General features: G+C 42.6%; 3 protein-coding genes and 1 long non-coding RNA gene across 4 annotated transcripts; 3 read left to right on the top strand and 1 right to left on the bottom strand.

Moving 5' to 3' along the window:
- The first annotated feature begins 7601 nt into the window (after positions 1-7601).
- Positions 7602-10201, top strand: LOC109174178. The gene is made up of 4 exons (XM_019323446.1): positions 7602-7673; positions 8053-8716; positions 9035-9451; positions 9516-10201. Exons 1-4 carry the CDS (start codon positions 7602-7604, stop codon positions 10199-10201), a joined length of 1839 nt encoding a protein of 612 aa, XP_019178991.1.
- Positions 10202-33419: 23218 nt separating this feature from the next.
- Positions 33420-57186, bottom strand: LOC109174625. Its single transcript, XR_002053129.1, has 3 exons — positions 57177-57186; positions 51863-51872; positions 33420-33540 (listed from the first exon to the last, which is right to left on the bottom strand). It is a non-coding gene; the product is annotated as an uncharacterized LOC109174625 (long non-coding RNA).
- Positions 57187-63023: 5837 nt separating this feature from the next.
- Positions 63024-65859, top strand: LOC109174197. The gene is made up of 4 exons (XM_019323453.1): positions 63024-63420; positions 63510-63708; positions 63866-64728; positions 64859-65859. The coding sequence occupies exons 1-4, from the start codon at positions 63024-63026 to the stop codon at positions 65857-65859; spliced, it is 2460 nt and encodes an 819-aa protein (XP_019178998.1).
- A 63-nt stretch (positions 65860-65922) lies between these two features.
- Positions 65923-70055, top strand: LOC109174204 (gibberellin 20 oxidase 2-like). The gene is made up of 2 exons (XM_019323462.1): positions 65923-66211; positions 69439-70055. The coding sequence occupies exons 1-2, from the start codon at positions 65923-65925 to the stop codon at positions 70053-70055; spliced, it is 906 nt and encodes a 301-aa protein (XP_019179007.1).
- The last annotated feature ends 2034 nt before the right edge of the window (positions 70056-72089 follow it).

The following is a 72089-nucleotide window of genomic DNA, read 5'->3' on the forward strand; positions in this document are numbered from 1 at the left end:
TGTGAGAATATCAGCTAATTGATTCTCGGTCGGGATATATTCAATTGATAATTCCTTCTTTTCAACATGATCCCGGATAAAATTATGTCTCACATCAATGTGTTTTGTTCTTGAATGTAACACGGGATTGTGTGTTATGGCAATAGCACTTGTATTGTCACACAATATATTGACATTTTCACAATTCACGCCATAATCTTTCAGCTGTTGTTTCGTCCAAAGAATTTGCGCACAACAACTTCCAGCAGCTATATATTCAGCTTCGGCTGTACTTGTAGCTATGGAGTTTTGCTTTTTGCTGAACCACGAAACCAACCTTCCCCCCTAAGAACTGGCACGTTCCTGAGGTACTTTTGCGATCGATTTTACATCCTGCAAAATCTGCATCTGAGAAACCAGTTAGTGTAAAATTACCTTCTTTGGGATACCATAATTCCACATTGACTGTTCCTTTTAAGTATCGGATGATTTTCTTGGTAGCAAGAAGATGACTCTCTTTTGGCTTTGACTGGAACCTAGCACATACTCCCACTGAATAAGATATATCTGGTCGACTTGCAGTGAGGTATAGTAATGATCCAATCATTCCTCGATATTTTGTTTCGTCAACATCCTTCCCTTCATCATCTTTATCTAATCGTAAAGATGTGCTCATCGGGATTTTGATTGAGGGTTTTCCATCTTGACCAAATTTCCTTATCAGATCTTTTGTGTACTTGGCCTGATTGATGAATATTCCTTCGCTGAGTTGCTTTACTTGTAGTCCAAGAAAGTAATTCAATTCTCCCATCATGCTCATCTCAAACTTATTCTGCATGAGCTTAGAAAATTTCTCACAAAGAATTTTATTAGTATTTCCAAAGATAATATCATCAACATAAATTTGTACCAATAAAATGTGATCATTTTCTTGAATTCTAAATAAGGTTTTATCAACAAGGCCTTTTTGTGAAACCACAGTTAATTAGGAACGTTGATAGGGTGTCATACCAAGCTCTCGGTGCCTGTTTTAACCCATATAACGCCTTCTTTAATATGTAGACCTTATTAATATCACCTTTTACCTCGAAACCGGGAGGTTGCTCAACGTAGACTTCCTCTTCAAGTAATCCGTTTAAAAATGCACTTTTCACGTCCATTTGATAGACAGTGAAATTCTTGTATGCGGCATAAGCTAGAAATATTCTAATGGCTTCTAGTCTTGCAACGGGTGCAAACGTTTCATCGAAATCTATGCCTTCTTCTTGTGAATATCCTTTTGCCACTAAACGTGCTTTATTTCGAATGACGATTCCATCCTCATTAGCTTTATTCCGAAAGACCCATTTTGTTCCAATTACATTGTAATTTTCAGGTCTTGGAACTAATTCCCATACGTCATTTCTCTTAAACTGTTCAAGCTCTTCTTGCATTGCATTGATCCAATCTGGATCACTTAGTGCTTCTTCAATGCTTGTGGGCTCCACCTGAGAAAGAAAACAAGAGAATAAAGAATTTATACTTGAGGACCTTGTTTTTACTCCTTCTCGTGGATCTCCAATCACTAGCTCTGGAGGGTGATTTTTGAGCCATCTCAAGTCAGGTTGTAGATTGTATGAGCTTTCCACGTTTCCCTGTTCAGTAGGTAATTTGGAGGTAGACACATTTTGGTCATCAGATTGATCTCCAATTTGTATATTGACTTGAGAGTTTTGATTTTCCACGTGTGCATCTTCATTGGCTTCCACGTGTCCTTCACTATTGCAATCAATGTCCAATTGCTCCATACCCTGTACAATTTGATCTTTAAAAGATATGTCAGCATCATTAAATGATTTTTCAACTTGACAAATCTCCTGATCATTTTTGTTGCTTTGGGTTTCCTTCATATGAGCTTCATCAAATGTGACATGAATTGATTCTTCTACCACCATTGATTTCTTGTTCAATACTCTGAATGCTTTACTGGTAGATGAATATCCCAAAAATATTCCTTCATCTGCATGCTCATCAAAAGTCTTTAGATATGTTTTTCCATTATTAAGAATAAAACATTTGATACCAAAAGTATGGAAATAGTTGAGTTTAGGTTTTCTCCCTTTCCATAATTCCTACTGAGTCTTATTGTAAGACTTATGTATCAAGCTCCGATTTTGTGTGTAGCAAGCGGTGTTGATTGCTTCAGCCCAATATCTTTTAGGTAGCTCGGCTGACGTAATCATCACTCGTGCGGCTTCTTTTAGCGTTCTATTTCTTCTTTCGGCTACACCGTTTTGTTGAGGTGTACGTGCGGCAGATAGTTGATGTAGAATTCCTTGGGAATTGCAGTAGGCTTTAATCACTTGATTCACGAACTCAGTTCCACGATCCGTTCGGATTTTTGCAATTTTCAAGTCTTTCTCATTTTGTAGTAGCTTCAGTAGCTCTGGCAACTTTTGCTCCACTTCATTTTTCTTTTTGAGAAATATTGTCCATGTGTACCTGGAAAAGTCATCAACAACAACTAGTGTATATTTCTTACCACTTAGACTTGCTGGGTCTACTGGACCAAATAGGTCCATGTGTAGTAGACTTAGCGGTCTTGTTGTAGATTCTTGAGCTTTGGATTTGAAAGATGACTTGACTTGCTTTCCTCTTTGGCAAGCATCACATATTTGATCTTTTTTGTAGACAATGTCGGGTAGACCTTCAACTAATTTGTTTCTTGCTAGCTTGTTGATAGTCTTGAACTTTAGATGATTCAACTTCTTGTGCCATTCCCAACTTGTTGCGGGTGAGTTGTTTGCTAGTAGACACAATGATTCTTTTGTTGTGTTCCAATCCACAACGTACATATTTTTCTTTCTTATTCCTTCGAGAACAACTTCTCCTGTGGGATTATTTTTCACTTGGCACTTCTCTTTGAAGAACTCTACTAGATATCCTTTGTCACAAAATTGACTTGTACTTAACAAGTTGAATTTTAGACCTTCAACAAAGGATACATCTTCGATTTTCAAACCATTTCGAAATATTGTACCGATTCCTTTTGTTATGCCGTATCGTTCATTTCCACCGAATACGACTTTTGGTCCTTCGATATTTTTAAGATTCACAAGACTTGATTTATTTCCAGTCATGTATCTAGAACATCCACTATCGAAGTACCAAACTTCCTGCAAATGAATTAAACATTTTTAGGTACCCAACTTGACTTGGGTCCTTGGGTGTTAGTCATTTTTGGTACCCAAATCCACCTTGTACTCACTGATCTAAGTTTAGGTGATTGGTAACCATTAAACACATTATAATCATATTTAATTTTTGAAAACATTTTTTGTGCCGATTTTTGAAAATTGACTCGATTTCTTGGCACGTGGGATATAGATTGTTTGGGCCTGTGATAAGCATTAAATCTGGACTTAGTCCATGGTTTAATATTTCCAAACCAATCTTGTTTAGAGGGATAGAGTCTCCCTGCCCCAATCCTCGGATTTCTTCCCATTTTCCTATGAGGACTTTGTGCACTAGACTCATTGGTGTATTTCCATTTAGGAACAAACTTTTGTCTTTTAGTGTACTGTTTAGACGAAATATTGTTTCTTTGAGGCTTTGGTCCAACAGTGTTAATTTTGACATCAGTTTGGTAACCAATTCCTTGTCTCACTGTGCTTTCTTGACCTTTTACAAATTTTACTACTTGAACTTTATTACTTAAAGTAGTAGTAGAATTGGTCAATTTCTCGGAGGCTTGAGAACACGATGGATCATAACCAAGTCCGGTTTTATCACTTGAGGGTTTTTGCATATTTACCATTTTGTCCATTATTTTGGATGAATGCGTAAATGTTGCTATAACCTCTCTGAGGTTGTGTTCTCTCACTTCCCTTGATTTACACTCTTCTTGAAGACAAATAATTTTATCTTTCAAGTCTTTCACTTCAAGTAGAGCATTTTGCAATTTTTCATTTAATTGATCTTTTTCAAGAATCAAATGATTATTGCGCTCTTTGAGTTGAGAGTGAGTGTCCATTACGGTTTGACATTCTTCCATAAAGTGAAAGAGGGACTCTCTAGAAAATGAAGAATTAACAGAGTCATAAGATTTAGATGTTACCTCATTTTCTTCATGTCCATTAGCCATAAGACACATGTCCTCGTGTGGTGTGTTGTTGGAGATGCTCATGCAAAACATTGCATTGTCATCCTTTGAGGTGTCACTTTCATCATTTGAAGATTCTTCTGACTCACTTATTTCAAGTGGGTCACTGATGAGTGCTTTTCTTCTTTCTTTTAATCTTTTATCTTTGGGCTTGAATTCTTCCTGTTGAGGGTTAGTAACATTTGTGTATTGACTTTTACTCACCTTGGGATATGGACAACTTGCTGCAAAGTGTCCCGGTTTTCTACAGTTGTAACACAAATTTGAATCTTCCTCAATAATTTCTTTCTTCGAATTCTTCGTTGTATTCCACGATTTCCCTTATGGATTTTTCTTGTAGTTGCTTCTCTTCATGAATTTCCTGAATTTCTTGACAAACAGAGCAAATTGATCATTAGGCAATAATTCAACATTTTGTACTGACCTTGAGGTTGATGGTTGCTCGGCTATAACCGCGTTGTTCTTTTCTTCATGATCTTCCTCTAATCTAGATTTCATCTCAAATTCATAAGCTTTTAGATCACTAAAGAGCTTATCAGTTGATAGGGTTTTTAGATCCCTATGATCTCTCATGGCTATGACCTTCATGTCCCATGTAGATGGTAGACCACGTAGAATTTTAAGTGAGATTTCTTTTTGATTAATATCTTTTCCAAGATCATTAATCTCTCCTAAGATTTTGGCAAATCTTGTTTCCATGTCGGTAATATTCTCGCCGGTTAGCATTTTGAAATCCTCGAATTTCTTTAATGCTATAGTGAGTTTATTATCCTTTTCTTGTTCGTCTCCTTCACCAATTTGAATGAGCGTTTCCCATACTTCCTTCGCGGATTGACACTTTCGAACTTTTGGAAATATCGTGTCATCGATAGATTTAAACAAAATATCCTTGGCAATATTGTCCAAGTTATTTCTTGTTCTATCTTCACGAGACCATTCCACTTTCAGTTTTGGAATGTATTGCGGAGTCTCACGTGTTTGTTCGGATGAAGTGTTGACTTGCAAAATCTCAATAGGACCACTTGTAACTACTTCCCACATTTCATCATGTAATGCGGACAAATGTACCTACATGCGAATTTTCCAATCGTCAAATTTTTCTAAGGAAAATAATAAATTTTGGGCAAGAGCATTATCTCTTTTCATCATCTTGATTTTTCGAGATCTGTCTAGCAGTCAAAATTGACTCAAATAGACAACCGCTCTGATACCAATTGTTGGTCCCGATAGGGTGGTGAAAGTCTAGAGGGGGGGGGGGTGAATAGACTTTCAAGCTTTTTCAAATTAAATAACTCTTCGGTAACTTCAACTCTAAGTAACAAGTAAATAGAGCAAATTTGTATTGCACAGCGGAATAATAGTAAAGAGTTATGCCCAACTAGTAAATTAAGTGTGCAAGTAAGATAGGTACAAATGATATGTAAAGTGACAGAGATATCTTGAATATATAAAGGAGATGGTGCACTCAATATATAATAACAATATTCAAGATTGTAAATAAATATCGTAACACGTCGACCGTGTGATGAATGTTACATGCAACACGTCAAACTTGCTTAGAATAATTCAATATTTAAGCTCGAGAAGTTTGAGTCACATGCATACGTGAGGACACACTAAACCCGGATGATTAAGATTAACAGTGAATAGTAAACGGGTTAGTCGGATGAGATAGATAGATATAGCAAATAATGTAAGTGCGGTATGTAAATGAGAGAGGCAATTTATAGTGGTTCGGAAGTGGCGTAATCTTCCTAGTCCACTTTTCTCCTTTCACGTCTAGGAGAAATTCACTATTTTCCACACACAGTTACAATAGTGAATAAGTGCTACACAAGCACTTCTTCCGGATGTCTTGCACACAGCTACACCTAACTCCGAGTGTCTCGCACACAGCTACACTCAACTCCGAGTATTTCGCACACAACTATACTCAACGCCAACTAAGTGTCTTGCACACAGCTACACTTAGCAACTACGAGTGATTTGCACACAGCTACACTCACTAGAGTATTTTGCACACAGCTATACTCTTTCTACAGTTTACAAATACAAGGATTTGTATTTCTCTCTCCAACTAGATTTGAGACTATTCAGACTAAGTCTCTTAGAATATTTTGAACACTAGCACTTTTGAATTTTGGTGTGTATTGCACTTCTATCTCGTTCACCTCTATCTCTTCTCGCGCTCTCTGTCTTCAAGTCTTCATGGCTTTTTATAGTCAATCAAATATATCCGTTGGAGTGGGATAATTTGATATTTGAAATTTGAATCTTCATAGCCTGATATTGTTGACAGTAGTAGATCTTCAATTTTGATTTGATTTGTCAACTTGCCTGACAAAGTAATTCTTTAGCACAACTTTGATTTTCTAGTTGTTTCTAAAAATATTACTGTAATTGTCAATTTGAATATCCAACGAATCTTTGAAATAAATTCATTTGATAGAATTTATTTCTAGGATAAGTTTTTATATTCATGCCTTCATAAATATTTTTCCGTTCTGATCAAATGTCTTTCAGGCAATTTTGGAGTCTTGTGGCATGTGGGTGGTCTTGGAGTAAATTCCTTCGAATTTATCCAATTTCTGATCATCTTGCTCTTTTGCCACATTGTGCTCCTTTGACTTGAACATCGTGCTCCTTGACTTTGAGCATTGTGCTTCTTTCGATACATTGTGCTTCTTTAGCACACATCGAGCTCCTTCAAAATCTGCCTTAAAAACATATAGGTCCTTGGGGGGAATCGATCTCAAGTGTGATCATTTAGAGTAAGGACCTCTACCATTTCGCCGTTAGGCTCATCCAGTCATTCCTTGCAACGCCATTGTTTTATGCTTCTTTCACAGATGAATACTCGTAGGACCAAAATTAATTTCTCAAATTAATTTTGTTCTTCCTATGGTAGATTCCTTCTGATTTCAATATTCTGATTTATGATGCTTGTACTAAAGACTTAAAATCTAAGGGGATCTAAAGATACATTTGGCTCATCAAAACTTACAAAAATATTCCTATCACGGACCTTGTGTCCCGTAAGAAGCCGGAATTTGTATTTTTGATGGAAACAAAGGTGGGACGCGTGCATGCGGAGCGTCTCCGGGTACATATTGGATTTGAGGGTTTGTTCTATGTTGATAGTACAAGGCGTAGTGGTGGGATAGCTTTGTTTTGGAAAAAGAATAATACGGCACGATTGCTAAGTTATTCAAAAAATTATGTAGACGTGGAGGTAACTCACACGAGTGGACTAGTGTGGCGAATGACTGGTTACTATGGTTTTTCAGAACGGCATAGGAGAAGAGAGTCATGGGATCTGTTGCGATCCTTGAGTGGTAAATCGCTCCTCCCCTGGTTAGTAGTGGGGGATTTCAATGACCTTTTGTATCAGCATGAAAAGAGGGGGGGTAATCTGCATCCGAGTAGTCTCCTACGCGGTTTTGGGTAGACCTTGGACATATGTGGTTTATTACAATTGCCAATGAGGGGCCATCAGTACACCTGGGAGAAGAGTAAGGGGACGGATGGGTGGTTGGAGGAGCGTCTTGACAAGGTACTGGCCACGACTTGTTGGTGTGATATGAATAGCGGTGCTGTGGTTGAAAATATAATAATGCGAAAGTCAGATCATTCGGCTCTATTCCTTAGTATTGATGCATGCATACAGAGGGGTAGAAGTTTGAAAACCTTCAAGTTTGAGATGACTTGGCTCCATGACGATGGATGTAGGGAAGTGGTTGAGACTGCTTGGCAGAATGGAAGGGCACAGGGGTTGTTGAATTGTCAGCAGCAATGTGGAGGCTCTTTGATGAGATGGGGGGGGGGGGGGTGACCACTTCCATAAATTTGGAGAGAAAATAAAACGACTTCGGAAGAGACAAGAGGAGATCAGAAGTCGTAGGGATTCTACTATTTTAGCTGAATTCCAACAGGTGGAGAGCCAGTTGAGCCAACTAGAGGCCCAAGAGGATGTGTTCTGGAGGCAACGTGCCAAGCAACATTGGCTCCGTGGTGCCGATGCTAACACTCATTTTTATCACAGGTATGCCTCTGCCCGAAAGAAAAGAAATTGTGTTTCTAGGATTATGAATGATGCAGGGGTATGGGTGGAGGGTGAGGCTATGAATCGGGTAGTTTTAAATTATTTTAAAGCTATTTTCGCTTCTGGTGTTTCTGAATGTGTGGACCCCTTATTTGATGATTTTGCACCTCGAGTATCCCTTGAACAAAACAATGAGTTATTGCGCCCTTTTGTGCCTGAGGAAGTCAAAACTGCTCTGTTCTCTATGTTCCCTGACAAAGCACCGGGGCCGGATGGAATGAATCCGGGTTTCTATCAGCACTTTTGGGATGTAGTTAGGGGTGATGTGTCTCAGTTTGTTGTGAATTGTTTGAATAATTCCACTTTTCTAGAGGGATTAAACGATACAAATGTTGTGCTAATCCCGAAGAAAGCTATGCCTGAAACAGTAGCTGATTTGAGACCAATAGCGCTGGGGAATGTACTTTATCGTATCATGGCTAAAATGATCACTAACAGGATGAAACCACTTATGGGAGATTTGATCTCAGAATCTCAGAGTGCTTTTATCCCAGGTAGGCTGATCACAGATAATATCCTAGTAGCTGCGGAGGTTGGCCATTTTTTAAATAGGAAGTAGTGTGGGGCCACAAGTTGGGGGGCTTTGAAGTTGGATATGGCGAAGGCCTATGACAGAATGGAGTGACAGTTTTTACGGAAAATTTTGGTAGTTATGGGGTTTGATGAATGATGGGTTAATCTGATTATGCTCTGTGTGACCACTGTTGAGTACAATATACTTGTGAATGGGGTGACGGGTGGCCGAGCAGTACCCACTCGGGGGCTCAGACAGGGAGATCCTTTATCCCCATATTTATTCATTATTTGTGCAGAGGGTCTATCTTTATTACTACAGAAGGCGCATATGATGGGCTATATACACGGATGCAGAGTTGCTAGGGGGGCACCCCCAATCTCGCATCTATTCTTTGCGGATAACAGTCTGTTATTTTTCAGGGCAAATGTGCAAGAGGCTACGGTGATTAAACAATGCCTAAATCGTTATGAGAATTTGTCTGGTCAAAAGGTAAATTTTCATAAGTCTAATATCTGTTTTAGCAGAAACACGCAGGAGGCCGAAAGATTGGCGGTGGCAGATTGCCTGCAAGTTGACCAAGCCCCAAATTTTGGAAAATACCTAGGTCTTCCTTCGTTTGTGGGAAGAAATAAGAAGGCAGCTTTTGCGTATGTAGAGGACAAGATCAGGCAAAGGATAGGGTCATGGAATAAAAAACTGCTATCACAGGCTGGTAAAGAAGTCTTGTTAAAAAGTGGCAATGCCTACTTTCACAATGGGCATATTTCTCTTGCCAGACTCAGTCACTTTGTCCATTGAGAGAACTATGAATAGATATTGGTGGGGCAGTGGAACGAACAGGAGGATCCACTGGAAAGCTTGGGATAAGCTGTGTGTTCCCAAGAATTATGGTGGTCTGGGTTTTAAGGATCTACGGAAATTTAATTTGGCAATGCTAGGAAAACAGGGCTGGAGATTTCTAACTAATCCAAACACTTTGGTAGCAAAAGTTTATAAGGCACGGTATTATCCGAATACCTCTTTTGTGGATGCAACCATTGGAAACTGTCCTAGTTATTGCTGGAGAAGTATTATGGCAGCACATGATATTATTGTGTCTGGTGTAAGGCGAAGGGTGGGTAATGGAAAATCAACTTTGATATGGGGACATCCCTGGTTGCCTGATGACCCAAGCCCTTTGGTTCAGACAGAAATGCCTATACAACTAAGAGATGCGCCCGTTGCTGGACTGATTGATCAACAAACAAATACATGGGATCCACATATCCTATCAGATATATTTATCCCAGAAGATGTGAACAGAATATTGATGATCCCTGTGAGCCCAGATTATGAGGACTCATGGTATTGGTTGGGTGACCCTAGGGCAATATATTCAGTAAGGAATGCCTACAGGAAGCTGGTTAGTGATTATGCATATGCCCGGGTGCTTTTGATAAATGGGCAACTATATGGAAGTTAAGGGTTCCACCCAAGTGGAAAACTTTTTTGTGGAGGGCAATTTGTGATATCCTCCCTACCACGAACAATTTGATTTTAAAGAGGGTAGAAGTAGAACCAACATGCAATATGTGTGGTTTGGCTCATGAAAATATTATGCATGCATTAATTCTTTGCAATTATTCTAGACTTGTATGGGATGTTACATGCTTACCCGTTATGAATGTTGTTACGGATTCTTTTCCCTCATGGATTATGGGTGTATTGACAATTTTAATAGAGGAGCAGTTTTGTTTGGTGTTGGCCGTGCTATATCATCTGTGGAAGACCCGGAATACGGCGGTATGGGAACATTCGCTCCTGCACCCAACATCCGTGCGCCTGCATGCCGTGGCAGCTCTACACGCCTACGGTCAGAGCCATCCGACAGCCCCCGGCCAGGACCTTACGGCTGCATTGTCCACGCCGTCACATACACGCCCACGGTGCTTCATTGACGCTGGTTTCAAGCCAGCCACTGGCGAAGCCACATACGGAGCAGTCTTATTAGCAGCGGACGGGACATTCATTGCAGCAACAAATGGCAGGTTGCCAGTTTGTTTCTCACCGCTTATGGCAGAGGCCGCAGCTTGTAAGGAAGCTTTGTCTTGGTTAAGGGAGAAGAATATTATGATGGTTGATCTTCTCACGGATTGTTCCGAGTTGCGCAGCATTTTACACCACGCCTCGTCGGCTATATTATCCTACGCTGGAGTCATGATAGACCATTGTAGACTATCTATGACTTTATTTACTTATTGTTCTATCAGTTTTATTTCTAGACAGCTTAATTTACATGCGCATACATTAGCTTCGTTAGCTTTTACTCAGGATAACTCTATGTACTGGATGCTATCCCTCCTGACTCTATTGCTTCGTTGATTAATTAATACAATCGGTCTGGTTGTTTTCAAAAAAAAAAAAAAAGTTAGTTGAGGGTCTTAATTGTAAGTTTTTTAAATTGAGTGGGCTAATTGCATTATTTTGTGCAGTTTAATGACCTATTCCAATAATATTATTTATTTATTTTATTTATTTATTTTTATTTTTTTTCTTTTCTTTTGGTGAAATATTTTCCAACAATGTTTGTAATGATAATAACATACAATAATCTCTTTCTTTCTTTGATATGTTTTCTTGTCTTTGAAATTCGCAACAGCCAACTCTAAACTGTTGACACTCTGAATTCTTATTGATATCAAATTGTTAATTGATCAGGGTTTGATTCGAACTGAATCGGACACAATAGTAATCGAATCGAAAGTTTCAGTAATGATTCAGATCCAAAACTCAATATTTGGGTTTCAGTTTACTAAAATCTTGAATCGAAAAACCTGAATCCTCAACCGTGAACCGGCGGTTCGAATCAGAACTACAAGCATTAGCTTAAAATTAAAATTATAATATTTACAAATAGTGGATTTTTTTTTATTTTTTTTACATTTATTCTGATTCTCACATATAAGTATATATGACCGCGATTTGGTTTTGATTTTGAACCACCGGTTCACGGTTCCGGATCCAATTTGAACTGCTGGTTCAAACTTTATTTTAATTTTTTTTATTTTTAAAATAGTCTAAATTCAACAATAAATGTATTTTATTTTTTCATTTCGAAACATGAACTGGCCGTTCCGGTTCACGATTTAAATAAACTCTAAAAATTAGGTTCCGATTCTAAATTTTAATCAGAATATTTCGGTTTGGTTGCTATAGAGTCTGTTTGGTTTGAACCAAATCGTGGTCATAATTTGTTGGAGAAGAAAAATAAATGAAATATTTATATTAAGGGTAAATATGTCAATTTCACATATCAGGGGACAAACTGCCACTTGAATAATTCGGGAGAAAAAGTACTATAAGTATATAACTCAAGGAAAAAAAGTGTTATTTTCTACAATAACAATAACAATAACAACAACAACAACAACAACAACAATAACAACAACAACAACAACAACAACAACAACAACAATAACAATAACAATAACAATAACAATAACAATAACAATAACAATAACAATAACGATAACGATAACGATAACGAAAACGATAACGATAACGATAACAATAACAATAACAATAACAATAACAATAACAATAACAATAACAATAACAATAACAATAACAATAACAATAACAATAACAATAACAATAATAATAATAATAATAATAATAATAATTATAATAATAATAATAATAATAATAATAATAATAATAATAATAATAATAATAATAATAATAATAATAATAATAATCTAACTCTATAATAAAGCAATAACTTGCTGAAGTTTTCGTTTTCCCGCCCACCTAATACTACGCCGTTTTGGCTTAAGTTACTGCTATTATGTAACACCCCGTGTTACGGATCCTAAAACCAACTAATTAATTAATTAATTAATTAATAACCCAGGAGAAAGAATAAATTATAATGGTTAATTAGAGAAAAGACCACCATAGCCCATGGGCCCAATTATATAAACCCAACCCCTAAACCCAATAGGAATAAACTCTAAATAAACCCTTGGATCTATAAATAGGGAACTTAGGGAGCACCTAGAACCCCCCCCCCCCCACACGCCTAGACGCCCCATCACCCCAGGAGAGCTCCAAGAATTCCCTTAGAAGAAATCAAGAAAGCAAGAAAGCTTAAAGAAAGATCCTTCATAACCAAGGAATTAATCAAGGCTAAGAGGTAACCCATGTCTCAACAAAACCTATTTTCATAGCTATGATTTCCACTTAGGGTTTCCCCCATATTTTTGTAAATGGCGATTGATGATGATTATTATTGATGTCGATATAATGATTCCATGAGGAATCTTGATAATCTTGATATTGGGAGTTTCTTGATAATTATGATGTTCTTGATGATTAATTGGGATTTTGATGATTATGTGTTGTTCTTGATGATTATGATGTTCTTGAGGATTAATTGGCATCCTTGGTGATTATGTGTTGTTCCTACCGAATCTCGCAATTAGAAGACGAACCGTACTCTTGTTGATATAAAAGTGATTAGAACCCTAGGTTGTATCGTATGATATTATTCTTGGATTATCGGGTGGGAAATCGCATGTTTGGGTGTTGATTATGATTAGAAAAGCAGGTTAGGTTATGTGTCGTTCGTTCATCGTATTTGATCCGTTAATTGTGTATGTGTTGTCGTTAATTGCGTTGCAAAGTGTCTAAGCATGGTTTCGGGTTCCACATCGGTTCCCGAGGCGAAAAGTGATGAAAAGAGTCAGTGGGGGGTAGGTGGGGGTAGGGGACCCGCCACCTACCCGCGGCATTCACGGGCAGCTCCGGCAGCGGGCAGCTGCCCGCCGGGCACCCGCTGCCCGGAATAGTGACAGCCGGCGGGTGGACCCCCACCCACCGGCTACCCGCTGGAAAATTGTCCCCCTCGGGACCCCGGCTTCACCGTTTGATGTTTCCCCAATCCCCGTGGTGTCCCAACGGACCCCGCTTGTCGTGCCTATGTCTAGTTTGATGTTTCGGGTACCATTCGTAGGTTTATGAGTCTATTATCTTGCATGCTAGTTGAATTGGTATCCCGTTGACCTAGGTGAAAGAAGTATGAACCCCTTAGGACTATTCTTAGTATGTGATGGATCACGCATAGGTTTGTTATACGCTTTATCCCCCTTCCCAATGTGTAATGTGGGTTGCATGTGCTTGCTATGTGTTATGTGTGTGTGCTACCCCAATTCGGTTGCGATCGGATTGGTTATCCTGAGCTGCGGTTCAGAAGCTGGCTGCGGTCAGATTGGTATTCCTGGCTGCGGTCAGATGACATTCTCTTGGGCTGCGGTCCACCGTTTGGTTGCGATCAAACGTTTCTATACGAGCTGCGGTTCGTCCTTTATCCTGGCTGCGGTCAGATGACACTCTCTTGGGCTGCGGTCCACTGTTTGGTTGCGATCAAACATTATGATGAGCTGCGGTTCATCGGTCGGTTGCGATCGACCTCCCCGTGTTGCGATACGGGGCATGGTGCTGCGGGGCTGTGTCAGAGCTATATGCGCTGACCCTCATGTATGGGCATGCGATCGGTCCTGTGGCGCCAACAATGTGCGTTATGTGTGTGATATGGGCGAGTTGTGATTATGAGTGCCTTGGGATGTGACTATGGGATTTATATTGGGGATTGTTTATGATGGGTTGTGATTATTGTTTATGCTTTGCCTTATCTGCCTTATCTATTGTGAACTGCATATGCTCGTTATAACTATTGCTTGTGTCTGACCTTATCTGTCGAGTCATTCCCGGTTTTAAAAGCTAGAGTTCGTAGGATATATCTTCATGCTCACAATGGTTTTTCGTATATCTATATATATCTCTATATGTATTGTATTTCAACGCGTTGGAGTGGGTTACCAGCATCTCTCGCTGAACAGATATATTTGGCTTTCAGGAACAGAAGAATAAGTCACTGGAGCGCGCTAGACTAGGAACGTAGAAGTAGATAGCTCCCCTTTCGGCCTGCGTGCCATATTATGCATTTACATTATTGAGAATATTAGTTAGTTAGCCTGTGCACCTGGGTTCTCTAGCTCAGGTGTGGCATAGCACCCCGTACGCTTGTATTATGTTTTGGGATTTAATGAGATATTACCTTTGTCTTATAAGTTTTAAATGCCATGAAAATCTGGGGTGTTACAGTTGGTATCAGAGCCTAAGTTTGACCCTAGGAAAGACTCTTAAGACCGGACTTTAGGACATTAAGCTTGAACTCTAGGTATTTAGGAACATAGGACTCAGGAATCTTAGGACGCGCGGTGAGATTGTGAAACCTACACATAACCTCCCCTCACTTTATCCCTCTCTAATATTAGGAATCCCTTCCCCACTTATTATATCAAGATTGAAATACAAAATAACATCGACCTTTAATCGCCAGGAATGGCACCCAAGAAGAAACAGTCAGGAGCACCGGGACACCCCTCTCAAGAAATCTTGACTCAGGCCCTACAACGCCTGACCCAAATTGCCCAGGCACTAAGTACTATCGTACCCCAACCTCTGCCAACAGACGAGAACTCGGAAATCCACCACCAAGTCTCGGCACATCGACCACCCACCCTCTCGGGAGACGAAGACGCCACAACCCTCGAGGAATGGATTGAGACATTCGACAAGGTGTTCAGGACGACCCAATGCCCCGAACGCCACCGGGTCAGGATAGCCTCCTTCTATTTCAAGCACGAGGCCGACAACTGGTGGGCCCGCGAGGGGCCTATGTACGAGCAAGACCCCGGATTCAACTGGGAGGACTTAAAGACGCAGTTACGAGAACAGTTCTACCCCAACCACCTGAAGGCCGCCATGTGCGAGGAATTCCTCAATCTAAGACAGGGGACGGCCCCGGTCTCAGAATACTATCGACGATTCTGCCGACTGGCTCGCCTCGCCCCCGAGATAGTACCCACCGAAGGGATCAAAGTCAGGAAGTTCCTAACGGGCCTCAAGCCCGAACATCAGAGGTCCTTGGCTGCCCAAGAACCGAAGACCCTCGGAGAGGCCTATGCCAAGGCATGTCAGCTACAACAGGTAGCGGACCCGCCTCCAGGGATGCAACTGGGGTATAAAAGGAAACCCAAAGGAAGTCGTCCAATTCTCGCCAAGGAAGCTAAGAACCCCAAAACCGCCCCACTTGACCAAACCATCACGCCGACTACCCGGGGAAGAATCCTCACCCTAAGCAAGGCCAGGATCGGAGATAGCAACATAGTCTCCGGAACCTTCCTAGTGCACGCCACCCCCGCTGTCATATTATTCGACTCAGGGGCTACCAACTCGTTTATAGCAACCGAGTTCGCCGCCCAGCTCGGTCTTAACGCCACCACCAAGGTCCGACTCCAAGTCAAGGTGGCCTCAGGCGAGGTCATAAAATGTGATCGCATGTACGAGCATGTAATGATCACCATTCAGGGAGTAGAATTTCCCAGTAACCTGATCCAGTTTCAATTGGATGGGATGCAAGTAATCTTGGGCATGGATTGGCTAGGGAAGTTCCAAGCGCAAATCCTGTGCGGAGAGCAGAAAGTGGTCCTACGAGGGCCAAACGGTAAGAGGGTGTCGTACCGCAGTGCCCGCCAGGATCCAAGGATCAAGCTGATAAACATGATGAAAATTAAGAAGTATCTGGGCCAAGGAAACGAGGCCTTCTTATGCTCAGTCGAAGACCTCAACGCCAAAACACCCGAACCACAAGCCATCCCAGTGGTGAACGAGTTCACCGACGTCTTCCCAGACGAGATTCCCGGGGCACCCCCGACCAGAGAGGTCGAGTTCACCATAGACCTCATGCCGGGCGCTGCCCCGATCTCTAAACCACCCTACCGGCTAGCACCAAAGGAAATGAAGGAACTGAAAACACAACTCCAAGAACTGCTAGATAAGGGTTACATCCGGCCCAGCACCTCCCCATGGGAGCACCGGTACTATTCGTTAAGAAAAAGGATGGGAGCATGTGCCTGTGCATCGACTACCGGGAACTCAACCAAGTTACTATAAAGAATAGGTACCCCCTTCCCCGAATAGATGACTTATTTGACCAACTCAAAGGGGCAGGGGTATTCTCGAAGATCGACCTAAGATCCGGGTATCACCAGATCCAAGTGGCCAAACCGGACATCCAGAAAACGGCCTTCCGGACACGCTACGGCCACTACGAGTTTACCGTAATGCCTTTCGGCCTCACTAACGCGCCTGCCATATTCATGGACCTCATGAATCGAGTATTCCGACCTCACCTGGATGACTTCGTCATCTTGTTCATTGACGACATCCTAGTCTACTCCCGAAATAAAGAAGAACATGAGAAGCACCTACGCATATCTCTGCAAACCCTCAGGGAGAACCAACTCTACGCTAAATTCTCCAAGTGCAAATTCTGGCAAGACAGCGTAGCCTTCTTGGGCCACGTGATAACCAAGGAAGGGATTAGGGTGGACCCCGCTAAAGTTCGCGCCGTTAAAGAATGGACCACGCCGAACTCACTCTCGGAAGTCCGAAGCTTCTTAGGTCTAGCGGGCTACTACAGGAGATTCGTACCCGACTTCACCAAGATAGCCCAACCCCTCATTAAGCTCATGAAAAAGGAAACCCCCTTCCGTTGGGACAACGACTGCATCTCGGCCTTCCAAGCATTAAAGGATAAACTAACCACTACACCCGTGCTAGCCATACCCTCCGGATCGGAAGGGTTTGAAGTCTACAGCGACGCATCCAAGAAGGGGTTAGGATGCGTACTAATGCAAAATGGCAAGGTAATAGCTTACGCATCCAGGCAACTCAAAACCCACGAAGAAAATTACCCCACCCATGACCTCGAGCTAGCCGCTATCGTATTCGCACTGAAAATTTGGAGGCACTACCTGTATGGAGTACAATGCAAGATCTACACCGACCATAAGAGCCTGAAGTACATTTTTACTCAAAAGGACCTAAACATGAGACAACGAAGATGGCTGGAACTCATAAAGGACTACGACCTAGACATTCAATACCACGAGGGAAAAGCCAACGTGGTGGCGGATGCCCTAAGCCGAAAGACAAATCATTCCCTTAACACCACGTGGGTCCTACCGGACCATCTGTACAGGGACTTCCAAAGGCTACACTTGGAAATAATAGAGCAGGGACAAACTCGCCCCAATGCCTATCTACTCAACACACAGGCCGTACCCACCCTCTTCGAGGAAATCAAATCAGGACAACAACAGGACCCGGAACTAGATAAAATCCGCCGCGACCTGACTCGAGGGAAAGAGGGCCCCTTCGAAGCACACCCAGACGGCAGCCTCCGCTACAAAGGGAGATGGTGTGTACCCTCAACGCACCCCCACTTGAAACAGCAGATCTTGGAGGAAGGACACAACTCCCCTTACTCCGTCCACCCAGGCGGTGACAAATTATACCAAGACGTAAAGAAATCATTTTGGTGGCCGAATATGAAAAAGGAAGTCGCAGACTTTGTGGCCAAGTGCCTGAATTGCCAAAGGGTAAAAGCCGAACGATGCAAACCCAAGGGACTCGTACAACCCCTTGAAATACCACAAGGAAAATGGGATTCCATATCCATGGACTTCGTCGGAGGGCTACCCCCAACGAAAACCGGTAAGGATAAAATCTGGGTCATAGTGGATCGACTCACCAAGACAGCGCGGTTCATTGCCATGAAAGAAACATGGACGACGACGCAACTAGCCCAAGCTTACGTAAACCGAGTAGTGAAATACCACGGAGTTCCCCGGAACATTGTGTCCGACCGAGATTCCAGGTTCCTCTCGCAATTCTGGAAATCACTACAAGCGGCGTTGGGGACGCAACTAAAGCTAAGCACGGCCTTTCACCCCACCACAGACGGCCAAACCGAAAGGACCATCCAAACCCTCGAAGACATGCTAAGAGCCTGCGCGCTCGACTTCCGAGGGACGTGGGAAGAACACCTAGACCTCATCGAGTTCTCGTACAACAACAGCTACCACGCGAGCATTCGCATGGCACCATATGAAGCACTGTATGGTCAGAGATGTAGAACCCCATTATGCTGGGAAGATATGGTCAACCCGGTAACACTGGGCCCCCAATACCTACAAGACACCATAGCTAAGGTCAAACACATCCAGGAAAGGATGAAGGCCGCCCAAGACCGCCAGAAGTCGTACGCTGACCTAAAAAGGAAGCAAGCCGAATTCAGCCTCGGGGACAAGATCTGGCTAAGGATCTCGCCCACATGAGGGGTAATGAGGTTCGGGAGAAAAGGAAAACTCAGCCCCCGGTTCATCGGCCCGTACGAAATCGTGGAGAGAATCGGAGACTTGGCCTACCGTCTCGCCCTACCCGTCGAGCTAGAACGAGTACACAACGTGTTCCATGTATCTCAGCTAAAGAAATACATACACGATCCAAGCCACGTACTCCAACACGAGACCGTGGACCTCGACGAGTCACTAGTATACGAAGAGAAACCCGTAAGAATCCTGGACACCAAAACAAGAAATACCCGGAACCGAGTCGTGGAAATGGTGAAGGTTCTCTGGACCAACCACGGGATCGAGGAAGCCACATGGGAACTTAAGGACACAATGAAGGAGCGGTACCCCGAGCTGTTCACTCCAGGTAACTAAGGGAAAACTTTCCTTTCTTTCTGTCACCCAGGGCCAAGCTTCGGGGACGAAGCTTCCTGTTAAGGGGGGGAGAGTGTAACACCCCGTGTTACGGATCCTAAAACCAACTGATTAATTAATTAATTAATTAATAACCCAAGAGAAAGAATAAATTATAATGGTTAATTAGAGAAAAGGCCACCATAGCCCAAGGGCCCAATTATATAAACCCAACCCCTAAACCCAATAGGAATAAACTCTAAATAAACCCTTGGATCTATAAATAGGGAACTTAGGGAGCACCTAGAACCCCCCCCCCCCCCACGCCTAGACGCCCCATCACCCCAGGAGAGCTCCAAGAATTCCCTTAGAAGAAATCAAGAAAGCAAGAAAGCTTAAAGAAAGATCCTTCATAGCCAAGGAATTAATCAAGGCTAAGAGGTAACCCATGTCTCAACAAAACCTATTTTCATAGCTATGATTTCCCCTTAGGGTTTCCCCCATATTGTTGTAAATGGAGATTGATGATGATTATTATTGATGTCGATATAATGATTCCATGAGGAATCTTGATAATCTTGATATTGGGAGTTTCTTGATAATTATGATGTTCTTGATGATTAATTGGGATTTTGATGATTATGTGTTGTTCTTGATGATTATGATGTTCTTGAGGATTAATTGGCATCCTTGATGATTATGTGTTGTTCCTACCGAATCTCGCAATTAGAAGACGAACCGTACTCTTGTTGATATAAAAGTGATTAGAACCCGAGGTTGTATCGTATGATATTATTCTTGGATTATCGGGTGGGAAATCGCATGTTTGGGTGTTGATTATGATTAGAAAAGCATGTTAGGTTATGTGCCGTTCGTTCATCGTATTTGATCCGTTAATTGTGTATGTGTTGTCGTTAATTGCGTTGCAAAGTGTCTAAGCATGGTTTCGGGTTCCACATCGGTTCCCGGGGCGTAAAGTGATGAAAAGAGTCAGTGGGGGGGTAGGTGGGGGTAGGGGACCCGCCACCTACACGCGGCATTCACGGGCAGCTCCGGCAGCGGGCAGCTGCCCGCCGGGCACCCGCTGCCCGGAATAGTGACAGCCGGCGGGTGGACCCCCACCCACCGGCTACCCGCTGGAAAATTGTCCCCCTCGGGACCCCGGCTTCCCCGTTTGATGTTTCCCCAATCCCCGTGGTTTCCCAACGGACCCCGCTTGTCGTGCCTATGTCTAGTTTGATGTTTCGGGTACCGTTCGTAGGTTTATGAGTCTATTATCTTGCATGCTAGTTGAATTGGTATCCCGTTGACCTAGGTGAAAGAAGTATGAACCCCTTAGGACTATTCTTAGTATGTGATGGATCACGCATAGGTTTGTTATACGCTTTATCCCCCTTCCCAATGTGTAATGTGGGTTGCATGTGCTTGCTATGTGTTATGTGTGTGTGCTACCCCAATTCGGTTGCGATCGGATTGGTTATCCTGAGCTGCGGTTCAGAAGCTAGCTGCGGTCAGATTGGTATTCCTGGCTGCGGTCAGATGACATTCTCTTGGGCTGCGGTCCACCGTTTGGTTGCGATCAAACGTTTCTATACGAGCTGCGGTTCGTCCTTTATCCTGGCTGCGGTCAGATGACACTCTCTTGGGCTGCGGTCCACTGTTTGGTTGCGATCAAACATTATGATGAGCTGCGGTTCATCGGTCGGTTGCGATCGACCTCCCCGTGTTGCGATACGGGGCATGGTGCTGCGGGGCTGTGTCAGAGCTATATGCGCTGACCCTCATGTATGGGCATGCGATCGGTCCTGTGGCGCCAACAATGTGCGTTATGTGTGTGATATGGGCGAGTTGTGATTATGAGTGCCTTGGGATGTGACTATGGGATTTATATTGGGGATTGTTTATGATGGGTTGTGATTATTGTTTATGCTTTGCCTTATCTGCCTTATCTATTGTGAACTGCATATGCTCGTTATAACTATTGCTTGTGTCTGACCTTATCTGTCGAGTCATTCCCGGTTTTAAAAGCTAGAGTTCGTAGGATATATCTTCATGCTCACAATGGTTTTCGTATATCTATATATATCTCTATATGTATTGTATTTCAACGCGTTGGAGTGGGTTACCAGCATCTCTCGCTGAACAGATATATTTGGCTTTCAGGAACAGAAGAATAAGTCACTGGAGCGCGCTAGACTCGGAACGTAGAAGTAGATAGCTCCCCTTTCGGCCTGCGTGCCATATTATGCATTTACATTATTGAGAATATTAGTTAGTTAGCCTGTGCACCTGGGTTCTCTAGCTCAGGTGTGGCATAGCACCCCGTACGCTTGTATTATGTTTTGGGATTTAATGAGATATTACCTTTGTCTTATAAGTTTTAAATGCCATGAAAATCTGGGTGTTACATATTATATTTTTCCCGCTCATGCATTGTGTTGTGTATTTCCCATGCGTTAATGACAATTCGGCTAATTAATGCTAGATTATTTACCTTCATCATACCCCTGATGGCAATACCAATGCATATAATGTCAGAGAATTAATATCGTTTCTGACATTTCAAGACCACAATATAATTCAAATTCTATCTGTATAACCTAACTGTACGAGATAATAATCTAAACATACGCATAGAAATTATTACAAGCCCCTTGGAATAATACAAACCTAATAGACAATATTAGGTTAATTAAAAAATTCAAATGAAAGGTCAGAAACATTAACATTTAATGAATTGTTGGTGTTCCAATGTTGTGGCTGCTCACTAAAACTCTTCGATTCTTGTGATTTGAATATCTCATTTGTGCCTATAAAAGGCACAAACCAAAGATTTGTTTCGTCCTACAGTGAAGCTGTTCTTGCCATCACCATTAACCATCTTCAAAAGAGTTCTAAAGATGCCTTCCCTTTTTATTGCTGTAAAAGATATCCAACCTATACACAAACTGAGAGGTATTAGAGTACGTTGTGTAAGGGTGTATGTAGTGCCTGAAAGTAGGGGAGGAGGGAATACCATCAAGAGCATGGAGTGTTTGCTCCATGATGATCAGGTAATACATTATTTTTTTTACTGCATTTGTAACATAGACATGTACATTCATTCTGCAAAACAGATTCAAAAAATACCAGTATTCGATGCACGAAGATAATCTTTGAAAATGTGTAGGGATGAAGTGAGTGAATCCCAGTGCAAAACACTTGGTTGAACTGGGATTCACTAACTCCATCTCTACCCATCTTTGAAAATGGTGTCAGAAGATGGGTACATCCTTAGTTCTTCATTTAGCAAAAGAGCAAATTACACTTTTGGTCCTGTGACTATAGGGGGTGTGTTAATTTGGGTACGTGATTTTTAAAACTAACAATTTAGTCCTTTAACTATCATTTTTTTAGCAAATTTGGTCCTCCCGGCCAAATTGCCGGTGGAATTTGGCTGGAAAGACGTTCGACTTTTAAAATCAAATATTAGTGGGGGTAATTCGGTCTTTTTAAATCAACTGGAGAACCATACACTTTTGCCTCCATCGAGAAAGTAGAGGCGCGTGATCAAAGGGCCGCCGGAGTTGCCTATGGTTAATATAATATAGTTAAAAATTAGCAGTAGTCTCTTCTTCTTCCTGGAAGAGTCACCCTGATTAGATGTTATCTCCATTATTTCCAATTCCAAATCCAAATCCCAACAAGAATGAAGACCAGAATAGATTTCTTTTCTGAGATGAATGACAATGGCGCAAGATTTAAACACTCACGATGATGGCGGAGGCCGAAACGCAAGCTAAGGGCCAACTAACAGATAAGTGTCACAAATTAAAACCACTTCACACTACGTTTGCGGCTGAACACTCTTGATGTTTAGGCCGACTAATTCATTCTTCTAATTTGTCAATTTTTTAGTGAGTTTGTACGTCGACACGCAGGCCTGGCAATTTCGAATGGTGTCGCCTTGCTCTTTGCAGATGTATAAATAAATGAGGAAAAAGAAGAAGAAGAAGAAGAAGAAGAAGAAGAAGAAGAAGAAGAAGAAGAGAGTCAACGGCAAGACTATATAAAAGACCGAATTAACACTTGGTTGAACTGGGAAAAAATGATAAAGTTATGGGACTGTTTTACTGTAATATTTATTTCTTTCTCATTTGCAGGGAGATTATATATATGCCAATATGTACACAGATGTTGGAAAATACAAAGAAGTTATAAAGGAAGGACAACTCTATGAGATAAAATTTTTTTATGCTGTTACAAATGGTTGGTTTTAGGATTTTTGGGTCCAGGGAGGTCCAACACAACTTTGGTTGGTAAATGAGCCGAGCAGCTCGCGAGCCGCTCGGTCAAAGCTCGGCTCGAGCTCGGTTAAAATTGAGCTCGAACCGAGCTCGAGCGGCTCATTTTGTAATCGAGCTCGAGCCGCTCGCGAGCCATATAATATATAATATATATAATACATAATATAATATAATATAATATAATATAATAATAATAATAAAAATAATATAAAAATTACAATTAGAAATTAAAATTTTAAACTCAAAATCCCTAAAAGATTTATATTATTTATGTATGGATAAAACAAAGTAGTTTGAATTTTTAATCAAAAGTTTTAAATAGGTCAAATTCAATGTCAAAAACGAGCTCGAACTCGAACAATCGAGCTGCTCGAAAATTACTGAGCTCGAGCTCGAGCAGCTCGAAAATTACTGAGCTCGAGCTCGAGTATAAATTCTCGAGCTCGAGCCGAGCCTTCATTAACGAGCCCGAGCTCGGCTCGGCTCGTTTACACCCCTACCTTTCAATAAAAGCTTTGAGGAAAATGTAATAGCGAAAATGGTGTCTCTTTCTTATCTGGGCATGGACCCTCCCCTTTTACATTCACGGATGGCCCTTTATATAGTAGGCCCTCCTCTACTGAGTTAAAGCACATTAAAAGGCTATTTTAAGGCTAATTATGTTTTGAGGCCGTTGAGTGGCGTTACCAGGCCGGCCAACGGCTCTCTCGGGCTCTCAACGACTTGCTTGGTCGAGCCTTTAACTGCTGCTGTAAATGCCGGGTAACGGCTCTCTGCCGAGTCGTTACCTTAACCTGGGCCTGGGCCGACTCCTAGACTCGGCCCTGGCCCCTGTTGGGCCCTGTAAACCTTTATCCACTAGGTCGTGCCCTAATCTCTCTGGGCTTCTTCCACTATCCGTGTAATCTATCTCTTGGGCCTTATTCTTCTTGGGCCGGGGTCCACACCCCATCATCTAGTCCCTCACTTTCTCATATCCGGGCCTCTAACTCGGGTATGGGAAAGTAGCAGTATCTCCTCCCTTTAATCAACAAATCTCTTATTTTAATTGTCCGAGTAATGTCCAGATTCTTCGTCATGTCGCCTGATTCACCGGGGCCGTTTAGATTCCTCCTTTGCTCCGGGGATCCTATAAATAATGTTCTAGTCTCTTCACTTTCCATCACCTCTTTAATCAGCCATGGGTCGCTCCCCTCTGAAAGGAAAGAGGATAGACTTTGGGTCGCCTCGACGTCCTCTTCCCTCGAAGCAGTCAAGGCTCGAAAAGGAAGGTAAAAAGAAGGCTCATCGGCCATCCTCCCGGAGGCTCCCTATAGGTACCCCCTCCTCTGTTCCGCAGCCGTCGACTCCCAGCCCTTCTCTCGTGGAGAACACTCCGACCTCGGCCGACCTGCCGCCACCTACCATGGCCAGGGTTACTGCACAGGATGGATCTTTTGTTGAGGTGGCTGTCCCAAAGCAACTATCCTTCCGCATGACCTTCACCATCCCACTCGACGATCTGGATGGGCCGGCGACTGATCTGATGACCGATGCTGATTTCGCTCGATACTTGGAGCTATACCCGGATGATGAGGCGCCGGTGGTGCCGCCGATTATGCCAGCTTTCTGGGATTCCTTCTGCCCGTCTTCTACTGGACCATCGGAGGAGATGTTCTCTAAGAATGATCCTTCCTCTCCCGACGAGTGATCACATCACCTAGAACCTGCCCACGAGGCTTTCAGGAAGGACTACGAAAGGAGCACTTTATACACTTTTATTTGATGTAATAAGCTCCTTGGCCTGTGTATTGCCTTCCTGATTAATAAAACTACTTTTATTTCTTCTTTTCGAGGTCTCTGCTTTTTACTCGCCCAAGCTTGCCGGTCGACTGGCCTCCGAGTCAGTCGAATGATAAACCCCAAAGTCTGACATCTGTGATCAGTATCCCTGAGGAAATCTCGCTTTTTCAGTTAACGTGTGAATCTTCCTTTTCTCAAGCGCAGTTGATAGAACCATTCTCTGACAAAGATTCCCGAATCCCATCTAGCCCTGCCCTATGGTAGTTATGATTCTCTCCATGATTTCCGCCTGGATATTCACCCTCATCTTGGGCTATATAAGGGGTTTCTTTCGCTTATACTCCCCACACCTTCTGATCCAGCAACCTCCACCATGAGTTATCAAACCGGTGATCGTCGCTTCTCCATTCGCCAAAAGGAACAGGCTCGACTGGAAAAGCTAAGGCAAAAGAGGCTGGCCAATGGTGGCCGTCTGACGGGGGATTCCTCCTCAGATCCCATTGTTGTGCTGCCGGATTTGTTAGACTTAATTCCCGTGGACTCGGATGAGCGTCCAGTGGAGCCGGTGATAGAGGAGTCGGCACCAAATGAGGAAGAAGTGTGGGAGGTTCCTCCTCTCTTTGGGGTGGCCATGTCTCCCAGTGCCCTTGAGAGGCCCCTCCAAATGATCGATGACGGGAAACCTGCCGTCTACTTGGATGAGGTGCCGGAGCCGGAGTCGACTCCTCCGCCCTTCCGTCCTCAGCTCTTCCTGGAAGGTCCGCCTCCTGCTCACCCTGCGGAAGAGAAGGCTGATCCGTGACTTCTTATCTTTTCTTTTATCTTGTAACTCTTGGTCGAGATACATGCCTTTATCCCGTTCCGATTAATAAACTGTTGCTTTCTTGTATTTCTTACTTGTCATGTATTTCTCATTACTTTAGGCCTCTTCTTAGCCGACTCTTGCCCCCACCTTGTACACCGCGAGGCCGACGCCGACTCCGGTCTCGTATAACAGAGTCGGCCTCCCTCACCCGACGCTACTGGCGTCGACTGGTGGGACTGGCCCAATGACCTTACTTTAGACACCTTCGACCCGTACCCGGGCAGCCCAGAGGCCATGGCCTACAATGGGCCTTACGTCAATGAGCCGGGTTGTCCTTGCTTGCCCTTGGTCTAGGCCAGACGCGCCGTCTTAGGCCAACCCTAGGCCTCAACCGTCACTCCGTTTCTCGAGGTCATTAATTGCAAACGTCCCTTCACCTCCCATCGACCTTTGCTATCCTCCAGTGAGTGCGTGAAACGTGGCCACCTCTTGGAATTCTCCCCATTTAAATACTCCGTCTTCCCCCTTTTCCTCACTTCATCTCTTAATTTATGCAAAAACTCCCTGAAATCAAGCTCAATCTTCTCCGGGGACTCTTCCTTCCGGAGATCACTCAGGTTGGTACAACGTCCTCTTCTCCTTCTTCTTCTTCTTCTCGTCGCTCGGCGGAGTCTCCCGCCTCCATGTCTTCATCCTCATCTTCTTCTTCTTCTTTTTCTTCTTCTTCTTCTTCTTCTTCTTCTGCTCCTCCTCGCCGTATGGAAGCCCCGTCCGGTCTTCCATCGGCGTCTTCAACTCAGCCGGCCCCTTCATCATCGGGGGCGGTTACTCCTCTGAGCCCGGCCCCTCTTACGACGGTGGCGGCTCTTCCCCAGGGCACCCAACGGCCGAGGGGTAAATTCGACTCCATGCCCCGGCCGGTGGGATCTCCGTCGCTGGTTGATAAGTGTATTTTTGTCTATATTTTTGCCCCTTCTTGAACCCATTTTATTTGTGAATTGCCTAAACACTTGTGTGAATTGTGACTAATTTGTGTGGGTTTTATTTCAAGGTGCAATCATTCACAACAAGTGAGGAATTCAATGATTTGTGGGAAGATACGAGCAATTTTTGGATCAAGAGATCAATAAAAGAGTTTGGAATGCATTTAGGAATTTTCAAGAGCCTCGTACCCCCTTGCGTACGCCCATCCCTCATCCCATCCGAGATCTGAAAAAGGAAGCAGGTGGCGTACGCCCTGCCGTACGCCCGTACGCATGCCCATACGCCCATTCCAGTGAACACTACAATAAATGGTACTGCCTGCCGTACGCCCATCCCTGAGGGCGTCCCTCTGTGCTCTGTTTACTATTTAGGCGCGAATTCTCTCATTTCTACATGGTTTTGACTCTTGTTAGAACCCTAGACATTTCCTTTGACTTCCTTTCATATTTTAGTGTTAGATTAGGCTTAGATTTAGGTTCTTTAACACATTTCAAGCTTGTAATCAAGGATTCAACACTTGGATTCCAAGATTTACCATCAATTTCTTAGTGAAGTTTTTTTTTTCCTTATCTCTTTCTTTTGCAAGATTTATGTTTAATGCTTGTGTTCTTTATGCTATTTAATCATGAGTAGTTAGTTTATGGACTTGAGTTAGGGTTGTATTATCTATCTTGATGCTTGATTTGTGATTATTGCAAAAAGGGGAAGAACTCCAACCTAGGGTTCATGTGTTTGTGAAGGTTTTGTATTCATATCTTGTTAATGTTTGATGTACACATTCATTAGCTTGTTTTTGGAGAATTACTTGCCTCAACGAGAGTTGGGTGATGAATCCAAGCCACCCCTTGGATATACCCGATTTCTTCCTACGAAAATAGGGGAAATTGAGGGCTTTAGATGCTTTGTGTGCTTGATGGACTTGGAATTGAGTCACCATGAAAGTGGGGCAATTCCTTGTTCTAATCCTTGTTTATTAATCATGAGAATGGTTCGTAGACTAGGATACCTACGTGCATTCCCGCTTGATTTCCTTGGTTACTTGTTCTCCCTAATCCCTTAGGTTGTTAAAGCATCTAGATAATAATGCTCTCTAGCTTGAGTCCTATTTCTTTACTTCATGTTTACATCTCGTTAATATGTGTTTGTGTTACTTTATTTAGTTACCGTAGCCTCAATCTCGTTATGATTTGCTTAGCTTCTTGTTGATTTCCTTATGCTAGTGCCTTGTTTCTTGTGATTGCATATTGCGTGCCATAACCCCCAATCCCCTGAGGACGACATTTCACACACATACACTCACCATCACTCATTTTTGCTACAACCAAAATTGGAGCCGTTGCCGGGGATTGGCAATTTGGTGGTTCTATGTGATTGCTTGTTTTACTAGCATTGGAGTTTAGGGAATCTTATGAGACTAAGCTTTTTCTTTCTTTTAATTTTGTTTGTTTTTATTGTTCAAAGAGCTAATTGTCTTACCTTGATTGAGATTTGGTTGAAGGATCTTTTCTTTGTGCATTCACTCTTAATTGAAAAGTAAGAGTTTTCACCACTCAATCAAGAACTTTGAATTATGGATGGGTATGATTTCCAAGAGCAAAGAATGTCATTGCCCGATTTCATCAAAATGGGTATAAAGACCTTTCAAGGTGGTCCACTTCAATCATTCCTTTCTTATTCTAAGTGGTGTTCCTATTGTTGTGAAGCTCATGCATTGGAGAGTTGTTACAAGTTAAACTCCACAAGTCCAACACCACCTCAAGATTGTGAACCTTTCCCTCAAGAGTGTGGTGTCAATATGAGTCAAGAAGTTCCTTAAGAAAACACGTTTCAAGCTTTGGAGCCACAATATCCATGGTGTGCTATATGTGGTGGTTCTCATTCTTTGGAAAGTTGCCATATTTTGACTCCCACTTATCAAGTGCCTCATAAAGATGATCAACAACAAGCTTTGGAATGTAATGTCAATGTCAATGAAGAAGCTTTTCAAGGAGGTACACCACCAATGTTCATGCCACAACCTCTTTGGTGTGCCATATGTGGAGGACCACATGAAGCTGAAGGATGCTACATCTTTGATCCTAATTTCCAATATCAAGGCCAAGTTCAAGAACCTCCACATCAAGAACATCAACAAGAATATCAAGACCAATTTCAAGAAGTCCCTTACCAAGAACCTCAACTAGAATGTCAACCATTTGATCAAGAGTCTGAGATGAAGTCCATGATGGCCAATATGCTTATGCAAATGAATGAGCTACAAGTTCAACTAGACAACATGATGGCTCAGAGACAAGGTTTGGCAACTCAAGAACCCATTAAAGATTCATCTTCCAATGAAGAGGTTCTACAAGAGTTGCTCTTGCAAAATGAAAGTCATGTGGTTGATGGAAATGAAAAGGAGGGTGAGGACCTTGAAGATAAAAATGAAGATGAAGATGATGAGGTTTATGATGAGTGCATTGAGATGGAGACACCAAGTTGGGGAGAGAGTATAGAGTTGCAAGGGAATGGTGATAAGGAGCAACTTGGAGATGGTCCAAGTGAAGAAGTGCTCAAGAATGACGAAATTGATGAAGTTTGTGGCACACATGAGGAATGCCCTTCAATGGATGACACTCCCTTGGGTGAGAACTTTAGAATAACTTGGGAACCGGGAGGTGTTCTTGAGAGTTTTGGACCAAATTGGCCAATATTTGAATCAAAGGATTGCCACTTCTTATTGGTGCATGAGAAAGACCCAAGATTCCCCTTACTTGCCAATGAAAAGGAAAGTCAAGAAGAGAAAAGAAGTGGAGACCAAGGAAATGATCAAGCTCATGGATATTATCTAGATCCAAAGTTTAGAAAGAAATCATTGATTGACTTATGGATTAAAAATGGGTTTGAGGAAAGAGTAAGATTGAATTTTGAGTTCAAGGAACATCAATGCTTAAGCTTTGAAGTGGTGATGTTGAGCTTAAGGGAGCATATTGATGGCCACCACTTGAAGTGCTATTTGGAAGAAAATGTTGAAGGAAAAGAGATGATGATTGAAGAAGAGAGCATATTCTTGGAAGTGGATCATTGCAATTTCTTTGAGAAGAATATGTTACTTTTGAGCTTAAAGGAGTTCCTTAATGCCCGGCATTTAAGGACATTTATTGAAGAGAAAGTGGATTGAGAAAAGAAACTTATCTTCATCCAATCATGCATGGATAGTTCCTTGAGAGGTTGAGTCGAGCTAGCGACGTTAAATTTAGCGCTTCATGGGAGGCACCCCATGTTATCTTTCATTTTATTGCACTTTACTTTCCTTTTTATTTTTCTTTACACTTTAATTTTTAATATATCATGCTTTCACTTGTGCTTTCATGTCTATATGCTCTTGACTCTAGGAATGACACTAAGGAGTATGCTCATTTCCAAGAAGGCTTCATGATGATTCTTTGACACAAGAGATTCATTAGGGGAGTCTCATCTACCTTCTCTACTTTCTTTAATTGTGTATAGTGCTTTACTTGGTGTAGATAGTAGAGATTGTGCTCCTTGTGCTTATTGTGCCACCCTTTTCCCCCCTTGTGCTTTGTTTTCTTTCACATCGAGGACGATGTAGCCTTTAAGTGTGGGGGAGAGGATAATTTGGGTGTTTTCTAAAAAAAAAAATTGAAAAATTGATTTTTTTTTGAAACTTTGCTTGGATGACTCATTGTGCATAGTGTTTGGTAAATTGACTTTTCTTGCTTGAAGTTGTGATTACTCCCTCTTTGTTGGTTTGTGGTTTGTTTTGGTGGAACTTGTTGCAATTCAACTTGTGATTGATGAGCCAAGGGGTAATACATGATTGATCTATTCTCTTGCCAATAACCTTGTTAACCACTTAATAATTGAATCAATTCTTGATCTTGTGTGTTATGCATTGCTAATGAAGGCTTATGTGAGATTCCGGTCATGGTTGTTTTGCTAGAACTTGCCTCATTACTCCTTGTGTGAAGTCTAAGGTTTGCGTGCTTAGAAATGATTTAGGCCATTTTTGTTTAGCCCGAGCCTTTCAAGCCTACCCTTTACACATGTGTTTACCCCTAGTTGTCCCCGTTGAGCCTTTTGTGTTTGTTTAATAAGTGCTAAGCACTTGTCCCTTCATTGTGATTGTTTTTCCTTGTGCTAACCCTCATCATTTAACCCTTAACCCCTAGCCAAAATGTTTCCCTCCACCCTTGAGAGAATAAAACATTTATTCTTTTTCTTTGAAGAGATCTTTATTGGAGCTTGTTTTGTTAGCAATCCTCTTGATAATTTTGTCTAAGTGTGGGGTATTGGTTCATGGAATAAGTTTGTTTATTGTCTTGAAAAAAGAAAAGAAGAAAAAAAGAATGATGAGAAAATTGAGAAAAAAAAGTCATGAAAAAGAGATGAAAAGAGAAAAAAAATGAAAAGAAAAGAAGAAGAATAAAAGTTTGAAGTTTGTTTTGAGAGTTGTACTCAACCCCCACCACTTTAGAGGTTTGTTTTGTACGTCCTTTAAGTCTTGTTTGCTCCTTAGTCCATAGTTGTCATATCTCTTCTAGCTCCGATTGTGAATGAATGTGAAGTTCTCTCCTTTGTTTATTTTCCTTACCCCTTCTTTGTTAACCTTTTACCCTTAGCCCCATTACAAGCCAAATAAAAGTCCTACTTGATCTTAGCATGCAATCATAGAGTTGAACTAGTGGGAGTATGAAGGGCAAGCCTATGGAATCTCATTCAAAGCCAAGTTTTGCATAGTCTCAACTTAGCATTTGTGCACACTTGATCCTCACGTACTTTAATAATTTTGGTGCTTGGTTATTGGCTTGAGAATTGAACTTGTGTGGAATGCTAAAATGATTCTTGAAACAAGTTGTGTTGTGGCAAGTTGGATTGTGGTTTGATAGGTTCTGCAAAGTGGGAGTGTGATCAATTTCATTGTAAGGATGGTAATTTATTTCTTGTCTTTGCTTGATGACAAGCAAATGTTTAAGTGTGGGGGAATTGATAAGTGTATTTTTGTCTATATTTTTGCCCCTTCTTGAACCCATTTTATTTGTGAATTGCCTAAACACTTGTGTGAATTGTGACTAATTTGTGTTGGTTTTATTTCAAGGTGCAATCATTCACAACAAGTGAGGAATTCAATGATTTGTGGGAAGATACGAGCAATTTTTGGATCAAGAGATAATCAAAGAGTTTGGAATGCATTTAGGAATTTTCAAGAGCCTCGTACCCCCTTGCGTATGCCCATCCCTCATCCCATCCGAGATCTGAAAAAGGAAGCAGGTGGCGTACGCCCTGCCGTACGCCCGTACGCCCATTCCAGTGAACACTACAATAAATGGTACTGCCTGCCGTACGCTTATCCCTGAGGGTGTCCCTCTGTGCTCTGTTCACTATTTAGGCGCGAATTCTCTCATTTCTACATGGTTTTGACTCTTGTTAGAACCCTAGACATTTCCTTTGACTTCATTTCATATTTTAGTGTTAGATTAGGCTTAGATTTAGGTTCTTTAACACATTTCAAGCTTGTAATCAAGGATTCAACACTTGGATTCCAAGATTTACCATCAATTTCTTAGTGAAGTTTTCTTTTCCTTATCTATTTCTTTTGCAAGATTTATATTTAATGCTTGTGTTCTTGTGTTCTTTATGCTATTTAATCATGAGTAGTTAGTTTATAGACTTGAGTTAGGGTTGTATTATCTATCTTGATGCTTGATTTGTGATTATTGCAAAAAGGGGAAGAACTCCAACCTAGGGTTCATGTGTTTGTGAAGGTTTTGTATTTATATCTTGTTAATGTTTGATGTACACATTCATTAGCTTGTTTTTGGAGAATTACTTGCCTCAACGAGAGTTGGGTGATGAATCCATGCCACCCCTTGCATAGACCCGATTTCTTCCTACGAAAATAGGGGAAATTGAGGGCTTTAGATTCTTTGTGTGCTTGATGGACTTGGAATTGATTCACCATGAAAGTGGGGCAATTCCTTGTTCTAATCCTTGTTTATTAATCATGAGAATGGTTTGTAGACTAGGATACCTACGTGCATTCCCGCTTGATTTCCTTGGTTACTTGTTCTCCCTAATCCCTTAGGTTGTTAAAGCATCTAGATGATAATGCTCCCTAGTTTGAGTCCTATTTCTTTATTTCGTGTTTACATCTTGTTAATATGTGTTTGTGTTACTTTGTTTAGTTACCGTAGCCTCAATCTCGTTATGATTTGCTTAGCTTCTTGTTGATTTCTTTATGCTAGTGCCTAGTTTCTTGTGATTGCATATTGCGTGCCATAACCCCCAATCCCCTGAGGACGACATTTCACACCCATACACTCACCATCACTCATTTTTGCTACAACCACTGGTTACTGAGGCGGACCTGGAGATGGCCCGTTTCCTTCTTGGCCCTTCGGCCACCGTACTTCCACCGGACGGCCGTCAATCTTTGACCCGCTGGAAGACTGCGTCAACATTCACCTGCACTCGGTGGCCTTTGGCTTTCGAGTGCCACCCCATCCCTTTCTTTCCCTTTTCTACCGCCACTATAACCTGGTTCTGGGTCAGCTCGTGCCTAACTCACACCGCCTTCTTGCCTGCTTCATCAATCTATGCCATTGGTGGCTCTGCGAGCCCGACCTAGATCTTTTTAGGTGCCTGTTCACAGTGAACAAGGTCGGCTCGTACTCCCCGGGCTTCATCCAAGAGTCTGCCCGACCTGGGCGTCAGTTGTTCGAGGGTCTTCCCTACTTCTTCTTCGTCCGCCCTTCTTTCTCAACCTTCACTTTCCCTACCTTATGGCCGGCTGCCCTCTTCAAACCCTGCTCCTGGCGCGCTGCCTTTACCCAGGACGCGATCCAGGGTGCCGAGTTCCTGAAGAGCTTTGGACCTTACTCTGTCAAGTACTGGTCTCGAGTTCGGGCTATGGCGAAACGGGGTCTTTTGCCAACCGGCGCGGCCACCACAGGTAGCCTTTCATGGCTTTCTTTTTCCTTAACTTTCTTGGCTGGTCCGACTGCTGACCCTTTAGTTTTTCCTTATGCAGGTCCGTACGATTCCGACTCCACCAGCTCGGACGAAGCCGAGGCCCGAACGCCTGCCATGGCCGACCGTGCTGAAAAGATGAGGCGCCGGCTGACGCAGCGGTCGTCTGGTGCACAAGCGGCTTCTTATTCACTTCCTTCTCTGGCTCCCCAGGCGACTCCATCTCCTCCACGAACTGTGGTGGACCTGACGCCGTCTCCCGTTGCTTCTCCTTCTCGCCTTCCGCCTCCGGCGCCTACGGAGAGTCCCAGCTCCAAGCGCCCATTGGAGCAGTCAGACGCGCCTCCTCCCAAGAAGATCCGATTGGGCTTAGAGCTCGAAGAGGATGCCCAGATTTGGGTGGGCAACTACTCGGTCCAAAATTGGGTCGAACATGTCCTCCTCCCTAAGGACTTGGAGGCGGCGAATAAGATGCAGGACGAGTATATCCTGGAAGCCTCTCTACGCCAGTCCTACTGAGTAAGTTCTTTGCCGGCCTCTTTTATTTTTCAATTCCTTCTAGATTTTCTTCTAACACTACCCCTTTTTTTCTTTTTTCTCAGAACCTCACTTTTCAGTTGGAGCTGAGGAAGCGGATACGGGCGCTCAAAGCTACCATGCACTACATCGCCACTCGTCTACGCCAGTCAGAGGAGGCTTGCCTGGAAGAACAGGCGGTTTATGCCAAGGCGAAGGAGGTTCATACCGCCGAGCTGCTGAGGGTCACCCGCCAATGGGAGACAAAGCGAGACAAGGCCATCGCCGCCGCTGTTGCTGAGTACAAGAACTCGGCTGCCTTTGAGGCGGACGTGAAGTCGGCAGTTGAGGGCCGTCGAGAGGCGCTGGCAAAGGAGTGGCTGGCGACTCCAGAAAGGGACGACTATCTGCTGGATCTGGGTGAGCGTGATTATCGCTTGGGCTATCGTGAAGCTCAGATGGAGATCCATGCCCTCCTCTTGGCCCGCGACTCGACCTTCACCCCGGAGAGCTGGGGCCTTAAGTCAGTGCTTGATCCTTTACCAACTGCTGAGGCACCTGTGGCGGCTGCTGATCCAGTGGCTCCTCCTGTGGCGAACCCGGTGGCTTTGACTGAACAGCCTCCTGCGGCGGAAGACTCCCTACCTGCTCCTCCAGCTGGAACATCGGCGGAAGGACAAGCAGAGGAAGTCGACGTCGACACCCCTTCCCCCGTAGTCTAGGGCTTTTTGTAATTTCTCCTTTTGTACAGGCTGGCCTCTCCTTCGGGCTTTTCAATTAATGGAAATTTCTTTTTGCTTACCGCTCCTCTTCATGTTTTCCTTTATGCAATCTATTCATGCCTTTCGACTGCTCTTGTTGAGCCCCTTCGTCCCACTGCTCCCGGTGCGTTTGTCCTTTTGGTTCGCCGAGTCCCTTAGCCGAGGCGACTTTTGTAGGTTTCTCATGGAAACGTCTAAGGGTCTGGGCCCTGACTTTCTATCTTTTCTCGCCGAGTCCCTCAGTCGAGGCGACTCCTATAAGCTTTTCCACGGAAGCGTCTAAGGGTCTGGGTCCTTGTTTCCAATCTTTTCTCGCCGAGTCCCTTAGTCGAGGCGACTCCTCTTGGCTTTTTCTCAGAAACGACTAAGGGTCTGGGCCCTTGTTTCCAATCTTTTCTCGCCGAGTCCCTCAGTCGAGGCGACTCCTCTTGGCTTTTTCTCGGAAACGACTAAGGGTCTGGGCCCTTGTTTCCAATCTTTTCTCGCCGAGTCCCTCAGTCGAGGCGACTCCTCTTGGCTTTTTCTCGGAAATGACTAAGGGTCTGGGCCCTTGTTTCCTATCTTTCTCAGAAACTGTTTTCCAGATGTGAAAAGTGACGGTACTTTATTCAAGGTTGAATTTTAGGTGAATACATAGGCTAACCTTTTGTCAACAGAACTTGAACTCATTGATAGAACTTCTTTAAGTGGATCACATTCCAGATCCTGTCGATGAGCTTCCCCTCCAATGTCTCCAGTTTATATGTGCTGGCTTGGACCACAGCGGCAATGCGATAAGGTCCTTCCCACTTGACCGCGAACTTTCCTCCTTCTGTGGGTTGGCTTGCCTGTCGATCTCGTAGCACGCGGTCGCCTATTTGAAAGGTTCGTGGGCGAATCCTCCGATCCCGATATCTTTTTTACGGCCTGCTGATATTCTGCCATCCGGGCATGTGCGGCTTCCCTTCGTTCCTCCAAGAAGTTCTTTTCAATCCTGAGGCTCTCCTCGTTTCCTTCATCTGAGTAATTGTGAACTCGGTGGGTAGGCTTGACGACTTCCACTGGAACTTTGGCCTCGATGCCATATGCTAGGGAGAACGGACTTTCACCGGTCGCCCGCCTCTGAGTGGTTCGGTAAGCCCATAGGACTCGGTCAAGCTCATCCGCCCAGTTTCCTCCAATGTCCTCCAGCTTTTTCCGGATTCCATCTACGATGGTACGATTTACATTCTCGACTTGCCCATTGGCCTGTGGGTAGGCGACGGACACCTTAGTGTGGCGTATACTATGCCGTTGGCAGAAATCGGCGAAGGGTTGGCAGTCGAACTGTCGACCGTTATCGCTGACCACATGCTCAGGTAATCCAAAGCTGCAGATTACTTTCTTCCACAAGAAGGGTCGACACTGGTACTCGGTGATAGTGTCTAGCGGTTCAGCCTCAACCCATTTGGTGAAGTAGTCGATGGCTACTATGCAGAACTTCAACCGCCCGGGGGCGACCGGTAGTGGTCCCAACAGGTCAATCCCCCATTTGGCGAACGGGATGGCCGTAGTAACCGGCGTGTAGAAAGTGGCTGGCCGAGTGTCCTTTCGAGCGAATGCTTGGCAGATCGCGCATTTGGCTATCCACTCGATGCAGTCCCTCATCATAGTAGGCCAATAGTATCCCTGAACGACTAGCTTCCGGGCGAGGGTGTGGGCGCCCTGGTGAGCTGCACAGATTCCATGATGGGCTTTGTCTATTATTTTCTCCGCCTCCGGTCTGAGTAAGCATCTGAGGAGGAGACCCCCAAACGACCGTTTGTATAGTTATCCATCGATAATTTCGAATGACGGAGCCTTGCGACGAACTCGGGCGGCGACTCCGGGGTCCTCTGGCAATTCCCCCTTTTCCTTGTACCGTCGAATATCTTCAACCCAGAACATTTCAGGGTTTTTCACCTGGTCCCATTCTCCAGTCGTTACTTGCTGAATCTCTAAAGTCGCTTCTTCTATGCTAGGTCGGACTAGTTCCTCCTTTTGGCAGATTTTAACGAGGTGGTCCGGCACACCTTCCAAAGCGATTTTCGACAGTATGTCGGCCTCTGTGTTGTTAGCTCGCGAGATGTACTCTATCTCGTAAGCGCCGAATCCCTTTAACAGTTCTACCGTTTTCTCCTTATACTAAACCATCCGAGTGTTCTTCGCTTCGCAAGTCCCGGACACTTGCCCGACTACTAAACGGGAATCGGTCTTGATTCGTAGGCGTCCCGCTCCCAGTGTCTTGGCAAGTCGTAGGCCGCCCAACACAGCTTCATACTCGGCCTCATTGTTAGATGTTGGGAACAGATAACTTAAAGCGTAATAAAGACTGAACCCTTCTGGGGTAATCATCATAACTCCACCGTCGTAATGTTGGCGGCTTGCTTCTCCATCTGCGTGCATCTCCCACCATTTGCCGGGACCATCTTCTATGATGTCGCCCTTGTCGCCTTCTCCGGCAGTGCATTCGACCAAGATGTCGGCCAAGGCCTGTCCCTTAATTGATGGGCGAGGCTGGGACGGTGTGGGCTTGGAAGTAGGGTGCCAGTTTGCGTACGGTGATTACCAAAGCGTAGACGATTTTCTCCAAGGGCGTGTATCGAGCTTCGGCTGCCTTCAAAGAACGACTCACGTAATATACCGGATGCTGGGCACGTTCCTCCTCCCGCCTTCAAGGACGCGGCTAGATATAAGAACAACGGCTCACCGACCTGGGGGGTAGACAGCACCGGAGGTGTAGAAAGATATCTTTTCAGCTCTTCGAACGATTGCTGGCACTCGGGTGTCCATACGAAGCCCTCCTTCTTCTTCATAGCCTCAAAAAAGGGCACAGTCTTGTCTGCCGACTTACTTAAAAAACGACTAAGGGCAGCCAGTCGACCAGTCAACCGCTGTAGGTCCTTAACAGTACTGGGAGGCTGCATGTCCATGATGGCCTGCACCTTCTCCGGGTTGGGCTCGATGCCTCTTTTGGTCGCCATATATCCCAAGAATTTCCCACCTTGCACGGCGAAAGCGCACTTCTTCGGGTTAAGCCGTAAATTATACTTAAGCATTACCTGAAAGCAATCGGCCAAGTCCCCAGCATGATTGATTTCCTCCCGGCTCTTTACTAACATGCCGTCTACGTAAGCCGCCATAGACTTTCCCAATAGGTCTTGGAACAACCGAGCGACCATTCGCGTATACGTGGCTCCCGCATTTTTGAGTCCGAATGGCATGAATTGATAACAATAGACCCCATCCGGGGTCAAGAACGCTTTGTTTTCCTCGTCGGCCTTGTGCATGAAGATCTGGTGATATCCTCTAAAGGCGTCCATGAAACTTAACAATGCCGACCCTGCCGTTTCGTCGACTAGCTGATCGATCCGAGGCAACGGAAATGGGTCCTTCGGACAGGCTTTGTTGAGGTCGGTGTAGTCTACGCACATTCGTCAAGCCGGGGGCTTCGGTATGAGCACCACGTTAGCCAGCCATTCCGGATATTTAACTTCCCGTATATGACCGGCGGCCAACAGTGTGTTTACCTCTTTCTTCACAAATTTCCTGCGGTCGTTGGCTAGATATTGCTTCTTCTGGATTACCGGTCGATGATCGGGATCGATGGCGAGCCGATGCGAGATGATAGACCTGTCCACTCCCGACATATCCTCTGCCCCCCACGCGAAGACAAAGCAATTCTCTCGTAATACCTTTATGACTTCCTCTCGCACCTCATCTCGGAGGCCGACTCCAATTCGAACTCGTCTCTCTGGTCGTTCGGGGTCGATTTCGATATCTTCTAATTCTACGGCCGGCTCCGGGCGGGGTATCATTGTCTTCTTCGGAGGTCGTTCTGTGATCTCATGGACCTGCATTTCACGCTTACCCATGCCCCTGCAGGCTTGCAAGTAGCAGTCACGGGCGACTCTTCTATCACAGCGGACTGTACCTATCCCATTTGGTGTATGGAACTTCAAGCAGAGGTGCCTCAATGGAGATTAACGCTCCCAAATCTTCCAAGCCTAGTCGGCCGAGTATTGCGTTGTGCGAACAGGTCAGGTCGACCACGATGAACTTCATGTCCAGCTTCTGCACGTCAGGGTAGCTGTCGGTTTCTACTGGAAGGGTAATTGAGCCCTCCGCCTCCACAGAGTCGCCCGTGAAGCCGGCGAGTGGCGTCTTGACCGGGATCAGCTGCTCTCGTGTTAGCCCCATTTTGGTGAAGGTCTCGAGATACAAGACGTTGACACTGCTCCTGGTATCTACCAGTATTCGCCGAACGACTACTCCATTTACATCCATCGCAATGACCAGGGCATCGCGGTGTGGTGTCTCTCCTATGGGTAGATCTTTGTCAGTGAAGACAATAGGCTCTCGGCAGGCTTTCTTCGAACCACCTTCTCGTCCGTACACTGTCCCAACATACAATTGCCGAGTCCAGGCCTTTCTGGTGTTCGCAGATTCGCCTCCCTCTGGGCCGCCGACTATCATGTTGATAACTGGCTTCTGTCACCATTGGGTCTCATCTTCATCAGTCGTCGGCTTCTTGCCGCGACTACCCTCTGCCGCCCCTACGGGGTCGCCGTCTTCCCAGGCCGCTGATCCTCTTCGCCGTTGGTTGGGAGGCGGGGTTCCTTGCTGGATGATCCCTTCCATGATCTTCTTCAGGTAATAACACTCTTCCGTGTTGTGGGTGTATGACTTTTGATAGCGACAATATTTAGACACCTTACCTGGCTCCTCGTTTGTTGTACGCTCTTCGGCCAGGGGAGGCGGAGGAGGCGCGACTGCTTGCACTTCCTGCACCGGGTGCTGGGGAGTCGGCCTATAAGGGCGAATGCTGGGCCTGTCATATGGGCGCCGTGCTTCAGGTCGCCTAGCCGGTTCCGGGCGTCTCTCCTTAGCTTCCGCATGGGTTCTCTTTCCATTAGCGGATCCTCCGGCCTCATGCTGCCGCTTCTGCTTTATGGCCTGCTCCGTGTTGGCTCGTTTGTTAGCCATATGTATGGCCTCTGCGTAGGTGGCTGGCCGATTGTCTCGTTGATCACGGTACAGCTACCCGGATCGTAAAGATTCGATGAAGAAAGTGAGGGCGGTCTGGTCCTCAACTTCCTCAATAGACTGGATCTCTTTTTGCCATCGGGCCATGTAGGTCTTGAGGGATTCACACTCCTCTTGATGAACGTCTCCCAGATGGGTTAGATCTTTCTGTGGCTTGATGTTGGCCGCGTAGTGACTCAGGAAACGGTCGGCTAGCTCTTCGAAATTGTGTACTGATCCCGGGGGCAGAGCCACCAACCATCTTTGCGCCGAGCCCTTTAGTGTCGGTAGGAAAGCGCGGACAGGGTCTCGGACTCCTAAAACCTGCATCTTAGCTTGGTAGCTTAGAAGGTGCTCCCGTGGATCGCCGGATCTATCGAAAGTGGCCTGCTCCGGGAATTTGAAGTCGCCGGCTACTTTGTAAGACATGATCTTGGTCGAAAAGTGCAATGAAGTGAGCAACGTTCGTCCCGGGGACTTGGTCTTACCTTCCACTTGCTCCCTCAGATTTCGCAGTTCTCGAGCCAAGTGAGCCACATCGCCACCATTTCGCGTGTGGTTTCCGGTGGACTCCGTGCTTTCGCCGGCCTCTGATTCGGCTTGTTGGTCATTGTTGCGTATAGGTCGCTCGGTCCGTCGTGCCTGAGTCCTGGTCCTTCTAGTACGGGGTTTTTCTCGGGCGGCCTCTCGATTCTGTGGACCCACCGGTGCGCGACTGGGCTCTCTCTCCCGCAGTCGTTCTCTCGCCGATTGACGCGCGGCATTCGGTCCAAGCCTTGAATGGACTGATCGCATCGGTAAGCTCTCTGCTCGCCGATCTCCTTGTCTGCCTTCTCTAGATCTTTGGGGCAGTTGTTGATTGCGGGGCGGCGGTCGTGAAGCCGACTATTCTCCCACCTCCCGATTTTCAGCGACAACAGCCCGTCTGATGGCTCGAAGTTGTTCGGGGGGTGAGGGGTATCATGGGCGGTGGCCGATTTAAGGGTGCCGAATCGTTTTCTTGACTTTGGGCGTTCCGCTGGTTCAGCTGCTCTCTAAGTCGATTTCCGGCACATTGTTACGGTTGATGGCCTGGCTTCGTCCTTCCGACATGTCGCAAAGCCTTCGTCTTTCTTACACTATCCTCGTCTTTCTTGTGAACTCGCCTGTTCAAGAACGGATGTGGCTCTTTGTTTCGATCACCACAGACGGCGCCAGTGTTGGTTTTAGGGTTTTTGGGCCCAGGGAGGTCCAGCACAACCTTGGTCGGTGGATTCACCTTTCAATAAAAGCTTTGAGGAAAATGTAATAGCGAAAATGGTTTCTCTTTCTTATCTGGGCATGGACCCCCCCCCCCCCCCCCCTTTTACATTCACGGAGGGCCCTTTATATAGTAAGCCCTCCTCTACCGAGTTAAAACACATTAAAAGGCTATTTTAAGGCTAATTATGTTTTGGGGCCGCCGGCCAACGGCTCTCTCGGGCTCTCAACGGCTTGCTTGGTCGAGCCTCTTAACTGCTGCTGTAAATGCCGGGTAACGGCTCTCTGCCGAGTCGTTACCTTAACATGGGCCGACTCCTAGACTCGGCTCTGGCCCATGTTGGGCCCTATAAACCTTTATCCACTGGGTCGCGCCCCAATCTCTCTGGGCTTCTTCCACTATCCGTGTAATCTATCTCTTGGGCCTTATTCTTCTTGGGCCGGGGTCCACACCCCATCACAAATTATTACATGTACAAGATCACACAACACAGTCCATTAGGGATCCTACATAGTCCTGTAATGTATTTGTAACCTAACATAAGTCTTGTAATGTATTTGTAATTCACTGAAAAATGAATACAAATTTCCTTGTACAAGATCACAAACATCTAGACTTAGACTGTTCCATTAGGGATCCTACATAGTCCTGTAATGTATTTGTAACCTGACATAAGTCCTGTAATGTATTTGTAATTCACTGAAAAATGAATACAAATTTCCTTCTAAAAGTTACAACTTACTACTATGTATCTATTTAAAACTAAACGCTATACCTCAACTTTGACTATTACAACAGTATACAATCCAAGCAAGCATCACATAAATATTGACATTAATAGTAAAAACTTATAATAACTGCTTGATTGTGACAAATACTATAAGATTAGCAAAGTTATCAAACAGAGTAGGAATCAGACAATATTACAAATAAAAATATTCAGATTAGCAATCAAGTTAAGGGTCTCAAAAGAAGTTAATCAAATATGATTTGTTAAATCATATCAATAGGCAAAAAACTAGGACTATGTGGTCTAATGGTACCCGGGTTGGACTTCCATTTGGAAGATTGTGAGTTCAAGCCTCAGTGGAGGCGTTATTGGTTCTTTGTGTTTCAGTAGGTTGAGAAAGTATATGAACAGATACTACATTGTAATAGAGCCAGTATCAATGTGCAAAAAAGGCACATTATTAAAAAAATACACATTGAAACTTATTATATATATATATGAAATGGTTATCTTAAATAGTTGAAAATGTTTATATATATCAAATGCTTATCTTATATAGTTTTATTCAAAAAATTAATAACCATTTGTAATTTGGAAGGTTGGATAATTTTCAAATGTCAGAGTATTATAAGATAAGCAGCTACATTAGATATAAGACTATTTGTAAAATGTCATATTCATTCAAAATGTTAAAAAAAAATGTTTTTTTTTTTAAAAAGGCATTGACATAATGCATCACATCGTGTTAAGATATAATTCATGTCAAAACTGTGCAGGAATACTTATGTATATGTAGCCGCTTATCTATAATAGTGTTAAACTTTTGCAAAAAACTTTGCTAAAAAGAATGACATCTGAAAATTGGTAAAGAAGACAAAGATTATTGAATATTAGTAACCATTAAGTAAGATTCATAGACTTCATATGAAAAGTTCTACTAATACAAGTTTATGAGAGTACTAATTTGCCTTAAACAGTTGGGCATTACAACACTATACTACAACGAAGGTCCAAAAATGCTTTTTACATGACCAAAAATCTGCAAAAAAAATCAAAAGACACAAAACAAATGAAATGACAAAGGAATAATTTATCACAGTTCTGTTTCAGAGTAAGAAAAAAACAACAGATGGCCCAAAAAATTGGAAAAAAAAAAAAGTCTCATGGCTAAGCTTAGTAGCACGTATAACATGTATAAATACAATTTTCTAAACTTTTGAACTCTACCACAATTTTAGAGCAACAATTTTTAAAAACAATTACGGCATCAGAAATTTTAATGCAGTTAAAGACAAAAAATTCAATGCAGTTGAAACTTCAAAAAAATTGAAATTGAAAAGGCAAATTTTAGCAAAGTTCTGTTTCAGACTAAGACAACTACCCATGAAGGGAACTGCCAAAGGCAGTGCAATGATGATGTTCACAATAAGATAACTTGAACATTTGATTAAAAAAAATCTAAAAGACAGTCAATGGCAAATAAAATAGGAAAAATTGACAAACATGGCTAAGCTTAGTAGCAGTATAACATGTATAAATAAAATTTTCAAAACTTTTGAACTCTACCACAATTTTAAGAGGAACGATTTTTAAAAACAATTACGACATCAGAAATTTTAATCATCATTTGCCATCTACTGGGAACCATGAAGTTAGTAATCTCCAAATGATAACAAGTAAGACAAAAAATTCAATTCAGTTGAAACTAAAAAAAAATTGAATGTGAAATGGCAGATTTAGCACAGTTCTGTTTCAGACTAAGACAACTACCAATGAAGGGAACTGCCAAATGTAGTGCAATGATGATGTTTACAATCAGATAACTTGAACATTTACTTTAAAATTAAAAAACAAAGACATTCAATGACAAATAAAATACCAAAAATTGACAAACATAAGCACATCTTAGGATTAGGTATATCATGTAAAAAAAATATACACCAGCAGCACAACTATAGAGCAACAAAAATGACAAACAATTTGTATTCATAATTTATAATCGCAATTTGCCAACTACTGTGAACAAATAAATTAGTAACTAAAGACAAATCATTTAATGCAGGTATTTAAGTAAGATATTAACTAACACACAGTTATACCAATTTCAAAAAAAAAAAAAAAAAGAACAGTTATATTGTTTTTTTATTATCAGAACAACTTTTTGACAACTATGATTACTGAACATGAAATATATACAATACAGTTTATGTCACTAATACTAAAGATAGCTTATATCCATGCTAAACAGTTGAAATTTACACAGAATTGGAAAGATATGAGGCAGATTAAAGCATCCACAATCATAGGCACAAAGCGGAAACAACTAATTCATAATAAAGGTTAGATTGAAAACTCTTACTTGCACTGAGCTTTTTATAAATTGCAGTACTTACAATACTTCAACTGCATTTTTATCTTAAAAACCCATCTTCTTAACCTGTACAGCCAAACAAAAAATATATGTATATTACAAACAAGAATCAAAATTATTAGGTTTACAACTACTACTTTCGGTGTAAAGATCGTAAGAATGTATCCAATCTAGCAATTATATCATACAAACCCATTCTATAATACTATGCTAGAAGGCAGTCCCAAAAACAAAATATAAACTCTTCTATTCCGAACATTAATCTATAATTTCAGGGGACGTGCATTCAAGAAAATGTAAATAAATAACCAACTATTAGTATATGTACTTAGCTTTTTTAGGGTTTTCTCCGACTGCGCTAGACCCTTGAAATCGTGATACGAACTTGAAATTAAAGGTACCAAAAGACGTAGGGTTAGGATTTTGAGCTACAAATTCCCGAGTTTAGGCTAATAACTAAACGGATTACAATAAAAAATAGTGAAACAAGAGACACATCGCATGGTTTTCAACCCAAAGAAAGGTCACCCGCGATGGTCTACACCGCCGATAAGTATTATCGGACACGTTTTGGTTGAAAAATTTGGACAGAACGAGAGCTAAGCGGAGGAAGGGAGAGAGAGCAAGAGGCAGCCGATGCGGGGAGAAGGAATGAAGCTGAAGAGTCGGGTTAGGGCAACAAACAAGGGTTATATACCTGGGGAGTAATGGGTCGGGTTTGAGTCATTAGATTGGGCTTCCATATTTGGGTCAGTAGGCCTGATCTTGAATCAGATGTAAATTTGTGTTGTAAGTAGGCCTGATTTAAAAAAAATGTTTGGATTATTAATTTGTCCTTCAATTAGCATGTTGCATGCCATAATTATTGAAATTATGCTATGTTGACTAAATTTATTTTTACAAAATTTCAGTTGTGTATTTTTAATTTAATCATCGCACGGGTACAATGGTATACACAAATGTAAGGAACAAAGAATTGACTGTACATTTTTAAGTTATTAAAAATACATTAGTTTTGTACGCCAGTTAGATTATTAGCCCCCTCAATTATAAAAATTGTATACTTTAGTGCACCTTTATAAAAAACTGTAACTAAACCAATGCGATGATAAAATTAAAAATCATGTACCTATATTATTAAAATTGGTCCTATATAAGTTAATGTACCGTTATTATATTAATTTATTTCTTTCAAAAAATAATAAATCATATACATAAATGAACTAAACTTAATTTTGAAAAAAAAATTACTTTTTAAACTGGGGTCCACACAATATGATGGAACATGGGCCATGAAATAAGGCTTACGATGTATTTATGTGTAATGAATTTATTTTTTTACTTTCAAATTTACGTTGACTAATAATGGTCTAATTACTTATTCGATGTGGACTATAATTTTAGCTGAAATTATTATGGCACTAATGTATTATTTTTTTACTTTTATTAATCTCAGAAAATTTAGAGAATTCATCATCAACATTAATGATGCTTAAGGTACGTCACAGTAGTGCAACTATTCTTAGAAGGTCTTCAATTGACAGGTGTTTTACTCCAGATATTACACCAATGAGTAACATAAGTAACGGTAAAACTCTTACCTTATTGCGTTATATAGTTAGGTGGCATGGAATATATATATATATATATATATATATATATATATATATATATATATATATATATATATAATTCGTTAGTACAAATTTTCTGACAAATTAATTGTTTTTTGGTCTATTCGTAATATATTTTTAAATATAAATGATGATCTATGTGTAAATTCAGGTACTGACAATATACACATTAGTGGGTGTAACATAACACCAATAATAGGCTCAAACAATTCAAAGCACTATATTTTCGGACGGTTTCAAGGCTCAGTACTCTCCATACCGACATCTATATTAACTGGTAATTTTCTATACACAAAATTATTATAGTTTTAATTTGTGTAGTAAGACTGTATTTATTTATCGTGTGGTGGTTGACTCTAGGTTTTAACACAACACCAAAAGGAGCAATGCGATAACCGTTGCAAAACATATCTAACTTTAATCTTGGCTCAAGCGAGGTTAGTAGTCCGGACCCTACTAAAGAAGCAAATGTCGTCAATAGAGACTTGCTATCATCGTTTGAAGAAGAATCTATAGCGTCAATGATCCAAACTACAAATAATTGTTCTCCCGGTAATTACTAATTTCTTATGTATATATTATGATTATTAATTTCGGTATTTAATTTCTTATCTTTTAAATTGAACAAGTATAATTGTACTATGTATTTATACATAAATGTCAATGCTGTTAATGTAATTGTCTAACGACATGCCGAACTTAAACAAAATTAATGAGTGAATTTTGAATTAGATACATTAATGTAATTACTACTTTCTTATGTATATATTATGATTATTAATTTCGGTATTTCTTTTATTGTTATTTCACTTATCTTTTAAATTGAAAAAGTATAATGGTACTATGTATTTTAGCTATATATCAATAATGTAAATATAATTGTCAAACGACTTGCGGTACTTAAACAAAATTAAATTTAGTGAATTTTGAAATAGAAACATTTTGTAAGTATAATTATACCTATACAAAATAGTTGATATACAATCATTTGTTGTTAGAGACATTTATGCTTCGTATAAAACAGTGCTCTAAATGTCATTCTATATCAGCATGCCCCAATCCTGCACAAGGAATTACTGCCACTACAGATTTGATTAGTGAGGTTGCTGAACAACGAGTACTCTACGATATTGCTACAACATCTACGTTTTCACATGGTACGTGTTAACGATTAATAGTTATGTTCCTTGCACATACTTAATATCGCCTACTAAAATAAAGTCCTAATGTAGTTGAGTACTTTGATTTGGGCGATGCAACAAATACTTGTGAGCATTGTGGTGCATCATTCTGGTTCGAGGAGAGACAAAATAAAACTGTCACTAGGGGATTACCGAGGTTTTCAATGTGCTGCAACAATGGAAAGATTACGTTGCCTACACTGCCGTTGCCACCCAAAGGTTAAGCGAATTATTCTTCGGGAATGGTGAACTATCAAGAAAATTTCTCCAGAACATCAGAACATACAACAACATGCTCTGTTTCACATCTATGGGTGGTAAAATCGACATGAGTGTGAATAAGGGAGGCGGACCGCCAGTTTTCCGATTAAATGGACAAAATTATCACTTGATGGGTAGTCTTCTTCCAGAAGAAGGCAAGCCCCCACATTTTGCCCAGTTGTACATATACGACACAAGTAATGAACAAAATAACCGTATCAATGCTGTAAGGTAAACAAAATAGCCGGTTATCAGTTTATATATATATATATATATATATATATATATATATATATATATAAATATTGATTCCTGATTCCTGTGAGGTCAGGTCTTCCCGTGCGGTCAGTGCGACATACACCATTAGGTATGCATAAATGCACCATACAGTGTTCAAAAATACACCAGAATGAAATGCCAAAAAAATACACCACAAAAAAAAAAAATACACCACACATAATGGTGTATTTACGAACACTATGTGGTGCATTTATGCATACCTAATGGAGTATGCCACACGGGAAGACCTAACCTCACAGGAACCTGACCATATATATATATATATATATATATATATATATATATATATATATATATATAATAATGCTCATATGTGGTCGTGTGGAGGAATTTCAGAATACACTAACAGTGTTAACAACATGCACCAACAGTGTAAGGAAAACACACCACAATGAAATGCAAAAAAAAAAAAAAAAAAAAAAAAAAAAAAAAAAAAAAAAAACCAGAAAATACACAACAGACCCAAAAAATATACCATATAACTCACCAACCCCAATGGTGTATTTCCGAACACTGTATGGTGTTTTCACTCACACCTAATGGTGTGTTGTTGGTGATGCGTACCTAATTTGTGTGCGACTTTGGTGGTGCATTTCCTGACGTTGATGGTGTATATCTTACTTAACTATTGGTGTATTCTGAAATTCCGCCACACGACCACACCAAACAACATGACCACATGTGATCACCCCTCTATATATATATTGTAGACGAATGTATTAATAATTTCCTATTTATTGTTTCATTTAAGGGTGCTGGTGAGCAAGATGACATTCATGTGGAAATAGTATATGTAATTCAGGGTGAGTTGGATAAAAATAATGTTTTAGTTAAGTCTTTTCGGATGGCTAAGTCTGAAATGGATAGAAATCCTGGCGTTGAAGTAAAGATTAAGTTGTTTGGCAAGCGCAATAAAGATGCAAGGACAAACAATCTACCGCAAGTGTCGGAAGTAGCTGCTTTAATTGTTGGAGATCTTGATACTGGTATTGGTGAGCGTGATATTGTCGTTCAAACTAAGAGTGGACAACTGTAGAGAATAAGTTAATTAAATCCTTCCTACTTACCACTTCAATACCCATTGTTGTTTCCGTATGGTGAAGATGGTTATCGGGAAGACATAGCATTTTCAAGCATAAAAGGCAACGTGGGTGGTTGTGGTAGACGAAGGATCAGTCCAAGAGAGTTTTTTTGCTATCGCCTGCAGTCGAGAAAGTCGGTTTTGAGTACACAACTACTGTAACACCCCGTGTTACGACCCCTAAAACCAATTAATCATTTAACCAATTATTCAAAGAAAGAATTAAATTACAATAATTAATTAGGAAAAGGCCCACCATAGTCCGTGGGCCCTCACCTCTAAACCCAACCCCTAGTCCTAAAAGGAATAGAGTTAGCAAGCCTAAAGTATTGGGCCCTAATTAGGACTCTTAGATATATAAATAGGGGACATAGGAGGCACCTAGAAACCCCCACCACAATAATCTCTCACCACACAAGGAGTTCAAAGAATTCCCCTAGGAGAAATCAAGAAAGAAGAAAGACTTTGAGAAAGACCCTTCATAGCCAAGGAAATCAATTAAGGCTAAGAGGTAACCCATGTCTCAACAAAACCTATTTTCTTAGCTATGATCTCCCTCTAGGCATCCCTCTACATTCTTGTGTATTGATGATTCAGTTATGATATTAATGGTGTGATCTTGATAATTGATGTTATGATTTCTTGGGTAATCTTGATAATCTTGATGATGGAAAGAGATTGTTGATGATTGTGTGATATTCCTGATAAACCTAGATTTCTAATGATTGTGTGATATTCTTGATAAATCACATTGTTGCTTAAAAGATGAATTGCGTTCTTGATGATTTAAATATAATTAGAGCCCTAGGATGTATCGTGAAACTCGTGTGGTGTTATTCTTGATATATTGGGTGGGAATTCGCATGTTTGGGTGTCAATTATGTTTAGAAAGCATGATAGGATATGTGCCGTATGTTTCTTGCTTTTGATCCGTTAATTGTCTACGTGTTGCCATCGATTGCGTTTAAAGGTGTCTAAGCATGGTTTCGGGTTCCACAAAGGTTCCCGGGGCGTTATTTGTGAAAAAGAGTCAGTGGGGGGTAGGGGACCCACCACCTACCCGCGGCCAGGTTTGGCGTCACAGCCGGCGGGCAGGCGACTGCCCGCCGGGCACCCGCTGCCCGGAAATTCGTCACCGGCGGGCAGCCGGCGGGTGACCCTTCACCCACCGGCTACCCGCTGGAAATTGTCCCACTTCGGGATCCCGGCTTCCCCGTTTGATGTTCCCCCAACCCCCGTGGTGTCCCAACGGACTCCGTCTATCGTGCCTATGACTAGTTTGATGTTCGGGTACCATTCGTAGGTTGAATAAGTCTTATATATATTACATGCTAGTTGAATTGGTATCCCGTTGGCCTAGGTGTGAGAAGTATGAACCCCTTAGGTTTATTCTTAGTATGTGGATGATCACGCATAGGTTTCGTTATACGATTTCTCCCCCTTCCCAATGTGTCAATGTGGGTTGCATGTGTTTGCTATGTGTTATGTGTGCATGATACCCCAATTTGGTTGCGATCAAATTGGTTATTCCTGAGCTGCGGTTCAGAAGCTGGCTGCAGTCAGATTTACACTCTTGGGCTGCGGTCCACCGTTTGGTTGTGATCAAACGTTTTACATGAGCTGCGGTTCATATTCCTGGCTGCGGTCAGATGACTACTCTTGGGCTGCGGTCCATTGTTTGGTTGCGATCAAACAATATGATGAGCTGCGGTTCATCGGTTGGTTGCGATCGACCCCTCCGTGTTGCGATACGGGGCAGGGTGCTGCGGGGTCGTGTCAGAGCTATATGCGCTGACCCTCATGTATGGGCATGCGATTGGTCCTGTGGCGCTATCAAAGTGTGCTATGTGATGAGATATGGATGGTTTGATGTTATAAATGTTATGAAATCATAACCATAGGATACATGCTAGTAAATCGCATATGCTTGGTTATGACTATTGGTTGCGCTTATCTCTATCTGTCGAGTCTGTTCCCTATGCTTGTAAGTTGTGTGACTGTTGACTGTGCTTATCCCTATCTGTCGAGTCTATTCCCTGTTTTAAAAGCTAGAGTCTCTTAGGATATATCTTCGTGCTTCGAAATGGTTTTTCTTATATCTCTGTATATATCTATATGTACTGTATTTCAACACGTTGGAGTGGGTTACCAGCATCTCTCGCTGAACAGATATATTTGGCTTTCAGGCACTGAGGAGTAGACACTGGAGCGCGCTAGAGTCTTGGAGCGTAGAAGTAGATAGTTCCCCTTTCGGCCTGCGTGCCATGCTTATGCATTTACATTATTGAAGATATTAGTTAGTTAGCCTGTGCACCTGAGTTCTCTAGCTCAGGTGTGGCATAGCACCCCGTACTCTTTATGTTATATCTTGGGATTTAATGAGAATTTACCTTTATTATATAAGTCTTAAAAGTTGAAAAATTTTGGGGTGTTACAGTTGGTATCCGAGCCTAAGTTTGACCCTAGGATAAGACTCTTAAGACTAGACTTTAAGACAATAGGCTTGAACTCTGAGTATTTTGGAACATAGGACTCAGGAACCTTAGGACGCGCGGTGAGACTGTGAAACCTACACATAACCCTCCCTCACTTATTTAAAGAAAACTCCCCCTCCGCTTATCGCATCAAGGTAAAAATGCAAAATAACATCAACCCATGAACACCAGGATGGCGCCAAAAAGGAAACTGGTAGGAACACCGAAACTCCCCACCCAGGAATTCTTGACTCAGAATCTGCAACGCCTGGCCCAAATTGCCCAGGCACTAAGTACTACCGTTCCCCAACCATCACCAACAAACGAGAACTTGGAAATCTACCACTAAGTCTCGGCACACCAACCACCCATCTTCTCGGGGAACGAAGACCCCACGACCCTCGAGGAATGGATCGGGACTTTTGACAAGATATTCAGGGCAACCAGATGCCCGGAAAACCACCAAGTGAGAATAGCCTCCTTCTACTTCGACACGAGGCCGACACCTGGTGGGCTCACGAAAGACCCACATACGAACAAAACCCCGAATTCAACTGGGAAACCCTAAAAACACGACTACGAGAACAATTCTACCCCAACCATTTAAAAGCCACCATATACGAAGAGTTCCTCCACCTAAAACAAGGAGCAACCCCGATCACGGAATACTACCAGCAATTCCGCAGACTGGCTCGCCTCACCCCCGAGCTGGTGCCCACCGAGATGAGCAAGGTCAAGAAGTTCATAACAGGCCTTGATCCCAAACACCAGAAAGCCCTGGCCACACAAGAACCGAGAACCCTCGGGGAAGCCTATGCCAAGGCATTCCAACTACAGCAAGTATCAAACCAACCCCGGGAGACACACCTGGGATACAAAAGGAAACCTGAGGAGAGTCACACAATTCCCACCCGAGGGCCTAAAAACCCCAGGACCGTCTCACTCCACAAAGTCGCAACGCCAACCATTCATGGAAGAATCCTTACCCTAAGCAAAGCCAGGATCGGAGACAGCAACATAGTCTCCGGAACCTTCCTAGTACACGCCACCCCCGCCACTATACTATTTGATTCGGGGGCTACCAACTCATTTATAGCAACCGAATTCGCCACTCAACTCGGCCTTAACACCAGCACCAAAGTCCGACTCCAGGTCAAAGTGGCCTCCGGCGAAATCACAAGTGCGACCGCATGTACGAGAACATAATGATCACCATCCAAGGAGTGGAATTTCCCAGCAACTTAATACAGTTCAGACTGGATGGGGTACAAGTGATCTTGGGCATGGACTGGCTAGGGAAATTCCAAGCACAAATCCTATGCGGAGAACAAAAAGTGGTCCTACGGGGACCAAACGGTAAAAGGGTGTCGTACCATGGAATCCGCCAGGGTCCAGAGATCAAACTTGTAAACATGGTGAAAATAAAGAAATACCTAAACCAAGGAAGCGAGGCCTTCCTATGCTCGGTCGAGGACCTCAACACCAAAACACCCGAACCACAAACCATTCCAGTAGTAAATGAATTCACCGACGTCTTCCCAGACGAGATTCCCAGGGCACCCCCCGGCCAGGGAAGTCGAGTTCACAATAGACCTCGTACCTGGCGTTGCCCCGATCTCTAAACCACCATACAGGCTAGCACCAAAAGAAATGAAGGAACTGAAAACGCAACTTCAGGAACTACTAGATAAAGGTTACATCCGCCCCAGCACCTCCCCAAGGGGAGCACCAGTACTATTCGTTAAAAAGAAAGATGGGAGCATGCGCCTGTGCATCGACTACAGGGAACTTAATCAAGTCACAATAAAGAATAGGTACCCCCTTCCCCGAATCGATGACTTGTTCGATCAGCTTAAGGGGGCAGGGGTGTTCTCGAAAATTGACCTAAGATCCGGATATCACCAAATACAAGTGGCCAAACCGGACATTCAGAAAACGGCCTTCCGAACACGTTACGGCCACTACGAATTTACCGTAATGCCCTTCGGACTCACAAACGCACCCGCCATATTCATGGACCTCATGAACCGAGTATTCCGACCCCACCTGGATGACTTCGTCATTGTATTCATTGACGACATCCTAGTCTACTCCCGAAACAAGGAAGAACATGAAAGGCACCTCCGCATAACCTTACAAACTCTAAGAGAACACCAGCTATACGCCAAGTTCTCCAAATGCGAATTCTGGAAAGACAGCGTAGCCTTCCTGGGCTACGTAATAACCAAAGAAAGAATTAAGGTGGACCCCGCCAAAGTCCATGCCATTAAGGAATGGACCACACCGAGTTCACTTTCAGAGGTCCGAAGCTTCCTGGGCTTAGCTGGCTACTACAGGAGGTTTGTACCCGACTTTACCAAGATAGCTCAACCTCTCATCAGACTCATGAAAAAGGAGACCCCCTTCCGATGGGACGACAACTGCGCCACAGCCTTTCAGGAATTGAAGGATAAGCTAACCACGGCACCCGTACTAGCCATCCCCTCCGGGGTGGAAGGGTTCGAGGTCTTCAGTGACGCGTCCAAAAAGGGGTTGGGGTGCGTACTAATGCAAAAAGGCAAGGTGATAGCGTACGCATCTAGGCAACTCAAAACCCACGAAGAAAATTACCCCACCCATGACCTCGAGCTAGCCGATATCGTATTCGCACTGAAAATTTGGAGGCATTATCTATACGGAGTACAATGCAAGATTTACACAGACCATAAAAGCCTAAAATACATCTTCACCCAGAAAGACCTAAACATGAGGCAATGAAGGTGGCTAGAGCTCATAAAAGACTACGACCTAGACATCCAGTACCACGAGGGAAAAGCTAACATCGTGGCAGACGCCCTAAGCAGGAAGACTAATCACCTCCCTCAACGCCACCTGGATCCTACCAGACCAGCTGTACAGAGACTTCCAGAAGCTAAACTTGGAAATAATAGAACAAGATCAAACCCACCCCGAGATCCACCTATTCAACACCCAAATCATACCCACACTCTTCGAAGAAATCAAAACAGGACAACAACAGGATCCGGAACTAGATAAAATTTGTCTCGACCTAACCTAGGGAAAGGAAGGACCCTTCAAAATACACGAAGATGGCAGTCTCCGCTACCAAGGTAAGTGGTGCGTGCCCACAACGCATCCCCACTTAAAACAACAAATCTTGGAGGAGGGACACAACTCCCCATACTCAGTTCACCCAGGGGGTGACAAACTATACCAAGATGTGAAAAAGTCGTTTTGGTGGCCCAATATGAAAAAGGAAATTGCGGATTTCGTGGCCAAATACCTGAACTGCGAAAGGGTGAAGGCCGAACGATGCAAGCCCAAGGGACTGGTACAACCCCTTGAGATACCACAAGGAAAGTGGGATTCCATATCCATGGACTTCGTCGGGGGGTTACCTCTAACAAAAATCGGCAAGGATAAAATTTGGGTCATAGTAGACCGGCTAACCAAAACGGCACGATTCATTGCCATGAAGGAAACATGGACAATGACACAACTAGCCCAAGCCTACCTGAACCGGGTGGTGAAATACCACGGAATTCCCCGAAACATTGTGTCCGATAGAGATTCCAGGTTCCTCTCACAGTTTTGGAAATCGCTGCAATCAGCCTTGGGGACACAACTAAAACTAAGCACTGCCTTCCACCCCACCACTGACGGCCAAACCGAGAGAACCATTCAAACTCTCGAAGACATGCTAAGAGCCTGCGTGTTAGACTTTCAAGGGACATGGGAAGAACATCTAGACCTCATTGAATTCTCGTACAACAACAGCTACCACACAAGCATTCTTATGGCACCCTACGAAGCTCTATACGGACAAAAGTGTAGAACCCCCTTATGTTGGGAAGACATGGTCGACCCAGTAACACTAGGGCCCCAATACCTACAAGACACCATAACCAAAGTCAAGCACATCCAAGAAAGAATGAAGGCTGCCCAGGACCGCCAGAAATCCTACGCCGACCTAAGGAGAAAACAAGCCGAATTCAACCCTGGGGACAAGGTCTGGTTGAGAATCTCACCCACACGAGGGGTAATGAGATTCGGAAGAAAAGGAAAGCTCAGCCCTCGATTTATCGTCCCCTATGAAATCGTAGAAAGAGTCGGGAACCTAGCGTACCGCCTCGCTCTACCCATCGAACTAGAATGAGTACACAACGTATTCCACATATCCCAGCTAAAGAAATATGTGCACGACCCAAGCCACGTGCTACAACCCGAGGTCGTGGACCTCGACGAGTCACTAGCATACGAAGAAAAACCTGTAAGAATCCTGGACACCAAGACAAGAACCACCCGTCGTCGAGCCATAGAAATGGTAAAAGTCCTCTGGACCAATCATGGGACCGAGGAAGCAATATGGGAACTCAAGGACACGATGAGGGAACGCTACCCCGAACTCTTCACACCAAGTAACCAAGAGGAAATCACTCGGCAAGGACCAAGCTTCGGGGACGAAGCTTCCCGTTAAGGGGGGGAGAGTGTAACACCCCGTGTTACGACCCCTAAAACCAATTAATCATTTAACCAATTATTCAAAGAAAGAATTAAATTACAATAATTAATTAGGAAAAGGCCCACCATAGTCCGTGGGCCCTCACGTCTAAACCCAACCCCTAGTCCTAAAAGGAATAGAGTTAGCAAGCCTAAAGTATTGGGCCCTAATTAGGACTCTTAGATATATAAATAGGGGATATAGGAGGCACCTAGAAACCCCCACCACAATAATCTCTCACCACACAAGGAGTTCCAAGAATTTCCCTAGGAGAAATCAAGAAAGAAGAAAGACTTAGAGAAAGACCCTTCATAGCCAAGGAAATCAATTAAGGCTAAGAGGTAACCCATGTCTCAACAAAACCTATTTTCTTAGCTATGATCTCCCTCTAGGCATCCCTCTACATTCTTGTGTATTGATGATTCGGTTATGATATTAATGGTGTGATCTTGATAATTGATGTTATGATTTCTTGGGTAATCTAGATAATCTAGATGATGGAAAGAGATTGTTGATGATTGTGTGATATTCCTGATAAACCTAGATTCCTAATGATTGTGTGATATTCTTGATAAATCACATTGTTTCTTAAAAGATGAATTGCGTTCTTGATGATTTAAATATAATTAGAGCCCTAGGATGTATCGTGAAACTCGTGTGGTGTTATTCTTGATATATTGGGTGGGAATTCGCATGTTTGGGTGTCAATTATGTTTAGAAAGCATGATAGGATATGTGCCGTATGTTTCTTGCTTTTGATCCGTTAATTATCTACGTGTTGCCATCGATTGCGTTTAAAGGTGTCTAAGTATGGTTTCGGGTTCCACAAAGGTTCCCGGGGCGTTATTTGTGAAAAAGAGTCAGTGGGGGGTAGGGGACCCACCACCTACCCGCGGCCAGGTTTGGCGTCACAGCCGGCGGGCAGGCGACTGCCCGCCGGGCACCCGCTGCCCGGAAATTCGTCACCGGCGGGCAGCCGGCGGGTGACCCTTCACCCACCGGCTACCCGCTGGAAATTGTCACACTTCGGGATCCCGGCTTCCCCGTTTGATGTTCCCCCGACCCCCGTGGTGTCCCAACGGACTCCGTCTATCGTGCCTATGACTAGTTTGATGTTCGGGTACCATTCGTAGGTTGAATAAGTCTTATATATATTACATGCTAGTTGAATTGGTATCCCGTTGGCCTAGGTGTGAGAAGTATGAACCCCTTAGGTTTATTCTTAGTATGTGGATGATCACGCATAGGTTTCGTTATACGATTTCTCCCCCTTCCCAATGTGTCAATGTGGGTTGCATGTGTTTGCTATGTGTTATGTGTGCATGATACCCCAATTTGGTTGCGATCAAATTGGTTATTCCTGAGTTGCGGTTCAGAAGCTGGCTGCGGTCAGATTTACACTGTCGGGCTGCGGTCCACCGTTTGTTTGCGATCAAACGTTTTACATGAGCTGCGGTTCATATTCCTGGCTGCGGTCAGATGACTACTCTTGGGCTGCGGTCCACTGTTTGGTTGCGATCAAACAATATGATGAGCTGCGGTATTAAGTCAGCTAGTTTGTTATTAGTTTGTTATAATAAAGTAGAGTCTTTAGCTGTGTCAAGCTCCCCCACCTATTGTGGTGGGCAGCTCTACTATATAAGCCTTGTAATATTTCTTCACCGGGAATATATATTGAATCCTGTGTTTTCCCTTCTCATTTGGTATCAGCCTAAAATACGATCCAATGGCCAACCCACCCACAGTCACATCCAACCCCACTCCCGCCGACTCCTCCGAACGAGAGAACCAAGCAGTTGCGCAACCTGACCGACATCCGGCCAGTGTACTGCAGCAGGCGCATCACTATGTTTCACTAAAGTTGAATGCCACGAACTACCTGTTCTGGAGAGCGCAGCTGGTCCCGTTCTTGAGAGGCCAAAATCTCTATGGCTTTGTCGACGGAACGAGTGTGTGTCCGCCGGAGTTTTTGCCTTCCCCGACCACGCCGACGGCAACCCCGGTGGTGAATCCGCTACACGCCGACTGGGTCCAACAGGACCAGTCCATTCTAAGCTTGCTGTACTCGTCCATGGCGGAGGAGGTACTATACCTCGCAATCGGCCACAACACTGCCAGGGCGGTTTGGGTCTCGGTCGAAACAGCCTTGGGCTTGACGTCGCGTTCCCGCACCCTCAGCTTACTGACACAACTCCAGGGGCTTCAGCAAGGGAACTCGTCGACATCCGAGTATCTCGAACGTGCCAAAATTCTCGTCGAACAGCTCGCACTGGCCGGTCGGCCGATAGGACTGGACGAGCAGAACCTGCACCTATTCAGGGGTCTCAGGCCAGAATATCGGTCACTCGTTGCCTCCCTCACGACCAAAAGTGCTCCCCTGACCATATCGGAAGTAGCTGATCTCCTTAATACTCACAGCTACCTTTTTCCGGAAGAAGCTGCACCAATCGGCCATTCTCCAGCTGTGTTGATTGCCCAGCAGGCACCATCGAACAACAGGTCCACCAACGACGGTGGACGTGGTCGCGGCCGGCATCAGAGAGGCCAGCGAGGGCGTGGACAGCGTGGCCGAGGTGGTGTGCGTTGTCAAATATTTGACATACCCGGTCACACGGCCCTGACTTGCTACCGGCGGTTCGACGACTACGGCGGCCCTCGTTCGGCTTCTACTCAACCTCAGGCGAACATGGTACACCGGCAGCAACAAAATGACCACAATACTGCTCCTTTTTCAAATGTGTGGCTGCCTGATACGGGGGCCAATGCACATGCTACACCGGCGGTTGATAGTCTGACTGGCGTAGAACACTATTCAGGCGGTGAGGCACTGCAAGTAGGAGATGGCACAGGTCTGGTTATAAAGAATACAGGTTCCTTTACATTAAATTCCCCGTCTCGGTCTCTGTTTCTAAAACATGTGTTACATGTCCCCGAACTACGTGCGTCTTTGTTGTCTGTCCAAAAGTTTACACAAGATAATGATGTGTACTTTGAATTTCACCCTCGTTTTGTTGTTGTGAAGGACCGTACCACCCAGCAGATTCTGCTTAGAGGTCCTAGCACAGGTGGGATGTACCAACTCAATGTTTCCAGTCCAGTTGCTTTCTTGTCTGCTAAAGCGTCCCCAAGGACATGGCATGAGCGTCTCGGTCACCCCAACTCTCAAGTTTTAAAACAAGTCTTGGCAACCTGTCCAGTTGTAGGGTCTTGTAATTCTTTAAATAACGTATGTACTCCGTGTCAGATGGGCAAGTCTGCGCGCTTCCCATTGTCACGTATTGAAAAGTCTAGTGAGTCGGTTTTGGATCTTGTTTTTTCTGATATTTGGGGTCCATCTTCTGTGCCCACAGTTGATGGCCATAAATACTTTGTGTTGTTCGTCGATGACTACTCTAGGTTCATGTGGATTTATCCCATGCATCTAAAGTCGGACATTTATTCTATCTTTGGCAGGTTTCGGGCATTAGTGGAGAAACAGTTCTCCCGCCCCATAAAATGTGTCCAATCCGATATGGGTGCTGAATACATGAAATTAGGTACGGTTTTTGCAGCCGCAGGAATACTCCACAAAAAGTCGTGTCCTCATACACACGAACAGAATGGGCGTGTGGAACGCAGGAATCGGCATGTGGTCGAAACGGGTCTGACTTTGTTAGCCCGTGCTCAGGTTCCCCACAAGTTCTGGTTCTATGCCTTTGAAGCGGCAGTACACTTGATCAATCGCCTTCCATCTCCTGTTTCGTGTGGTAAAAGTCCGTATTCTTTACTTTACGGCCATGCTCCTAGCTATACCATACTACGTGTGTTTGGGTGTGAGTGTTTCCCGCATTTACGCCCATACAACACACACAAAATGGACTTCCGTTCCAAGGCGTGTGTTTTCCTTGGTTACCCGGACTCCTACTATGGCTACCGGTGTCTTGACATTCAGTCCGGACGTGTCTACATATCCCGGCATGTCCGCTTCAATGAGGCGGTGTTCCCATTCTCACAGGTGAAGGCATTAGCAACTGTTCCTACACAGGATGTACAACCTTGGGCGTGTGCTCAGGTTAACATTCAAGCTACTAAGATGGCCACAAACAATGATGTTCAACCAACCACAGGTGGTCCGCCACGTACATCGTTGCCCACATCCTCGTCCACGGCAACTGCAGCATCTTCCTCCTATCAGCCGTCCACGTCAAACACGACATCAACTAGGCGTCGTCAACAACGTCCAACTGTTCGCACGCATGTGATGCGACTCCGGACTACAACTGACGCTCAACGCAAGCGTCCCACTGCCTTGGTTGCGTCGGTGGACGATGACGAACCCACGTGCCATTCCCAGGCTGTTTGTCAACCTCAGTGGCGTGATGCCATGAATGTTGAATTCAATGCTTTGCTGCATAATCAAACATGGCGCCTCGTGCCCTCACAACCAGGGATGAATGTCATCGGTTGTAAGTGGGTTTTCCGTATCAAGCGGAAGTCTGATGGTACAGTTGAACGATACAAAGCCCGCTTAGTAGCTAAGGGGTTTAATCAAATACCAGGGCAAGACTACGTAGACACTTACAGTCCGGTAGTCAAGCCCACAACCATTCGGCTGTTGTTAGCCTTTGCTGTCTCCCAGAACTGGACAATGCGTCAACTTGACGTACATAATGCCTTCTTAAATGGGCATGTCACTGAAGATATCTACATGCGCCAGCCACCGGGTTATACTAACCCAAATTATCCCGATCATGTGTGTAAGTTGCAGCGATCGTTGTATGGGCTCAAACAGGCACCACGCGCTTGGTTTACGAGGCTACACGATTTCCTGGTTCATGTCGGGTTCCGCCCTTCCAAAACGGATATCTCACTTTTCATTTATGATACCGGGGACGTTCGGATATACTTGCTAGTATATGTGGACGATATACTTCTCATGGGCAACAACCCTGCTGTGATTCATGACATTCTCAACAGGCTATCCACGGTCTTCAAGATTCGGGATCTTGGCAAGCCTAGGTTCTTTCTGGGTATTGAGGATGTTGAGGTAGACAAGTCCCTAGTGTTGTCCCAGAAGAGGTACATGACTGAGTTGTTACGGAAGGCTGGTATGGATTCTTGCAAACCGTTGTGCACTCCGATGTCGGTGTCGCCTCCTGCTGAGGACTCAGAAGCGTTAGATGATCCAACCCCATACCGTCAACTGGTTGGGTCATTGATGTAGTTACTAATCACCCGTCCCAACTTGGCTTTTTCTGTTAACAGGTTGTGTCAGTTCATGCACACTCCTACACATGGTCACTGGGCGGCGTTGAAACGAGTCCTTCGATATGTCAAAGGCTCGTTGGATATTGGTCTGCGCATCTCTCCATCTACTACTCCAGTTATCCATGCCTTCTCCGACTCAGACTGGGCTGGTTGCTCTATTGATAGGCGATCAACCGAAGGTTTTGCTGTTTTTCTGGGTCCTAATCTTCTGTCCTGGACTTCCAAAAAGCAGCGCACTGTCGCTCGGTCTTCTACGGAAGCTGAGTACAAAGCTTTAGCTGATGTTGCGGCCGAGGTCACATGGATTCAGTCTCTGCTGCGTGAGCTTGGGTTGCTTCCTTCGACTGTTCCCGTGTTATGGTGTGATAATCTCGGAGCGACATACTTATGCTCTAATCCGGTTTTTCACGCTAGGACGAAGCACATTGAGGTGGACTATCATTTCGTCCGGGATAAGGTAGCGACTGGTGCTCTCAAGGTCAATTTTGTGTCTCCTCAAGACCAGTTAGCTGACATCTTCACCAAACCACTCTCGAGTGTTCGCTTTGCTGATCTCCGTCACAAGCTTGGCGTGGTATCTTGTCCCCCGTCAGCTTGAAGGGGGGTATAAAGTCAGCTAGTTTGTTATTAGTTTGTTATAATAAAGTAGAGTCTTTAGCTGTGTCAAGCTCCCCCACCTATTGTGGTGGGCAGCTCTACTATATAAGCCTTGTAATATTTCTTCACCGGGAATATATATTGAATCCTGAGTTTTCCCTTCTCATTTGCGGTTCATCGGTCGGTTGCGATCGACCCCTCCGTGTTGCGATACGGGGCAGGGTGCTGCGGGGCCGTGTCAGAGCTATATGCGCTGACCCTCATGTATGGGAATGCGATTGGTCCTGTGGCGCCATCAAAGTGTGCTATGTGATGAGATATGGATGGTTTGATGTTATAAATGTTATGAAATCGTAACCATAGGATACATGCTAGTAAATCGCATATGCTTGGTTATGACTTTTGGTTGCGCTTATCTCTATCTTTCGAGTCTGTTCCCTATGCTTGTAAATTGTGTGACTGTTGACTGTGCTTATCCCTATCTGTCGAGTCTATTCCCTGTTTTAAAAGCTAGAGTCTCTTAGGATATATCTTCATGCTTCGAAATGGTTTTTCTTATATCTATGTATATATCTATATGTACTGTATTTCAACGCGTTGGAGTGGGTTACCAGCATCTCTCGCTAAACAGATATATTTGGCTTTCAGGCACTGAGGAGTAGACACTGGAGCGCGCTAGAGTCTTGGAGCGTAGAAGTAGATAGTTCCCCTTTCGGCCTACGTGCCATGCTTATGCATTTACATTATTGAGGATATTAGTTAGTTAGCCTGTGCACCTGAGTTCTCTAGCTCAGGTGTGGCATAGCACCCCGTACTTTTTATGTTATATCATGGGATTTAATGAGAATTTACCTTTATTATATAAGTCTTAAAAGTTGAAAAATTTCGGGGTGTTACAACTACATGCTAAGCGGTTATTCAAACAATTCGTTGTGGACGGTTACACAATGGTTGAGTCAGGAAGACTCATTTATATCAGGACACACCAAAAAAGCCTTAGGTGTGAAACATACAGTGGATTGACCGATGCTTTAACTAGGGGAGAAGTAAATCCGGTAACGCAAGGTCGTAGGATAATACTACCTTCGAGTTTTACAGGCGGAGCTCGATACATGATACAGAATTACCAGGATGCGATGGCAATCTGTAGATGGATTGGATATCCAAATTTATTTATCACTTTTACATGCAACCCAAAGTGGCCAGAGGTGCAACGTTATTTGCAAGACCGAAGGTTGAAAGCAGAAGACCGTCCTGACATCATTTGTAGGTTATTCAAGATGAAATTGGATGCCTTAATAGCTTACTGTAGAAAGAACAAACTGTTTGGCTCTGTGGCTGGAGGCAATTTTCTCATTTAGTCATCAATTTTTACTGTTATTAACGTCTGAAAAGATGATTAACATTATTTTGTTATGGTTGTTATGTTGCAGTTATATATACCATTGAGTTCCAAAAAAGAGGTCTTCCGCATGCTCATATACTACTGTTTTTGGATACAAAACAAGAAGTGGGACAAGTTGGTACTCTCGAAAAAATCATTTCAGCTGAGATACCGGATGAAAATACATATGCAGAATACTACAAAGCAGTTGAGGAATTTATGATGCATGGGCCATGTGGAAAAGCACGGTTGAATTCGCCCTGTATGGTAGACGGACGATGTTCAAAACATTTTCCTTAAGAGATTTGTTGATTGTGCATCTTTTGATGATGATGGATATCCGTTATATAAACGACGGGACAATGGGAGGACAATTACAAAGAATGGCATTGCATTGGACAACAGGTATGTTGTACCGCACAATAGACATTTGTTGCTTAAATACAAGGCTCATATAAATGTAGAGTGGTGCAACCAGTCCCGCTCAATCAAGTACATGTTCAAGTATGTAAATAAGGGACATGATCGGGTAACAACCGAGTTCTACAAAACTAGCAATGATGAAGACACTGCTACAATCATAGATGAGATTAATATGTACTATGACGGTAGGTACATATCACCCTGCGAAGCGGTTTGGCGTTTGTTTGGTTTTGATATACAACTTAGGGCTCCTTCAGTGGAAAGGTTAAGCTTTCACCTCCCGAATCAACAAACGGTGGTGTTCTGCGATGACGATCCAGTTGAGAACATTGTTAATAGACCCACAATATCACAGAGCATGTTCTTAGAATGGTTTGAGGCTAATAAGACATTCCCAGATGCAAGAAATCTGACTTATACTGAGATGCCAACGAAATTCGTGTGGAAGAAAGATGTTAGAAAATGGCAGCCAAGGCAAAGACGTTTCGCAATCGGAAGGATTTTTTACGTACCACCAGCCACCGGGGAAATATTTTATCTTAGATGTTTGTTAAATAAAGTACGTGGTCCTAGAAGTTATGCCGATATAAGAACTGTTGATGGTGTGCAATATGGATCATTCCGAGATGCGTGTTATGCTAGGGGTTTAGTTGATGATGACAAAGAATATGTTGACGGAATTGAGGAAGCAAATCATTGGGCGTCTGGGGATAAGTTGAGGAGATTTTTTGTTACATTGATAATGACAAGTTGTATAGGAAAACCGGAAGCCGTTTGGAGTGCTGTGTGGCAACATCTGTCTGAAGATGCACAATATCAAATACGAAAACAATTGCATAATACAGGTACACGAGCTCTTACTGTGCATTATTTTTTCACTATGATTTGGCTAAAAAATGCTATTCATTACTAAAATTTAAAAAACAAAAACAAAAAAAAAAATCTATACTAAATTATTGCTTGAAAAATACGCAGATTATGTCATGAATGATGCTGAGAAGAAGAACTTTACTTTAGTTGAGATTGAAAAGATGTTATCAATGATGGGAAAGAGTTTGAGGGACTTTTCAGAAATGCCAACGGCAAACTACGAGACACACAATTTAATATCCAATAGGCTCATACAGGAAGAATTGGCATATGATTGTCTTGCTCAGGAGAAAGATAATCAGGAATTGGTCAGTCAATTAACAAAAGAGCAAAAAGGAGTTTATGACGAAGTGTTAAAAGATATTGAAGGGAAAGCTGGGGGATTATTCTTTGTATATGGTTATGGAGGTACTGGTAAGACGTTTTTGTGGAGAGCATTGTCCACCGCATTAAGGTCAAAGGGTGAAATAGTGTTAAATGTTGCATCTAGCGGCATAGCTTCTCTTCTATTACCAGGTGGCAGGACTGCACATTCTCGGTTCGCTATACCTATATCTATGAATGAAGATTCCACTTGCAACATAAGTCAAGGCACCCCTTTGGCTCAGCTGATTATGCAGACCAAGTTGATAATCTGGGACGAAGCTCCAATGATGCATAAACATTGTTTTGAAGCCCTGGACCGAACTATGAGGGATTTGTTGCGCTCCAAAAATCCAAATAGTTATGAAATGACATGCGGTGGTAAAACAGTTGTATTTGGTGGATATTTTAGGCAAATTCTACCTGTAATTCCAAAGGGCACAAGACAAGATATTGTGGGGGCGAGCATAAATTCATCATATCTTTGGAGATCCTGTAAAGTTTTTAGGCTAACCAAGAATCTACGACTAAGAAGTGTACAATCATCGATTGGGGCTAAAGAAATTGAAGAGTTTGCAAACTGGATATCTAATATAGGGGACGGAACACTTGGTAATTCAAGTGACGGTGAAGCAGATATTACAAATCCAGATGAGTTATTGCTTCGTTGTGATGATGACCCTATTGCTACCATTGTTGATAGCACATTCCCTGCCTTTAGACGTGGTAATGTGGATCTGTAATATCTTAAGGATAGTGCTATATTGGCTCCAACATTGGATGTGGTAGATAGCATTAACAAATACATGAATGATCACAATCCCGCGGAGGGTAGGACGTATTTGAGTTGTGATTCAGTTTGTAAGTCAGATTCAAATGCAGATATGTTGGCGGATTTGCACACTCCTGAATTCTTGAATGGTCTGCGATGTTCTGGAGTACCTAATCATGCATTGACATTGAAAGTTGGATCACCGGTTATGCTCTTGAGAAATATTGATCATACTCTTGGCTTATGCAACGGTACAAGGTTGATTGTAACAAGGTTAGCTGATCATGTGTTGGAAGGCCAGATAATGTGCGGTACAAATGCAGGTACTAGAGTACTTATTCCCAGAATGTCACTTACACCATCTGATCCAAGATTGCCTTGCAAATTCCAACGAAAGCAATTTCCTGTGATGCTATCCTATGCCATGACAATAAACAAAAGTCATGGACAAACTCTTTCAAAAGTGGGATTGTTTTTAAAAAGACCCGTCTTTAACCATGGGCAAATGTACGTAGCGGTTTCAAGAGTTAGAAATCCTAGGGGTTTAAAAATATTGATTTGTGGCGAAAATGTAACATGTCTAAGTAAGACAAAAAATGTTGTGTACAAAGAAGTTTTCAATAATGTGTAATCAAATAACAATTTTATTGGGCCCTATTGTATTACATTTTCAATAACTATATTTTATACTGTATATTCCATATACTATACATATGGCCGTGCATCGCACAGGTGCAACTACTAGTAATAATAATAATAGTTATGCAATACGCCATTATTCAACAATATAATGACAAAAAATTGAGTGAGATCATCCCACGTATCTTTGTCCGTGAGCATGAATTGGGCCAAGTTATAGACAAATGATAGTATGTAAGTATCATGATTTTAATTATAAGTATTACAATATTTCTCATTTGTAACAATCAATTTTACCCTAAATAGTCTCACAATTTCACATATTAGTATTACAACATCTATCATAATATAAGTGACCGATTTTTTTTTTTATTCAAATTGGTATTAATTTTTTTTTTTATTTTACAATAAGTATTACAATTTCTTTCATAGGTAACATTTCACATATAAGTATTACAATATTTACATTAGAATTACAATTTAAAGTATTAGAAATTAAGTTATAAGTATTACAATATTTATCATTAGTAACAATCATTTTTACCCTAAATAGTATCACAACTTCACATATAAATTAAGAGTGTGTTTGGTTCGCATATGAGAATCAGAATCGAAATGGAAATCAAATACTTGGTAATGGTAATGGGTTTTGGTGAAAGTATTTTGCATGTTCGGTAGGTAGTATGGTGAAATTTGAATTATTACCAATATTGATATTGATGTGGATGTCGTTGTGTATGACCCTATAATGGGAATAAATATTTTAAAAATACAAAAAAAAATACAAAAAAAATACAAAAAATCAAGCCAATTGATCCTAATATAATGACATCTAAAACATCAATATTAACAAACAAAATATCTAAAACTATTAATCCAAACTTAAAAATTAGATTAGCAATGAGATGGAATGATACCATTTTTAATTGGGAAATGAGATTTTTAATTGAAAGGGTAATTAAATCTCATAGTTGTGTTTTAAAAAGTTGTCAACCAAACACTAACTATGATTTTGATTCTCATTCCTAGTGTGTAAACTCATTAAACAAACACAACCTAAATATTACAATATTTATTATAAGTAACAATTTATTTATTTTAAATTGATACTAAATTTTTTGTAATAAGTATTATTATTTCTATCACAAGTAACAAGCATTACGACTTACGAGTCTTATTAACGAATGAGGTAAAATATCACAATGAGGTAAACTAAGCTAAATTATTACTCCGTATAATCAATAGGCTCAAACAAAAAAGTCAATACACAACGTTACGACGTACGAGTCTTACTAACGAAGTAGTTAGGAAGTAACTAGTAAGCACACTTATTACAATAATTCATAAATTAACCGTGATATTGTCGAATCCGGTCCCTATATCATAGCTATTAATGAAACAAATATTATGACGATGAGAGGAACGATGCTACTGTAGCTAGGCTCCATCATTACCTTCCTCCTTGATGGTCTCCAGCTTAGGACAACGAGAACGCAACGACTTTAAAAGTAAGCTATAGGTGAGGTAAACTAAATCAAGAAAATCAATAAATAAAGAGTTAAACTTAAAAACTTATGATTACTAAGTTAACCGTTCATCAATTCAGCATACATTGCTCTAATTTTTTTCTCACTTTTTCATTATTCTCCGTGATTTAAGATATGCAGAATTCATGACTTGATCGAAGTTGTTAACTTTCAAACTCTATATGGAACTTACATATCTTCTCAATATGATGAAATTCCCAGAAGCAACAGTGTCGTTCACGTTGGCATCAACCCAATTGACTTTGTTAATAATCAGTATTTACTATTTAATTATGGCTAAAGTGTCATCCCGCACCATGAACTATATTGGATTATTCATGTCGCACCCTGAACTTTAATAAGGTCCATTTAGATTCACAAACCATTAATTTTTTTTCATCTAGCAATTTTCACAGGTTACAGATAATCTACGTTGACTTGGACTTTTTTTTTCTTCTTCTTCTAACATCTTCTCCAGCGCTGCAGCTACAGTTGCATAGCTTCCGACGACTTCCACTTCCGACGGTGGTGGATGCAGTTGCATAGCTTCAAAAGTCTTGCTTGCTTCTTGAGATGAACGAGACAGAGGTTTTCATCTTTTTTAATTACCAGACGCATTTAAGACGAAAGCTGCTGAGGCGATGGAAGTTCAGTGGAATGTTGAGCAAGCTAAATGCTTAGCTGACAAACATGATTGACTTTCCCTTAATGACAACATTGTTTCCGGAGTAAAAGTGTCCTAGTTCAGGTTTATTTAGATGCTTAGATCATCTCATGTAGATACACATAAATTGGGATATTTTGGGGGGTTTAATGGTATATATCATTTAATTTCCTTGGCAAAAATACATTTCATATTCATAAAGTTGCCATTTTGCACTTTGATATACGTAATACCCCTGAACAGTTTATTGGATAATTATTTTACACTCTTTTAAAAAAAGAATAAGATAAAAAAAAGCTAACTTATCATATGAGCATTTACTCATTTCATTTTGTGCTTATCAATAGAAACTTTTTTTTTTAAGGCAAGCTCTGGGTGCTTAAAAATGTGCATAAACACCTTTAGCTGATTAGCTCCCATGTGCTTAATGAAAGTATGAAACCTTGTCTAACCATTCTGATAGAACTATTTAGCATGAATATTTCAGGAAAAAGACTGAAATGTGAAGATAAAATTACATATTTCCCAAAATGTGAATGTTTATTTTTGTGGATAAAAATATGAAAAACTAGTTTGGGATTTGTGTTTGATGTCAGAAGTGGTCAAATAAAAAACGCAAGTCCCACTTGCGTTTAAAAAAAAAAAAAAAAAAAATTGGATCGCCGGCGACACCCTTCTCCACCGAAGGAGAAGGCAATAGTTGCATTCTCCTTTGCTGGAGAAATCGGCCACCCAAATCGCTGGCTTCTCCGGCGAAGGAGAAGGCCACCGCCACTGGTTGCCTTCTCCTTCGTTGGAGAAGCCAGCGATTTGGGTCGCCGGTTTCTCGCCGGCGACCATTTTTTTTTTTTTAAAAAAAACACAAACGCCTCCATCCTCCGCCACGAGTCCAACATCCCAACAGAATTCTTGTGGCTGGACCACGAGAAACCCGGCCCCTACGCCGCCAGAGAATTCCAGGTCCCTGTCATCGACATGGCTGCCTTCCGTTCCGACGATTCCCTGGCCGTGGCGGAAACTTGCAAGCTGGTGGACGAAGCCTACAAAAAACATGGCTTCTTTCTGGTAGTGAATCACGGAGTTGACACAGAGCTCCTCTCCGACGGTATCCGTGAAATGGACCGCTACTTTGAGTTGCCTCTGTCCTCCAAGGAAAAAGCTCTAAGAAAACTGGGCGAGCATTGCGGTTATGCCAGCAGTTTCACCGGCAGGTTCAACGCCAAGCTGCCATGGAAGAAAACTCTTTCTTTTAGATTTTCCGCTGAGAAAGAATGTTCCCACGTAGTGGAAGAGTATTTCGAGAAAACACTGGGCCAAGAGTTTGCTGATCTTGGGTAGGTTCAGTTCGGTCGCCGGCGACCAAAATTTTTTTTAAAAAAAAAAAATAATAAAAAAACGCAAGTGGGACTTCCGTTTTTTATTTGACCACTTCTGACATCAAACGCAAGTCCCAAACTAGTTTTTCATATTTTTGTCCACAAAAATAAACATTCACATTTTGAGAAATATGTAATTCTATCTTCACATTTCAGTCTTTTTTCCGAATATTTCTATCATTGCATGAATATCATCCATGCAACCTACGAAAGATTGCCACTGAATGAGGAAGAGCCGCCGCCGGCGATGAAGCCACCGTCGGAAGTGGAAACCGCTGCAACAAATGGTTTGCCTGCAGATCCACGTACCATCTTCTTCCTCCCTCCCTTTATATAATTTACCTCTCAACTTGTTCTCCAATGGCCATATGCCCTATGAGGCCATGAAGTCTTCTGGTCTCCTCCGCCGCGCACGTCGCCGTCAAATTATTGAGCGAGAACGAGAAAAAAGTTAAGCGTAATCGCCCAGCGGAAAGCGGAAGTTTGTTCTTGATGAAGAAATGAAGAAACTAGTCTAAAATGATTTATTTAGGAATATAGAGTCCACTAAAATACAAAAGAAAGTACACATAAGCTAATAACCGGTGCCATGTCATCATGGTAACTGGGTAACCTGTAAAAAGTTCTAGATGAAAAAAAATTATTAATTTATGGTTCAAAATATATGTTATAAAAGTACAGGGTGCGGCATGAATAATTCGATATAGTTCATAGTGCAGGATGACAGTTTAGCCTTTAATTATTTATGAAAATGGTACGGAGTATCAAATAAGTCGAACTATTAAATAAATAAAATATATATAATTGTAACATTTAATGCGTTACTTTTATTTATTAATATAATATTTTTAATTATGTCTATTAAAAAAATATATTTACAAATATAACCATATATTTTTTAATTATTTACACATTTTTTTCACGTCTCATTTCCTAACTGTTTTTAAAATGCCAATTTTCCTATTTTCGTGCAGCACATGAAAGTATGAAACTAACCATAGATGATGAGAGTATTAGGACTCTATGTATATGAGTCTGTTTAGAACTTCTTATCCTTGTCACACTGTGACTCTCTACTTCTTATCATTGTCACACTGTGACTCTCTATTCTATATATTCACATCATCTGATCTCATTGTAATTAAGTTCAGAAAATATAATACAATCAGTTCTCATCTGGTATCAGTTAGCTAGGGTTTTGTGATTCATAAAATTAAGAAGATGCAGCGCTGCGATGGCAACCTTAATTACCGTGGAGGTCAGCAACGTGGCTTCGATGATCCGTGTCAAATCTGTAAAGGTTTCGGCCACACAGGAGTCAATTATTTTTGGCGCTATGATGATCCGTGTCAAATTTGTAAACGTTTTGGTTACACGGGAGCCAATTGTTTTTGGCGCTATGATGATCCGTGTCAAATTTGTAAACGTTTTGGTCACACGGGAGCCAATTGTTTTTGGCGCTATAATGATCCGTGTCAAATTTGCAAAAGTTTCGGTCACACGGGAGTCAACTGTTTTCGGCAATATTCAGGGGCTCCGGGTTCTCAGGCTAATTTGGTGTTTCAGAATGGTTTAGTTGCTAAAACCTCGTCAAATTCTCATACTTGGGTTCCGGACACTGGAGCCACAAATCATGCAACTCCGAACATCGCTGCCCTTTCTACATCGGAGAAGTACACTGGTAATGACACTTTACGTGTCGGTGACGGTATGGGTTTATCTATTAGTCATGTTGGCCATGCCTCTTTTAATACCCCTTCTAGATCATTTACATTGTCTGATATACTTCACGTTCCGCGTTTGTCTAATTCTTTATTATCTGTTCAGAAGTTTGCATCCAATAATAAAGTCTTTTTTGAGTTTCACCCCTCCTTTTTTGTTGTAAAAGATATCAATACCAAGGAAATACTTCTTCGGGGCAATAGTTCGGGGGGACTATACACACTTTCATTACCTAGTTCGTCTCCGTCAGCGTTTATTTCCGCTCGTGCCTCGG

The sequence above is a fragment of the Ipomoea nil genome, unplaced genomic scaffold (genome assembly GCF_001879475.1).
Source record: "Ipomoea nil cultivar Tokyo-kokei standard unplaced genomic scaffold, Asagao_1.1 scaffold0146, whole genome shotgun sequence".
NCBI lineage: Eukaryota > Viridiplantae > Streptophyta > Magnoliopsida > Solanales > Convolvulaceae > Ipomoea > Ipomoea nil.

Bases quoted from the DNA above. Each gene is read 5' to 3' on its own strand.
- LOC109174197 (XM_019323453.1), top strand. From the start codon at position 63,024: ATGGTTGAGTCAGGAAGACTCATTTATATCAGGACACACCAAAAAAGC. The intron at 63,421-63,509 runs GCAATTTTCTCA...GTTATGTTGCAG, and splicing joins GTTTGGCTCTGTGGCTGGAG to TTATATATACCATTGAGTTC. The intron at 64,729-64,858 runs GTACACGAGCTC...AAAAATACGCAG, and splicing joins AAAACAATTGCATAATACAG to ATTATGTCATGAATGATGCT.
- LOC109174178 (XM_019323446.1), top strand. From the start codon at position 7,602: ATGAGGGGCCATCAGTACACCTGGGAGAAGAGTAAGGGGACGGATGGG. The intron at 7,674-8,052 runs GTACTGGCCACG...GAATTCCAACAG, and splicing joins TGGAGGAGCGTCTTGACAAG to GTGGAGAGCCAGTTGAGCCA. The intron at 8,717-9,034 runs GTAGGCTGATCA...TTATTTGTGCAG, and splicing joins TCAGAGTGCTTTTATCCCAG to AGGGTCTATCTTTATTACTA.
- LOC109174204 (XM_019323462.1), top strand. From the start codon at position 65,923: ATGAATGATCACAATCCCGCGGAGGGTAGGACGTATTTGAGTTGTGAT. The intron at 66,212-69,438 runs GTACTAGAGTAC...CCTTTGCTGGAG, and splicing joins AATGTGCGGTACAAATGCAG to AAATCGGCCACCCAAATCGC.